At 37.8% G+C, this 72,089-nt stretch overlaps 1 long non-coding RNA gene across 1 annotated transcript; it reads left to right on the top strand.

The window, feature by feature from the left end:
• The first annotated feature begins 37,275 nt into the window (after positions 1–37,275).
• On the top strand, positions 37,276–40,204 carry LOC133800448 (uncharacterized). The gene is made up of 3 exons (XR_009876474.1): positions 37,276–37,576; positions 37,672–37,939; positions 38,921–40,204. It is a non-coding gene; the product is annotated as an uncharacterized LOC133800448 (long non-coding RNA).
• Positions 40,205–72,089: the final 31,885 nt, after the last annotated feature.

The raw sequence follows: 72,089 nt of genomic DNA, 5'->3' as shown, positions 1-72,089 counted from the left end.
TTTTTCTCTCCTCCTCTTTCTTCTTCTCTCCCAAGGAAACCATTGAAAATTAAGGGGATTCAGCAGGGAATTCAGTGGATTGAGCTGGGGTTTTGAAGGATTAACTCACTGGAAGTTGGGGAATCAAACTAGAAACTAAGGTAAGCACTGAATTTCGTTTTTGATCAATTGACTATGAGGTTTTTGGGTTGAAATCTAAGAGTTCTTAGGTTCTTAATTTCAAGGTTGAATTAAAGCAGGAAGCTTGGGAGTTAGCCCAAAATTTTCTTAGGGAAGTGAATCTGCAAGGAAGGTAAGCTTGAATTTAAGATCTAATGGTTGAATTCTGGTATTTTCATGGTTGGTTTTTATATTCTTGAGCTTCTGGGTTTCAGAAATTAAAATGGAATTTTAATGAGTTTCTAAGCTAGGATTTTGCTGGATTATGTTGCTAGAATCATGTTAGAAGTTTTGTGATCAATGGGTTTTGGAATTAGGATGGTTTGGGGTGGTTTTAAGCAAGGTTGGGATGTTAAAAATGGTGGATTTTCTGGGCACGAGAGGTGGGCTGCGACTCTGTTCTAGAGTGTCGCGGCCCTGCGAAGCAAAGAAGAGCCAAGGAGGCTCTGCAGTAGGGAAGCGTCAAGGCGCCACAGGGCAGGGCCGCGGCACGTGTCTATGGTCAGAGAGGCCGAGCCTCTGTTTTAGGGGGCAGGCCATGGCGCAGGTCTTTAGGGCTGCGGCCCTTAAGGGCCTTTTTGGTTATTTTAAGGTTTTAAGCGCGGGAACCCAACCTAGGGTGCTCGAGATCTATTCCACCACCGTGCTTGGTGGAATTCGATGTCCCGTAAGCTAGAACTTCACCTAGAAATCTTTATTAAAATATTAATAGAATCCCTAATCTTGGTTGTGACTAGGTAAAAGCTAGGGCTCTGGAGACGGATCATGCTCAAGGGGCATTTCTCGTAATTGAAGCGTTTGGAAATTAAAGGTAAGAAAACTGCACCCAGTTGTGGATTCACAATGGGACTAAGGGTTCCCTAATTTGTATGCCTTATAGAGTATGGTATTATGCCATGTGAACAGTAGACAAACGGCCTAAGAGTGTCGAAGTTTACATTAGCGCACAGGCGCGACTTGGCCATTGGTAGCTGAGGACAGCTTATTATGCACTGCGCTCGGTTTAAGCGGGTCGGAGTCAGTGGGGCAAAATGAGGGTGCGACCTAAGGGTGTCGACCCTATTTATTGTGTAATCTGGTTGTTGTGGTTGATTGTTGAATATGATATGCTGAATGGCTAATTGTTAGCTTGTGAATTCATGTTTATGTCAATGAGTTATATGTTTATTAGGGATTGCTAAATGTTTAAACATGCTTAAAGGGTTTATGATTATTATCAATACTTGTGTTATGATATTACGCTTTCTTGCTGGGCCTTGGCTCACGGGTGCTTCGTGGTGCAGGTAAAGGCAAGGGCAAGCTTGATCAGCCCTGATTTAGAGAGCTTTAGGAGCAGAATGTACATGTACAGCTGCTCAGCCACCACGGTTGAGGGGAGTCAGGGACAGGAGAACCATAAACATCTGTTGTGCCTTTAGAATGGCTAGTGGTTGTCTGTTTCTTTTGGGATCCCATGTATAGAATGTTTAATTGTATGAAAAGTATCTTTTGAGACCAAAACCTTTTTACCCTAGCGCGTTGATGATTTTAGCAAACACGTTTTTAACTAAATGACTTGATTAGCAAGTCCTGAACCTTTATAAGTACACAGTGTAGCGGTCTTGGCTATCCAGGGATTTACCATGTGGACATGAAATAAATGGCCTAAGAGTGTCGTAATTGATATTGGCGCACAAGGATGTGGCTCGGCCACTGGTAGCTTAGGTTAATTAAATATTAACTGAGCTTGGCCTAAGCGAGCAAGAGTCAGTGGGTTGAACACTGGGCTCAACCTAAGTGAGCCGAAGACAGTGGGTTAAAGAGAGGGTGCAACCTACGGGCGTCAACCCTAGCTATTGTATGATATTTCTATTGTTGTTAATTTGATGAACATGATATGTTGAATACATGGACAATAGATTATTGATTTGTCAATTGTTATTACTGGTTATGTGAATGCTATGGACTGTTGAATATCTGGTTATGCTTTATGAATTATTTGGTTATTGATATTGATCATGCTGTGATGTTATGGTTTTCTTGTTCGGCCTTGGTTCACGGGTGCTACGTGGTGCAGGTAAAGGCAAGGGTAAGATGGTTCAACCATGGGTTGGAGAGCTCTGGGGGCGAGGTATACATTGTCAGTTGCTCGGCTGCCACGGTCCAGGGATTGTACAGAGACGGAAACCTAAAATGTGTATTTTTCCATTAGAGTGGCCATGTTCATTTATAACTTTTGGAAATTTTGTAAATATGTCCTCTAAACCCTGTTTTGGGATCCCATGTACTAAACTTTCTTTTTAATGAAAACGATCTGTTTATGACCAAAATCTTTTAATCCTAATCTGTTTATGACTTTAGATTCACATTTTTATTTAAATGACTTTATTAGCAAGTCTTGCACGATTTTAAACACACAGTGTAATGGTCTTGGTTACCCAGGGCGTTACAGTGAAATTCATCTTGACCACACTCAAGATTGCCTACATCCTTGACTCCACCCTTGATCCTCTTCTGGCGCCAACCGACAAGGACACACCTGAGGTGAAAAGTGCTAGAACCAAGGGGGAGGATGAAAATCTCATATCCAGGGGTCATATACTCAACGCCTTATCCGATAGGCTCTATGACCTCTACACCGAGACCAAGTCGGCAAAGGAGATATGGGATGCCCTTGAGACCAAATTCAAGGCGGAAGAGGAAGGTACCAAAAAAAGTTTTGATTTCTCAATACATTGATTTTTTTTTTTTTTTTGGTGATAAACCTATTCTTCCTTAAATTAATGAGGTTCAAATGATTTTTAACAAATTGAAAGTGCTAAAGATTGAGTTACCTATAGCCTTTCAAGTTGGTGCTATTGTTGCAAAATTACCACCAACTTGGAGGAGCTATAGGAAAAGATTCCTTCATAAAAATGTGGATTATTATTTGTAGGAAATCCAAAAGCATATTCGAATTGAGGAGGAATTGATATGTAGAGACAAACTTGTTGAGGGGTCTAATGGAGAGACTTCCAAAGAAAATGCAGTTTCATAACCAAAACACCACAAAAAGAAAAGGAAAGGAAAAAAGGGTACGGAGGATCCTTTGGGTCCAAGAATAAACCTAAACAAGTTTAAGGGCGAGAAAGGTCCTTGCTTTGTGTGTGGGAAAAATGGTCACTATGCTAGAGAGTGTAGGCATAGAAAAGACCAACAAGTACCTAAGGTGAATCCAACTGAAGAGAAAAACATTGTTGCTACCCTTAGTGAGGTGAATGCGGTCCAAGGCAAGGTGAAGAGGTGGTGGTGTGACACATGTACCACCATCCATGTCACCTATGACAAATTATTGTTGAAGACATTTGAAGAGTCAAAGCACAACCATGATATTCAAATGGGCAATGAGGGAAATCCAAGGTACTTGGCAAAGGTACTATTGATGTATTTTTCACCTCAAACAAGAAAGTCACATTTGTGAATGTGCTCTATGTTCCTGAAATGAGTATAAACTTGGTGAGTGGAGATTTGCTAGGCAAATCTGGTATTAAAGTCGTTTTCAAGTCCGGTAAACTTATACTTACCAAATCAAATGTCTTTTTGGGAAAGGGGTAGTCTTGTGATGGTATGTTTAAGTTGTGGACCAATGATGTAACATTCAGTGTTATCAATAAAGATGCTAATTTCACTTATATTGTTGAGTATGATTCTTTATTTTTATGGCATCTTAGACTATCACATATAGTTTTTTTAACCACGAAAAGAGTAGTTAAATTTTGTTTGATTGCATGCAACATTAAAAACTATGGAAAATGTGAAACATGTGATAAGGCTAAGATGATAAAGAAACCATTTCCTAGTGTAGAAAGATCATCTAATTTACTTGATTTAATCCATAGTGATCTTTGTGAATTAAATTGTGTTTTAACTAGAGGTGGTAAAATTCATTTTCTTACTTTTATAAATGATTTTAGTAGATATACCTATGTGTTTCTTTTAGAGCATAAAGATGAGACCTTTAATGCTTTTAAAGTTTATAAGTTGGAAGTTGAAAATCAACTTAATAAAAAGATTAAGGTCCTAAGAAGTGATAGAGGAGTGAGTACTTCTCTAATTAATTCAACACATTTTGTGAAGAAAATGACATAATTCATGAGTGCACCGCACCGTATATACCACAACACAATGGTGTTGCCGAAAAGAAAAATATAACTTATCTAGAGATAATAAATTCTATGCTGGTGTTTTCTAAGTTGAATTTCGACTTATGGGGTGAAGTGTTGTTAACCGCTTGTCACATTTTTAATCGAATACTGGTGAAGAAAAATGAGATATCTCCGTATGTGTTATAGAAATGAAGAAAATCCAATATAGGGTACTTCAAAGTGTGGGGGTGTCTGTTAGATTAGCTTATATAGGATTTTTATTTATTTTCATGTATATCTAATATTAAAGAAATTAATACGAGATAGCCTAAAACATGTTTCTAAAATTGAATTCAAAGAGAAACAAAGAATAGAATACTTACAGTATGCGCAGCGGAATGAAAGAATCCTTCCTTCAGTTTATCTAACTCTTGTATCCTCTCTGTCGCAGAAAATTATCAAGAAATTGAACCGGTCTTCTATTTTCTTCACAGCCTTCCAATGTATCCTTAGAATAACTAGACTAGTGTAGACAATTATCAACACATGAGACAGATATAGAGAAGAAGAAGAGAAAATAATCAAAGAGGCTTAGAAAATGACTTGTGTTTAGAGAGAATCTAAAACAATCAGAAAACCAGTGATTAAACTTATCTGTCGTCTCAGAAATCTTAACTGATGACTTCTCTCTAAGCACTCCTTTTATAGACTCAATTAGGTCATTTAATTTAATTAAAAATTCAATAAAATAATAGCCATTTTAAAGCCCTAGGTCGAAATTATCATGGGCTTTAGGCCCGTGAAATTTCCCATTTGATTATAAGCCCATTGGACTTAAAATCAATGCCTGTATTATTTTCTATTGATTTAATTAAATAAATAATTATTTAAATCCTTTATCAAATTAATTATTTATAATTTGAACTTTGATTTAAACTTATTTATTAATTTAGATACAAATTTATCTTAATTAATAAATCTGCCATAATTTCTCTTTTCTTCTCAAAATTACACAACTCTGTGAAACTATCCAAAATCAACCTGGTCAACTTTGATAATTCTAATTGATAATTAAATCAATTAATTGAGACTATCTAGATGATTTTATCCAAGGTACAATTGGGACCATGGGCCTATGAAATCAAGCTCCAATAAGTTATCATAAATCTAACAAATAAATTTACTAACTTATTAATTCCTCGTGACTCCGCTATAGACTCGGAATTGCACTCTTGAATTCATAGAACGCTCTATAACAGATATAGATACGCTATTAATTATCCATTGTTACAACCATAATTGTCACTCAATCCTCTATAGACGGTCTACAATGAGATATGACTAAAATACTGTTTTACCTCTCATTGTATTTTATCCTTAAAACACTTAGTTCCTTGTAAATGATATTTTAGTAAACTAATTTAATTACTGAAATGAGATCTCTATCATTTAACACCTTGAACCAAACTAAAAGGAAACCATCGTCTCACTTCTTCATCAGAAGCTATAGATGTTCATATCTATGATTAACACTCCCAATCAATTATACTACTGAGTTCCCAAGATGTAAGTATGGGCTAGTCCGTAGGGTAAGCTGGTAACGAACAAGTCAAAGAACTCAAATAATACAATCAGTTAGAATACTAACCACTCAGAATTGAGATTGAATTGACATATGGTCAACTATATGATATGACTAGAATAGATAATAACGGTATGTTTACTTATCTTATCAACTATCAATATCGGTCTTGTCCGATGTAACAAATACATCCGATCTTATCTAATGTTCTGGAAAGAACATAACACTGTAATGTGTAAGTAGATCATATCGTAGATTGGCAAGTCAGTGTAAATCCTGTGCACGGAATAATCTTAGGACTAACTTATTTTGAACATATAATCATATTTATATTCCACTGTGATTACGTCACTATAAATAAGATTAGCTATATGCTCGGGATTTAATAGAAGTTTATATTAAACAAATAATCATGAAAATAAAACATGTGAGCAAATTGATTGACCAAGTCAAAAAATGATTTCTATTCTTTTATTGATAATAAAATGATATTACAAAGAATTTGGATTTTAATTAGGGCATAAAACCGCCAACAGTGGAGACAGTTGTTGTATTAAATTTTTTTTGAGGGATACGTGATCATTGTTTATCTTTATGTGGATGACATGCTTATCTTAAGTGATATCATGAAAGGGAGAGTAGAAATGAAGAGGTTTCTGTCTTCAACCTTCAAGATGAAAGATCTTGGAGAATTCGATGGCATACTTGGTATAAAAGTGAAGAAAAATAGTGGGGGTTTTGCTTTGGGACAAGCCCACTATATTGAGAAAGTATTGAAAAAATTTAACTATCTCAAGGGTAAATTAGAGAAGAATGAATGAAGAGCGGTGACTCAATTGGAGTATGCAAGTGCCATAGCGAGTTTAATGTATGTCGCCCAGTGTACTAGGCCTGATATAACAAGTAAACTTAGTAGGTTTACAAGTAATCCAAGTGTGAATCATTGGAAGGCTATTGGGAGAGTCATGGGTTATCTTAAGAAAACCAAAGAACTAAGCCTTCATTACTCCAAATTTCCTTCAATCTTAGAAGGGTATACGAATGCAAGTTCGATATCCAATCTTGGGGATAACTTGTTCACCACTGGTTGGGTATTTGCACTTGGTGGGGTGCAACTTCTTGGAGTTCCAAGAAACAAACATGTATATCTCACTCTACTATGGAAGTGGAGTTCATAGCTGTAGCCACCATCGATAAAGAGGTTGAATGGTTATGAGATCACTTGATAGAGACACCTCTCATTAAAGAGAATGTATCCACCATATCGATACATTGTGATAGCCAAGTAACATTGGCTTAGGCATACAACAGAGTGTATAATGGGAAGTCTAGACACATTAGTCTAAGAAATGAATATGTAAGAGAATTGATTCAAAGAGGAGTCATCTCAATATCCTATGTGAGAACAAGTGAAAACCTGGTGGGTCCTTTCACTAAGCCACTAACAAGAGATTTAGCGGTTGTCTCATCTCGAGGAATGAGACTTAATATCCCTAAAGAGATTCACAATTGATGGTAACCTATATTGACACTAGTTACTTAACTAGTGTTAGGTTCAATGGGTAATAACAAGTCGATCAAGTGAATATTAGTAGTACTCAAAATAGTCCCAAATGAGATATGAGTACTTGTGAGTTACTGAATTGAGGATTAAAACTGAGAGGTTTTTAGAACTCAGTCTTGAGAAGACAAGTATTTTAGGGTAAGAAAATATTGTAAGAGTTCTACCTATATAGATCTAGGGGTGGTGGTGCCCCTCATGAGAAGTTGGAGTATTCTCAAGAATGTCTATGAATGGAAAGTGCACATGGCCATTAACGGTGCAAAGCGAAACATTGAGTTGTAAGTGAACATAGCAAATGTGTGTGTGTGTGTGTTATCGTTGGTTTGTTATTAAGTAAAGTTAGTTCAAATTCTAGTGCAACCAAATTTTCAACAAACTTTGTAATAATCACACTGAGGTAAAATTCATGTCGAAAGACATTTTACTTTATGCACTAATGTAATGATTCCAATAAAGAGAGTAATTATTTAATCAAGTGGGGGAGAATATTATATTTTAATATAATGTTTGATTGAATAAATAAGTGTTACAAAATGTGATTATTTAATCTAAGTGGGAGAATGCTATATTATTTTATATAATATATTGTTAGATTAAATAATGTGAAAACATGTGATTTGTCACACATTGTAACACAGTATTGAGAGTTACAAAAATTAGACACATGTGTGTGCCCAAGTGTAACATATTTTGGAGTTATAATTCAGTTACAAATTTGTAACTCCCAAATATTACCCAATAATGTGTAGAATGAGATTTACACATTTGATTTGAATTTGACAAAGCCATAATGTGATATGGTTGTTGGAGATATGATTTTAACTCTCATTATGTATATGGGGGTTACAAAATCAAGTGGAAAGGAGTTTGGGATGTTTTACAAATTTGTGAGAATTTAGGAGGCTGAAAAGTACTATGGCCGCGTCCACTATCATCCCTGGCTGCGGCCTGGGGGATAGCGGCCAGCAACCGCGCGCCACTAATACTCTTTGTTGCAGCTAGGCTCGTTGACAGCCAAATTCCAATTCTTTTTTTTTTTTTTAGTTTTGAACGTTTCTAACATCCTAAATAACTCCTAAATCTTCTTTTTAATTTCATAAACATCCAATTAAATATTGGTAATAGCCAATGAAGTTGGTAGAATTTGAAATTCAAAGGGTGTCTCAAAACTCTATAAATAGGAGTCTAATGCTCACTTATAAGACACCATTTATATCCACTAGAGCACTTGGCTAGAAATCCATCATAGTTTGTAAATCTTGTTCAAGTTGGTGATCCACAATGCTCTTCACTTTGGTTATGTGAGTGAGAAGAGCTTTTCTACTTTGTTCTTGTTATTATCTTATTTCTTCTATTACTTTTGTTTCATCTTTCTTCTTATTCTTTATACATATTTAGTTGTATCTTTTGCTATAGAGTTGTATTTCCATCTACATTTTCTAGTTTATGTGTATCTTTTGTTATAGATTTGTTGTTTCTATTATTCTTTTCATCTATATCTTTCTCCATTTACTTGTATTTTTACAATAGAGTTGAAAAATTATTTAATCAATCATCTTGTCTATTGTATCTTTTTGTCTAGAGTTGTATTTGTTTTTCCTTTTCCATTGAGGCTATATTATTATCTCTAACATATTATGTATGGTATGGTAATATAGGTATGTTTGGTTGGGAGTAATGAAATCAATGGAATAAAAATAAGAATAGTAATGAGAATAGGAATGGAATAGAATTAAAGTTAATATAGTATAGTTTTTTTTGTATTAGAATAACATTTCTTCCTACTTTTGGATGGGAAAGTCATTTCACCAAAATGATGGAAAATTCATTCCATTGGAATGTAAAATGCTTTATAAAGCAACCAAATAAAAGAATGAAAAAAAATTATATTCCATCTCCCCAACCAAACATCACTTTAATTCCTGCTTTTGCTTGTATGTTTGATAATAAGATTCATGTTTCTAATTAATAAGAATAGTTTACGAAGACTTCATTAGGTTTGAAAAGGTTGGCAACATCGCGAGGCAACACTCGCTTTAGAAGAACCTAGTCAATTGGCCCAGGTCAATGCCCAGATCGCGGCACGAGCAGCTGCCCAGGGAGCAAGAAAGAATAATGCTGGTCAGAAGTCCCCTGCTAGCAAGGCTTCTTGGGGGCCAGACAGAAGTAGAAGCAATCCCACTGGCTGGGCTGAGGATGGGGTCCGCTCTGGGACTGCATCGATGCAAAGGGAGAATTCTAGAATCCTTTCCAGAAGCCACCGGTCAGAAACTTCTCGATCAGGAAGTCACCGGTCGGGTAGTAAGAAGACTCTGCCCGGGCATAACCAGACCAGAGTTCCTCGAGATAAGAAAACTCCACATATAAAGATGGATATGGTCGAGATGAGGGTGATAGTCATCAAACCGACCGGTCAAAAGAAAAAGAGGGAAACGACCAACAAGTAGGAGGAAAGGACCGCCCAAGCTGTACCAAGAAGCCACCACTACATCCTGGCTAGCAGCGTAGTGGGAGAGGGCAGGTCCCGTGTAGTAAGCCCTTCAAAAAATTGAACAGTATGGTGTTCGATCAGTTAGGAGGACATGGTTCCCGGAAGGATCTAAGGGACTTTATCAGCAACAAGAGGAAGGCCGTCCCGGTCGAAGGGCAAGATCTGACCCGCCCAACCGATCAAGTAGAAATACTTGACGACAGTGCACCAGATGGAAATGCCCGGCCGGGAGGTCAAAATTTTGGAGGCTCGTCAGTTTCACCAGCCATCCAAGCCCAGCTTAATGTGCTAACAAATGCAGTGCAGGGTTTATCTTAACGACCTTTCGGGATAGATGCAGTAGACCACATGAGTGGCAGTCCATTTTGTGCTCGGTTCAGAGCAGCCCAGCCGCTGACAAAATATAAAGCATTAGTGCTATTGGTGTATACAAAAAAAGCAGATCTCATTAGACACGTTGGGAAATTTTAGGACCAGATGGAATTGCTCGGGGGAAGTGATGATTATCGGTGTAGAGTCTTCCCGACTATGTTATCAGATAATGCCCAGGAATGGTATTGGAAATTTAAGTCAAATTCCATTACCTCATGGGAAACATTCAGGAAGGAGTTTTGTAGACAATTCAGTGCTGCCCGGACTCCACCAGTTTACGCCAACCACTTGACAGATATCAAACAAGGAAATGATGAATCTCTAAAGAATTATATACAGAGATTCATGAGAGAGGCCAATAGAGCAACTGCTGTAGGAGATGAGGGGAAAATGGTTGCCATATCCTCTGGAATCACTTACTGAACCCCTTTATGGGATATTATACATAGAAATCCAATTTCAACACTTCAACAATTTCTTGACCGAGCGGACAAGTATATGAAATCAGATGATGCAATCGAGAAAGAGGAGAAGGGCATAAATAATCCGAGCGGATCAGCTGACCCTCCTAAGAATGGTGGAAACGGTCAAAATGGTGGAAAGAAACGTGGAAATAACGGGTCTAACCGCCATGAAGAAAAGAAGGCTAAGTCGGGTCCAAACGACAAGCCGGCCAAGTATGAGCCTCGGTTCACTAATTAAACTACTCCCTTGGCCAGCCGGGCAAAAATATATCTCGCTAGTCATCAGGAGGTTCCCTACTAGAAGCCTCCACTCATCAGGAAAGAGATGAGTAAGAGAGACATGAATAAGTTTTGTCATTTCCATGGAGATTATGGTCACGACACGAATTAATGCAATCACCTCAAGGACGAGATATAATTTCTTCTCTGGTCGGGTAAGTTGAAAAAGTACCGGGCAGAGAAACCCCAAGGAGAAGGAAGCAACAACAATCCTGGGTTCAAACGACAGTGATTTCCACCCTTGCAACCCAAGCCTGTGGAGTTTACCTTAGACACTATATGTGGAGGTCCACACTTGGCTGGGGATACTAATAAAGCAAGGGAAAGATATGCTCAGACACTTCGACATGAGTTGGATGGAACATCAGAAGTCATGACTATTGAGGACTGACCTCCAAAGAATCCTCGGTACGAGAATGAGTCTCTTACCTTCACAAAGGATGATGCTGGACATGTTAGGTATCCCTATAATGACTCGCTCGTCATTATAGTCCAAATCGCAAACATGAAGGTGAAGAGATGCCTAATTGTTACAGGAAGCTTCGTGGACATTATCTACAAGTCATCTTTTGAAACTATGAAATTGTATGTCAATGACTTGAAACCATGCTCTCAAATTATTTACTAGTTCACTGGAGAAGGATTATCACTGGCTGAAACAATCAAGTTACTGGTCACAGTAGGAGATGCTCATAGGCACGAGACAGTCATGACAGAGTTTTTGATAGTAGATTGCTTGTCGGCGTACAATGTGGTGTTTGGTCAACCACTACTCACGGCTCTACACGTAGCAGTGTCTATATGACACCTTTCTATGAAATTCCAGACTAGTGCAGGCATAGATTGTCTCCAGGGAAACTAGAGAGAAGCCAAGGAATGCTACAATGCTTCAGCGGTTAAGGCACGGAGGGGAACCAAGGAGAGTAACATGATTGGGTCTGGGGAGAAAGAAGAAGTAGTAGACGAGATGGACATCGACCAATATAACATTGTGAATTTTACTGACTAAGAAAAAGTTTTAAAAGTTACCAACCAAGAAAGGAGTCCTGGTGTTATTGAGCAGCAGACCCCATCTGGTGATGAAGTCACCAAATAGAGCGTTTCCTAAAGTGAGGGAATGGATATTGATCCTCGGTTCGGGGATTTGGAGAGTGGAGTAAGACCTATGGAAGATTTAGAGGAGGTCCTGATAGATGAGAATGAACCGACCAGAGTGGTCAAAGTTGGAAAGAGTTTAAAAGTGGAAGTGAGAGCACAACTGGTAGAATTTTTGCAAAGAAATCAAGACATCTTCGCCTGGTCTCACAAGGATATGGTGGGTATCTCACCAACTGTGATCAGCCATGTGCTCAACGTGGATGAAAACTACCCAGAAGTTCAACAGAAGAGAAGGTTGCTTGACAAGGAACGAGCAAAAGCTCTAAAAGAAGAAGTCGAGCGATTGAAGGAAAACGGGTTCATCAGGGAGGCTTACTACCCGACTTGGGTTTCTAACCCAGTGTTCGTACCTAAGTCCAATGGGAAGTGGAGGACCTGCGTGGACTTCATTGATTTGAATAAAGCATGTCCCAAGGATTGTTTTCCTCTGCCCAAGATAGACCAGTTGGTTGACGCAACTTCTGGACATGAAATTTTGTCCTTCATGGATGCTTGCTCTAGGTGTAATCAAATAAGTATGCACCCTCCTGATGATGAGCATACCAGCTTCTGAACAGACATGTGATTATATTATTATAAGGTTACGCCATTCGGCTTGAAGAACGCAGGTGCCACCTACAAACGTTTTGTGAATGACATGTTCTGCGACTTGATCGGAAAAAACATGAAGGTATATGTCGATGATATGCTGGTTAAGTCAAAGGAAGCCGGGGAGCATGTACGAGATGTAGGGGAGTGCTTTGCAATACTTAGAAAGTATCGCAAGAAGTTGAACCCCCTCAAATGCTCGTTTGGAGTAATACCTGAGAATTTTCTTGGATTTATTGTTAACTCACGCGGGATAGAATCCAATTTTGAGAAGATTAGCACTCATGGAAATGAAATCTCTGACCAGAACTAAGGATGTGCATAGTTTGACTGGGCGGATTGCTGCTCTAAGTAGGTTTATTTCTAAGTCAACGGACAAGTGTGTCCCATTTTTTAACTTACTAAGAGGAAGCAAGAAATTTGACTGGATGGAGGAATGCCAGCAAGCATTCCAAGCCATAAAGAGGCATTTGGCTCAACCTCCAGTTTTATCAAAACCTGTAGATGGAGATGGACTCTTCATTTACTTAGCAGTCACAAAGCATGCTGTCAGCATTGCTCTAATACGAGAGGAAAATAAAGTGCAGCATCTGTTGTACTACGTCAACAAGCAGTTGATAGCAGCAGAATTAAGATACCCAGTGATCGAAAAGCTTGTGTATTTTTTCATACTCGCATCTCGCAAACTACGACCATATTTTCAAGCACATCCCATTACAGTGCTCACCGAATTTTTTTACAAAAACTGAAAACTTCTTGTTGGCTACTTAAATGGGCTATTGAATTAGGCCAATTTGAAATCAAGTATCAACCCCGATTGGCCATTAAAGGACAAGCTCTGGTGGACTTCATTGCTGACTGCATCAGAATTCCTGATGTTCCCGACCAAACAGAAAATGTAGCTGGGCAAAGAAAACTTTTCCTACCTGGAAAATTTATGTGGATGGATCCTCGAATGAACATCATTCAGGAGCAGGGCTTATATTAATCAAACTTGAGCAGCAATGAATCCACTGCGCATTGAGGTTCGGGTTCAATGCTTCCAATAATGAGGCAGAGTATGAAGCCCTCTTAGCAGGATTACGACTGGCCAGAGATGTTCATGCTTGGTCAGTCGAAGTAAATAGTGATTCTCAGTTGGTGTTCTACAAAATTTTAGGGGAATATTAGGCTAGGGGTTTGCGTATGGTGGCATACTTAAATAAAGCTAAGGAGTTGCTATCACAGTTTGAAGAGTACACAATCAAGTTGGTGCCACGAGAGCAGAACTCCAACGCAGACGCCTTGGCAAAATTAGCCAGTACAAAGGATGCTGACACTCTAAATATAGTACTAGTCGAATACTTGGCAAACCCAAATATCACCGAGCAGGAAGAAATCCCAATCAAAATAGCCAACACTTAGATGACACCCATCATCACATACCTTGAACAAGGCACCTTACCAGATAACTGCAATGATGCAAAGAAGACAATGAGACAGGTTGCTCGGTATGTCATGATAGAGGGGGTGTTATATAGAAGAGGGTACTCTATGCTATTACTTAGATGTGTGACGCCCGACCAGACAAAAAGCTTGTTAGCTGAGGTACACGAGGGATTTTGCGGAGATCATGCTGGGGAGAAAAGTCTCTCTAAAAAGATTTTATGACAAGGATTTTTCTAGCCTACAATGAATGAGGACTTCATGGAATATATGAAAAGATGGGATAAATGTCAGAGATTTTCTAAAATACCTAGAGCATCTCCAAACATTTTGAAGCAAATGCAATGTCCTTGGCCTTTTGCGATATGGGGAATTGATCTGATCGGGAGACTACCCATAGGAAAAGGAGGAGTGGAGTTCACATTAGTTGTTGTGGATTGTTTCAATAAGTAGACTGAAGTTGAACCACTAGCGACGATCACCTCGACGAAATTGTTAGATTTTGTAGTGAAAAATATCATATGTCACTATGGTCTGCCAAAAAAGATAGTGCTTGACAATGGTACTCAGTTTGATAGCGATCTGTTTATTAATTTTTGTGCTAGACATGGCATTACAAAGAGTTTCTCCTCGGTGGCTCACCCATAGGCGAATGGGCAAGTCGAAGCAGTAAACAAAATGTTTAAAGACACCCTAAAGAAGCGACTCGAATAAGCTAAAGGATCCTGGGCAGAAGAACTACCAAAGGTTCTCTGGTCGTACAAAACCATTGCTCGGACAGCAACTGGTCATACTCCTTTTTCCTTGGAATATGGTTATGAAGCTATGATACCGGTTGATATCAACCCCCTATACCATCGAAAAAGCACGTACGACTAGGAAGGGAACAATCAATTATTAGCCGAATCTTTGGACTTTATTGAAGAAAAATGAGAAAAGGCGAACTTGAGGGTTGCTGCCCATCAATAGAAGGTAGCCCGCTATTTTAATTCCAGAGTTAAAGATCGAAAGTTCCAAGTCAGAGATTTGGTTCTCATAAAGGTGTTCATCAAAGACCCAGAAGCTGGAATGCTAGGACCAAATTGAGAAGGACCATATAGAATTGAGCAAGTCATACCGCCCGACACTTACAAACTTTCTAGGCTGAACGGTGGGCTGATAAAAAACTACTGGAATGGCGAGCATCTAAGAAAGTATTATCAATAAATACCGCTTACAAAGTGGTAGCTTGGATTCAAGTGTTTTACTTGTTATTTAAGTATGTTTATAAGCTAGTTATTTGTTGACCAGCCATCTATTTTTGAACAATTTTGGTTTGTTTGAGACTCGTTATTAGACACGTTTTGTCCTTTTATAATTTACGAGTAATAAAAAGGGATCACGCACAACGCAATCGAATTTTGCTAAAAATTGAGCATATGTGTTGATTATTATTTTTTTGAGCAGTGTTCAACTGGTCAAAACAAACCAGGTAGTGTTCAACTGACCGGGCAGACTGACAGTATTTAACTGGTCAGGTATTCTAGCAGTGTTCAACTGCTCTGATGTTTTCTTTATATTCAACGTGTTTCATGAGTACTAACTGCTCGAACAGGTTCGGTCAAGTAGCAAGTGACCAAGGATTTTTCAACCCTCAATCACTTGGCGGGCACATGGGGTATACTAGTATATAATCCAACGCAGGCAATGAGAGCACGAGTTAAAATATTTGTTTTTAGGCTGACTTGTAAATTTTCGAAGTCAAAAAAAGGCCATTAAGCTAACTTATTTAACAAAGCTTAAGTAACTTGGAATCTTTCAAAATTTCAAGTTACAAACGAATATTCGTGTGAAAATAAACATTATGCTCATAAAATGTTAGAGCAATAAGAGTGTGAGAAAGTATACTTAGTAGGGACTTATGAAATGTCTAGAATTTCTAAGTTAGAAAACTAAACATATATCAGAGTGACTTTAATATTAAAAAAACTTATAATGTTTTAAAGTCTAAAAAGACTTAGAATGTTACAGGTTAACAAAGAAATGTAAAGTGTAAAAGTCAAATAACTCGGCCATACAAGCAAACTATCAAAGTTAATAACCGGCAATTGTCTCAACAAAAGTATAAGAAAAATTGGTCGAGTACAAAGTTTCTACTTGTCAGGTAGGAGGCTCTCTGGTTGACTAAGCATGTTTACTGGTCGGGTAAACTGGTCCCTAGCTGGTCAAAATCGTCGTCAACATCTAGAACCTCCTGTGGTCGAAATGATAGAGAGGAGAAGCAGGCACAACACCAGTTGAAATGGCTGTCTCCTCGGTGGCCTTGGCTTCACATTTGGCAAGCTCTTCCGCCCTTGCCTCTTCCGGAGAAAGTCGAGGTTGAGAGTCTTGTTTAGCTTCCATATCTGATAGAAGAAGTTGAAGTAGATCTTTTCATAACGAGATAGATCAGTTTCCTTGTCTTGTTTCAACTCTTCATTCTCATGAGTCATTTTCTCTAGTTGGTCAGTCAATGTCTTGTTGGCCTAGATCTGCTTGTTATTTTCATCAATCAACTCCCTCAGAGATCTGTCCCGGTCGGCAATTTTTTTCTCTGCCTGCTCAGTCTTTGCTTGAAGATCTTTCTTAGATTTAGTCAGAGTTTCAATCTTTGTCGAGGCTTCCACCAATTGATGATTCAAGACCTTGACCAGCTCCTTATAGTCTATTGCTCGACGTTGAGCATGACTAACAGTGATGAGTCCCTGGAGTGAATAACCGAAAAAGTATTCAGAATAAGAATAATCAATAAGAAAGTGAGTGTTTCGGATAAGATGCTTACACTCATAATTTGAGCAAGGCCTTTGGGAAGGACAACTTCAACGCTTTGCTGGAATAGAGTCTCAAAGGTTTGAGTTGTCCTTGAATGGTGGAGAGTATGGTCTAGTAACTCTTTCTCGTACTCACCAGCAATGCGAAAGGGCTCACTTAAGCACATTGACCGAGTAGTTTGTAGGCTGGCAGAAGAAGGAATTGACGGAGGAGTCAAGCGTGGGATAGTGACTGACTAATCAGATGGTCTCCCCTGGTTAGGTGGTGTAGTCCTCATGACCTTGCTTGGAGGAGCCAAGCTGCTACCTTCACCAGTTTTCCTCTTTTGGGCAGAAGGAGTGTTGAACTGCTTGAACATGGTTGGATCTGCATAAAAGTAAAGCAAAAGCTTGGTTAGTGGAAACAATAAATGAACATAGGTGAAAAAGAAAATTCTACAGACTTTCATCACAATCATTCTCAAAATGTAATTATGGTTACTGTTAGTAAAACCTGAGTTTAGAATTTCATAAAAAATCTCATCCTCGTCTTCCGACGATGGGCTGTCTTCTCTATGGAGCTCAATGCCTTTCCCTTTTCCAAGCTTGGTAGGGAAGGCGGGTCGGTGAGGATTTTTAAGAAGCGGCTCTCTAATGATAAGACCACCTGGTAGGCGTGGCTGAGGAGAAGGTTTAGGAGAAAACTAGTCAGTCACTACTTCGGTATCGGCATTAGACTGATCAGTCATATCTACTTCATCAGTTGTGCTGCCCACAACATTATCTTGGTTGTTCTGTAAAAATCCTAGCAATTGGAGATTCTCCAAGGTGACCAACTGCTCAACATCCTTCTCCTCAATGAGCATGTTAGTGAGATCTCCTACCCAGGCATGCATTTCCCTGGGTGGGAGAGGTTGATCAAAAGGGTCTACATGCGTAAAAGCCAGGTTGTTGGCTTTAATGTCTGGAGTAAGAAAGTATTCCGTATAATACTTTCCAGGATTCGATTTATGGGCAATACCAAGAAGATACTTAACCCCTTTTTGCTTATGAAAGAGGTGGAAAAAACATGTATTCTTGAGGCTGGGATTGGTCTTAAAATTGAAAAAAAAAGTGTACCTCGTGAGGGGTAGGTGGGTTCCAGCCCTTGAAGTGGTAGAGAATGTATAGAGCAGACAGGGCTTGTACCCCATTTGGAGCAATCTTGAAGGGAGAAACATTAAAGTAATCCACTATTGACCTAAAGAAATGATGCAAAGGGATAGTAGCTCCTGCATAAATGTGATACTTAGACGAGGCACAATATGCTCCACCAGGATTATTGGCTCTCTGGTGTGAATGTGGACATATCACATTCACTCCTTCAAGACCCAAAGGCTGAATGTGCTTATCGAGCATTTTGGAGTTTAGCTTAGAAGCCTAAGCTACTAACCATGAAGGCATGAGATCTTCTTCTTTCCTCGGTTTAAATGTAGAAGTTTGTTGGATTTCTGTGGCAATAGTCGGGGTAACCTTTCTCTTGGGTTTGCTAGCTTTTCGAGCTTGGCGAGGAGGCTTTGAAGAAGCTTCAGTCTCAACTTCTTCTAATAAATTTTCTCCTACAAAGGGAACTGGTTCCACCACCTTTTCCATTGCTCTATGAGCTACTTGGGAATCTTGTTCCTGAGGGAGTCTATTGGACTTTTTCACCCTCATCGGTTGGTTTTGACGTTGCTACTTAAGGAACTGATCTTTGAGAAGGAAGTATAAAGCTAACTGCGGACGGATTTTCTTGAGACGACGAAGACGATCTTCCGGAGTTCATTTTCTTGGAGATTTGGAAGAGGAATCACTGCTCGGAAAGGTATCACTCGAAGCGAGAAGAGTACTCGGAGTCCATTTGGTTGTCACCTCCCCTGTAGTCGAAACGATTCATCTATAAAAAATACGGGGAGGTGAGTAAACCAAACAAGAACTGAATACAAGTAAAAATAAACTACTGCCCAGATAAAAATGTATGTGAGCAGTAGTGATAGTTTTAAGCAATTCACAAAGAAAAAGGAAATTGTTTTGGGTGTTATGTGTTCGAGGACATTAGGCCTATAGTTTTGTGTTATGTGTGTTGGAACTATGAGGTTGTGTGTTCGGATTATTTGCGCACAAACCTGAGTGGTTGGGTGCATAATCTGAGCAGTTGAAACATAATACCCGAGAGGCTACAAAAGGTTTCCGAGGGGCCAAGAGTGTCCAAATGGCTGGGTGTTTTCGAGGAGCCACGACACCCGAGTGGTGTGTAATTGCGTCACAAAGATAACATCTGATCGGATAAGTGATGCCGAGGAGCAAGTATCGGAGGAGTCACTGTAACGCCCTGGTTACTCCAAGACAGTTACTGTGAGCTTTGAATCGTGCTTAACTCGTTAATCGAGTTCTTTGTTTATAAACGTGCATATAGGTGTTATTAACAGGTTAAGGTGAAAAACTCAATAAAAAAGGAAATGATATATTTTATTTAAAACATAAAACTGTTCATGGGCCCATAAAAATGTTTACAAGTTATTTACAATCCAAAATGGTCATTACAGTGCAAAATTACAACCCGCCAACCTAAGCGGCAAAAATAGGGTTAACCCCTAGTTCCTCCGAGAAACTCCTTGGTCGTGGTGGTCAAGCGGCTGCATATGTACACATCGCCATCTAAGCTCTCCACTCAAGGCTGGGTGAGCTTTTCTTTCCCTTTACTTGCACCACATAGCACCCGTGAGCCAAGTCTCAACAAGAAAAATAATTACTACATGTATATAATTTCAGACGATGATCATGATAATCATACAGACCTTATAGCCCTGAACAGATGAGTGAATAATACTTTGAGGTTCTGATAACCATGTTGGGGCATATAGCCTAATCAGATGAGTGACTGATGAGTAAGTCACTAGCTTAAATAGATGAGTAACTGATGAGTAAGTCACTAGCTTGAAATCAGATGAGTGACTGATGAGTAAGTCACTAACTTGGGCTCCGTACCCTAGCCATGTGACGATGCAATCACCTGGGCCTTCTGGCCCTAACTCTAAGTGACTAGTCATGAGACTAGACAAGCGCTTTTAGTTTTCATCGAACTTGAGGTCGGTCCGGCATTAATCCTCATGATGAGTCATTCAATGTTGATATCAATTAGATCTAATCTTTTTCAGCTTGCGTTAAACACGCTAAAACCGTTCTTGACTCTTAAGCCAATACCATACGACCAGTGCTCAGTACTACTGCCGAACTTGACTAGTAAGTCACAACTTCACAGTTAATACCGACACCATTGCCGATTCTGACTAATAAGTCAGTGCCATTCACAAGTGAGCAAGATTGCTAAGCATTTTATATGCAATGAATGTCCACATTTAAACACTCAACATGCCTCATGAATAACCATGCACGTCACATATGGGGTGCAGTTTTCTTACCTCTGGTTCGAGCGAAAATTAGTAAAAGAATGACCCTTGAGAACAATCAGCCTTCTAGTTCCTTGGCGGTCACCTAGTCATAACCAATTATGGGATTCCATCAATAAAGTGAATAATAAAGGATCCCAGACCAAGACCTAGCCTCTGGGACATCGAATCCTACTAAACTGGGTAGTAGGAACGATCCCGAGGCCTAAGGTTTGAGTTTCCATGAGAAAAACAAATTTATGGCCAAAAATGCTCTTAAGGGCTGCAGCCCTACTCCACCATGCTGCGGCCCGCCTCCCAAACAGAGGCGCCAGCCTCAAGCTCCTGCACCCTATGCTGCGGCATGCCTCCAAAGTGTCGCGGCCCTACCTACCCATCTGCCAAAAACCCTTGTTTTCTCCCATCACAACCTTGTTTTTTCCCTCTTTCAATCCTTCCAAAACTTACTCAAACATCTCCAAATCCCAACCAAGCATCACCACAACACGATCAACATTCGAACAACAAAACCCAAGCTTTAAACCACCAAAAACCACACCAATTACTCAATTCTATAATCAAAATATCTAACTCAAAACTAACTTCAAAATAGAGTAAAAACCAAAAATTTCATGGATGAATCTTACCTCAAGCTCAAGATTAAACCCTCTTCAATGGCTTAACACAATCCTAAACCTTCAAGGCTTGATTCCCTAGCTTGAATCCTCAAATGGTACTTCAAAAATTCAAAGGGAAGGAGAAGCAGAAGATGATCGGGGAAGAGGAAAACTAATGCTCTGTTCTGCAAGTTTCTACAGCTTTCTATGGCTAATATATATCTTAGGGTGAAAAGACCATATTGCCCCTAAGCCTAATTAAAACCCTAAATAGCCTCCAAGGGCAAAATCGTCATTTCCCGCCTATCTCGTTAATTATAATTAACATTATCCAATTCATGTTATTCCCAATATGCTCAAATACCAATAAATAATATCCCATCACCCTTTAATTCCTGGTAATGTTCTAATCACCAAATTACCCCGAGACTCACCTCAAGCCCCGAAATCAACCCCGTTATGACCAAACCGATAAATTGCATTAAAAGATTGTCTCATGCTGAATAGCTCGTACAAATCCAAATTATAATGTGGCCTCAACAATAGTTCACCAACATGCATGAAAATATACAAATATGCCCTCAACGGGCCAAATTACCAAAATGCCCTTATGATGAAATGTGGACCCACATGCATGCATATAATAATTTAATGACATAATAAATCAATTATGACCATCCTGGCCTACTAATCCAACCTTAAACCACATTAGAGATTTTGGGGCATTATAACTATCCCCTCCTTACAAAAATTTCATCCTCAAAATTTACCTAAACAGCTCGGGATACTGACTCTGCATATCTGACTCCAACTCCCAAGTCGCTTCCTCGACCTTGCTGTTCCTCCACAATACCTTAACCAAATGTATCGTCTTATTCCTAAGGACCTTATCATTTCTATCAAGTATTTGGACTGGTTGTTCCTCATGGGAGAGATCTGCCTCAAGCTCCAGATCTTCATAACTCAAAATGTATGTCACATCAGATACATACCTCTGAAGAGCTGAAACGTGAAACACATTATGCATGGCTGACAATGTCGGTGGTAAGGCCAACATGTAGGCCACCTCACCAATCCTCTCCAGGATCTCAAATGGATCTACAAATCTAGGGCTCAACTTGTCATTCTTCCCAAATCTCCCCACCCTTTTCCATGGCGAGACTCTAAGGAAAACATAGTCTCCCATTTGGAATTCCATGTTCCTATGCTTGGGATCTGCATAACTTTTCTGTCTACTCTGAGAAGCAAGCATCCGAGCTCTAATATTCTCAATGGCCTCACTGGTCCTCTGAACTGCCTTAGGACCCAAGTATATTCTTTCCCCTGTCTCATCCCAATGAATGGGAGATCTGCATTTCCTACCATACAGCATCGCATAAGGTGCAACTCCAATGGTAGACTGATAAATTTTGTTGTAGGAAAACTCTATCAAAGGTAGATACTTACTCCAAGATCCACCAAAGTCCAGCACACATGCTTGCAGCATGTCTTCCAATATCTGGATCGTCCTCTCAGATTGTCCATCTGTCTGAGGATGATAAGCAGTACTGAACTTCAACTGTGTTCCCATGGCCTTCTGTAAACTCCGCCAAAACTTGGAAGTAAAAGTGGGGTCCCGATCTGACACGATCGACCTCGGTGCTCCATGGAGGCGCACAATCTCTCTCTCGTAGAGATCTGCATATTGATCAACTGTATATGTAGTCCTCATTGGTAAGAAGTGAGCTGACTTGGTGTAGCAATCAATAATAACACAAATAGAATCATGTTGACCAGCAATCATGGGTAACCCCACCATGAAATCCATCGTGATGTCCTCCCATTTCCACTCTGGGATGTCTAGAGGCTGCAATAACCCTACTGGTCTCTGATGCTCAGCCTTGACCTGTTGACATGTCAAGCACTTAGCCACATACTCTACTACACCCCTCTTCATCTCGGGCTACCAATACAGCAATCTCACATCCTGATACATCTTCGTGGTGCCTAGATGCAAAGAATAAGGTGTAGTATGAGATTCATCCAGAATCTCTCGCCTCAAAGCAGTGTCTAACAGAACACATATCCGACCCTTGTATCTCAACAAGCCCAAATCAGACACTATATAATCTCTGGACACTTTAGTTAAAAACATCCTCTCTGATCTTGATCAGCTGTGGATCACCCAACTGACCCTCATTTATTCTTTCCAACAGTGTAGACTGTAACGTTATATTGGCCAACTGACCCACGAGCAACTCTATACCTGCTCTGGTCATATCATATGCTAACTCTCTACTATCAGCCTAACACTATAAATCTATCCTGGACCCTTCCGGCTTAAAGCATCAGCTACCACGTTGGCTTTTCCTGGATGATACAAAATCTCACAATCATAATCTTTTACTAAATCCAGCCAACGCCTTTGTCGCATATTCAAATATTTTTGCGTGAAGAAGTACTTCAGCCTCTTGTGGTTAGTGTAAATCACACACTTCTCCCCATAAAGGTAATGCCTCCGTACCTTTAAAGCAAAGACCACAGCCTCCAACTCTAGATCATGAGTGGGATATCTTTGTTCATACTCCTTTAGCTGACGTGAGGCATAAGCAATTACTTTCCCTGACTGCATCAAAACACAGCCCAAACCCTGATGTGAAGCATCACAGTATATCCACTTAAAAAGAAATGCAAAATTGAGGAGCTTAACAAACTTCTCCTGATCTGTTGGGAGACTCAGAACTGGAGCTGTAATCAATCTCTACTTCAGTTACTGGAAGTTGTTCTCACACCTGTCTGACAACACAAACTTCTGATTCTTGCGTGTCAGCTCAGTCAATGAAGTAGCAGTCTTAGAGAGCCCTTCCATGAAACGTCTATACTAACCTGCCAACCCAAGGAAAATTCTAACCTTAGAAGCATTCTTTGGCCTTGGCCAATCTCTTACCGCCTCAATCTTCACTGGATCTACCTTAATCTCCTCCTTACTGCTAATGTGCCCAAGAAAAGATACCCGAGATAACCAGAACTCACATTTCTTGAACTTTGCAAACAATCTGTGCTCCCTCAATCTCTGTAGAACCAATCTCAAATGTTGCTCATGTTCTAACTCTGACTGAGAATAAACCAAGATATCATCAATGAAGACGATCACAAACTGGTCCAGATAATCCTTGAACACCCTGTTCATCAGATCCATAAAAGCAGCTGGGGCATTAGTCAATCCAAAAGACATGACTAAGAACTCATAATGCCCATACCTAGTGCGAAAAGCAGTCTTTGGTATGTCTCCCTCCTTGACCCTCAACTGATGATAACCAGAACGAAGGTCTATCTTTGAGAATACCTTTTTACCTTGCAACTGATCAAACAGATCATCTATCCTTGGCAGAGGATACTTGTTCTTAATTGTTAACTTATTCACTTCTCTGTAATCAATACACATTCTCATAGAACTATCTTTCTTCTTCACAAACAAAATTGGCGCACCCTAAGGTGAGAAACTAGGACTGATAAAACCCAAATCCAACAGCTCTTGCAACTATACTTTCAATTCTTTTAATTTAGCTGGGGCCATTCTGTAAGGTACTCTAGACACTGGCTCTGTCTTGGGTGCCAGTTCTGTCATGAACTCAATTTCTCTATGTGGTGGCAACCCTGGTAAATCTTCAGGAAACACATCCAGGAATTCACAGACTAGTTTGGTCTCTTCTGGTCTCATTGGCATGACCTGAGTGGTGTCAACCACACTGGGTAAGAATCCAATGCAACCTCCTTGCAATTGATCTCTAGCCCTCAAAACATAAATCATAGGTATGCGGGGTCCATGCACAGTACCAACAAACACAAAAGGATCCTCACCTTCAGGCTCAAAGGTGACCATCTTCCTTCTGCAATCTATGGTTGCCCCACACTTCACTAACCAATCCATACCAAAAATCATGTCAAAGTCAGTCATAACTAACTATATCAAATCCACTGACAACTCTCTGCCCTCCACTATCACTGGCAAAGATCTGACCCATCTCCTGGATACTACTAACTCCCAAGTGGGTAACAAGATTCCAAACCCCACAACATAATAATCACATGGTCTACACAGTCTATCAATAATACTACTAGCAACAAAAGAATGTGTAGCACCAGAATCAATCAAAACAGTATAAGGGATTCCAGCACTAAGAAGCTGACCTGTAACTACTGAGGGTGAATCCTCAGCTTTTTCTTGTGTCAATGCGAACACTCGAGCTGGGGCCGAGCTGTTTGCTTTTCTGGGTTCTTTCTTTCTTGCTTTAGCGCAATCTTTCTTGAAATGACCCACTGCCCCACATAAGAAGCAGGCCTTTGCCCTACATTCTCCCAAATGGTGCCTCTTGCACCTAGGGCATTTAGGATAAGTCTTCTAGGCCTCACTACCACCCTGACGACCCATTGAAATACCATACAGTTGCCTGTCAGGACCTGGAGCTGAGAAGGTGTCAGGAACCTTCCTCTTCTGATCACTGGGGCCTCCACCCTTACCAAAATCCACAAATGGAGAACCTGTCCTCCTAAACTCTTTTATGGCTGCATTATCCCACTAGATCTTGTTCTCTGCACTTCTCAGCTGTGAGTGCCTTCTCCACCACCTGTGCATAGGTAGTAACCCCAGCCACAGTGGTGATACGAACATCCTAGGCTAATCTAGGTTGTAGAACCAAGAGAAACCTCTCCCTTCTGGTCCTATCAGTGGGCACCAACTCCATGGCAAACTTTGCCAATCTATCAAACTTCAGAGCATACTCAGTTATTGATAAACTCCCCTGAAGTAATCTGATAAACTCTTCAGCTTTAGCAGCCCTAATGGCATCATTGTAGTACTTCTCATTAAACAGAGTCTGAAACTCTTCCCAACTCAAGGCATTGATGTTTTTGGTTTGGGATATAACTTCCCACCAAAGTCGGGCATCCTTCCGAAACATATATATGGCACATTCCACCCTCTCATTACCAGACACCCTCATGAAGTCAAGGATGGTGGTAATCATGCTCATCCACTGCCCCGCCTTAGCAGGATCTGCACTGCCCTCAAATACTGGAGGTTGCTATTTCCTGAACCTTTCATAAAGAGGCTCCCATTTGCTACCAACCTCAGGCAGCTGCTCAACTGTTGGCACCGATACAGGTGGTGCCTTTGGTACACTGGTTCTTGCAGGAACCTGTTGTTGTCTTAGGAGGCAGAGTTTCTTCTTCCTACCTCAGTATTGTGGCATGCAGGTCATTAAACAACTGCTCCCAATTATCAAGAGATGGCTGTGTAATCTGACTCTGGTCATTTTCTTGACCCTGCCTATTATTCTGGCCTTGATCTTCCTGGCTAGTGGATGAATCTGTCTGTCTCGGAATCATTCTTATAACTTATAATGTGCTGAAACAATCAATGCGGCTAGTTAAGCAGTAATAACAAAACCTATTGCCGCCTCAAGATCCAAGATCAAAAAATAATCACATATTCTACAATTATACAAATATACAGATGGATACATGATCATAGCATTTAGCATTTAACACGTATCAATTGATAATTCACAATGAACAATACTAATGAGTATGTTCTAGCAATATCAGTACTAATTAGCACATTTTTGCTGATGATGCAGTAGTTAAGGCACAGCCTTATCAAGGTATCTCATGTAGACAGGTAAAGCATTTATACTATATTTAAGTAGTTAAATATATAACCACATAAATAGTTACCAAACCATGAGTCGAGCTTGTCTTCAGTGGTGAGTGTACATACCCAGCAAGTCTACAGGAACCCTAAACCTTGGCACGCTCTGATACCAAGTTGTAACGCCCTGGTTACTGCAAGACAGTTATTGTGAGCTATGAACCGTGCTTAACTTGCTAATCGGGTTCTTTGGTTATAAACGTGCATCTAGGTGTTATTAATAGGTTAAGGTGAAAAACTCAATAAAAAAGGAAAGGATATATTTTATTTAAAACATAAAACTGTTCATGGGCCCATAAAAACGTTTACAAGTTATTTACAATCCAAAATGGTCATTACAATGTAAAATTACAACCCGTCGACCTAAGCGGCAAAAATAGGGATAAACCCTAGTTCCTCCGAGAAACTCCTTGGCTGTGGTGGTCAAGCGACCGCTTATATAAAAATCTCCACCTAAGCTCTCCACTCAAGGCTGGGTGAGCTTTTCTTTCCCTTTACCTGCACCACATAACACCTGTGAGCCAAGACTCAGCAAGAAAACTCATTACTGCATGTATATAATTTTAGATGATGATCATGATAATCATACAGAGCTTATAGCCCTAAACAGATGAGTGAATAACACTTTGAGGTTCTGATAACCATGCTGGGGCATATAGCCTAATCAGATGAGTGACTGATGAGTAAGTCATTAACTTGGGCTACGCACCCTAGCCATGTGACGATGCGGTCACCTGGGCCTTCTGGCCCTAACTCTAAGTGACTAGTCATGAGACTAGACAAGCGCTTTTAGTTTTCATCGAACTTGAGGTCGGTCCGGCATTAATGCTCATGATGAGTCATTCAATGTTGATATCGATTAGATCTAATCTTTTTCAGCTTGCGTTAAACACGCTAAAACTGTTCTTGACTCTTAAGCCAATACCATACGACCAGTGCTCAATACTACTGCCGAACTTGACTAGTAAGTCACAACTTCACAGTTAATACCGACACCATTGCCGATTCTGACTAATAAGTCAGTGCCATTCACAAGTGAGCAAGATTGCTAAGCATTTTATATGCAATGAATGTCCACATTTAAACACTCAACATGCCTCATGAATAACCATGCACGTCACATATGGGGTGCAGTTTTCTTACCTCTGGTTCGAGCGAGAATTAGTAAAAGAATGACCCTTGAGAACAATCATGTAATGCCCCGGAATTCCTAATATGGTTTAATGGCTGGATTAGTAGGCCGGGAAGGCCATAACTGTTTAATTATGCCATTAAATGAATTTATGCATGTTTATGAGAATTATATTATAATATGATGTTAAATGCATGCATGTGGGTCCACATTTGTTTACAGGGGTGTTTTGGTAATTTGGCCCGTTGAGGGCATAATTGTATATTTGTTTACATGTCAATAATATATTGTGAGGCCACATTATAATGTGGATTGGTTCGAGTTATTCGGCATGAGATGATCTTTAAATATAATTTATCGGTTTGGTCATAACAGGCTTAAGCTTGGGGCTCGGGGTGAGTCTCGGGGTGTTTTTAATGATTAGAGCGTTACCGGGAATTATAGGGTAATGGGATATGAATTATTGGTGTTTGAGATTAGCGGGAATTGGAGAGCGTTAATTATGATTAACGAGATAGGTGGAAAATACCAATTTTACCCTTGGGATGACTTTAGAAACTTTTAATGACCTAGGGGCATTTAGGTCATTTGGTTTGGATTTATAAGAAACTTTAGTTGGCTGTAGAAAAACAGATCAAAACAGAGCAAGGTTTTTCTCCTTCCCGTACATCATTTCCTCTCATTTCACCTTTGGAGTTTTTGAGCTCAAATTGAGGAATCTAGCTAGGAAATCAAGGGGTTGAGTTCATAGATTTGGTTCAGCCATTGAAGGGGATTTAATCTCTAGTTTGAGGTGAGTTTCAGCCATAAGTTTATGGTTTTACTCTGTTTTCCTTTGGTTTCCAGCTTATGATTTTGTTGAGGATAGCTTGGATTAATGGAAGTTTTGATTGATGTTTAACTTGGGTTTTGATGAGGGTTTGATATAGATGATGTTTAGGGGTTGGATTGAGTGTTTTGATGAGGTTTGGAACTGGTTTGAAGGTTTGGTTTCAAGGAAAAATGTAGGGGAAGAAAGCTGGTGCTTGCTGGTTTGTGTAAAGGGTCGCGGCATGGCTATGGTGAGCCGCGGCCTATGTTGGTTTCTGGGGTGGAAGAGCCGCGGCCCATAAGGGCATTTTTGGCCAAAAATGGGTTTTTTACTTGGGGATTCAAGCCTTAGGCCTCGGGATCGATCCTACTACCCGGTTTAGTAGGATTCAATGTCTCGGAGGCTAGGTTTTGGTTTGGGAACCCTTTGTTATCATTTTCATTGATGAATCCTATATTTTGGTTATGAACAGGTAACCGCCAGGGAATTAAAAGATTGATCGTTCTCAAGGGTCGTTCTTATATTAATTTTCACTCGAACCAGAGGTAAGAAAACAGTGTATGAATACAGTTGCACCCTGTATATGTATATGACATGCTTGATTTGTTATTGAGGCATGTTGGTTGGTAAATGTGGACATGGATTGCATATTAAATGCTAGAGAATGTTACTTACTTGTTTATGGCACTAACTAGTCAGGGACACTGACCTAAGGGTCAGAAATGGCATAGCGTCATGAACGTCGAGCCAAATGAAGATTAGATCTAATCGATATCAGCATTGAATGGCTCTATGGCATTAATGCTGGACCGACCCTAAGGTTGATGAACTTATAAGCGCTTGGCTAGTCTAAGACTAGTTACTGAGAGCCAGGGCATAAGGCCCAGGTGACTGCTTGTCACGTGGCTAGGGAACGATGTTCCATAGATATGACTCTAGAGTCATGAGGAAGGTTATGTTGGTGACTAATCACCATGCACCTACCCTGTTAAAGCTAGTGAAATATTCACTTATCTGATTAGCCCTGGTGATCTTATCGTCACATGGCTAAAGGGAGTTGTCCCCATATTTGTGACTTTTGCAATTGTCACCTATTCGTTTAAACTGAAAGTCTTGAATAATTGTTACGATCATTGTTGATATTATATCATGTTATATTGTGTTTTCTTGCTGGGCCTTGGCTCATGGGTGCTATGTGGTGCAGGTAAAGGGAAAGAGAAGCTCACCCAACCTTGAGTGAAGAGCTTAGGTGGTGTTGTGTACATATGCGGCCGCTTGACCACCACGGCCAAGGAGTTCTCAGAGGGACTAGGGGGTTTACCCTATTTTTGCCACTTAGGTCGGCGGGGATTGTAAATTTGAAACAGTAGAGACCATTTTGTACTATAAACAACTTGTAAACGTTTTGAATGGCTCATGAGCAGTTTATATACTTAATGAAATATATCCTTTCCTCTTTATTGTTTGTTTTCACCTTAGCCTGTTAATAACACTTAGATCACGTTTTTAACCAAAGGACTCGGGTAGCGGGTCAAATTTTCGGTTCACTGTTCACCGTAACTGTTCTGGGGTAACTAGGGCGTTACAAATTAGCCTTTTAGTTCCTTGGCAGTCACCTAGTCATAACCAACTATGGGATTCCATCAATAAAATGAATATTAAAGGTTCTCAGACCAAGACCTAGCCTCCGAGACATTGAATCCTACTAAACCGTGTAGTAGGAACGATCTCGAGGCCTAAGGTTTGAGTTCCCATGAAAAAAAACAAAATTTCTGGCCAAAAATGCTCTTAAGGGTCGCGGCCCTACTCCATCATGCCGCGGCTCGCCTCCCAAACAGAGGCACCAGCCTCAAGCTCCTGCACCCTATGCCGCGGCATGCCTCCCAAGCGTCGCGGCCCTACTTGCCCATCAGCCAAAAACCCATGTTTTCTCCCATCAAAAACCTCATTTTTTCCCTCTTTTATTCCTTCCAAAACTTACTCAAACATCTCCAAATCCAAACCAAGCATCACCATAACACAATCAACATTCTTAAAACAAAACCCAAGCTTTGAACCACCAATAACCACACCAATTACTCAATTCTATAATCAAAAGTTCTAACTTAAAACTAACTTCAAAACAGAGTAAAAACCAGAAATTTCATGGCTGAATCTTACTTCAAGCTCAAGATCAAACCCTCTTCAATGGCTGAACACAATCCTAAACCCTCAAGGCTTGATTCCCTAGCTTAAATCCTCAAATGGAACTTCAAAATTTCAAAGGGAAGAAGAAGGAGAAGATGATCGGGGAAGAGGAAAACTAATGCTCTGTTCTGCAAGTATCTACAACTTTCTATGGCTGATATATATCTTAGGGTGAAAAGACCATATTGCCCCTAAGCCTAATTAAAACCCTAAGCAACCTCCAAGGGAAAAATTGTCTTTTCCTCCCTATATTGTTAATTATAATTAACGCTCTCCAATTCCCGTTATTCCCAATATGCTCAAATACCAATAAATCATATCTCATTACCCTTTAACTCTCAGTAATGTTCTAATCACCAAATTACCCCGAGACTCACCCCGAGCCTTGAAATCAACCCCGTTATGACCAAACTGATAGCTTGCATTAAAAGATCGTCTCATGCCGAATAACTCGAACAAATCCACATTATAACCTGTCCTCCACAATAGTTCACCAACATGCATGAAAATATAAAAATATGCCCTCAACGGGCCAAATTACCAAAATGCCTTTATGATGAAATGTGGACCCACATGCATGCATATAATAATTTAATGACATAATAAATCAATTATGGCCCTCCCGGCCTACTAATCCAACCTTAAACCGCATTAGGGATTTTGGGGCATTACAGTCACGGCACCCGAGTGATGTGTGGTCCAGTTGGCTAGCAAGTGTCCGAGTAGGCAAAACACCCAAATATGGTTAGGGGTTCCGAAGAGCCAAGGCGGCCAAAAGACTCCCCGATTGGTTACAATGTTCCGAGGAGCCAAGTGTGAAAATCGAGGGGGTAGCTGGGCGACCCGATCGGCTAGGACGAATCCGAGCAGTCAAATCCTAAAAATAAAATGGGGTAACGTGGAGCACAAACACGTTTTCCTATTCATGGGGCACACAAACACGATCAAAGAAGGAATTTTAAGGATTTCAAAAAGTTTCAAGAAAACTTTAAAGTTCATGCAAACCCATGAACCCGAATATGCAATGGAGGATGAGAAACTGTTTTTTCTGCAAAATTTCATGAAATGGAAAGTGAAATTGGCTAACCAAAAGCCTAATCTACATCAAAACAACCACAAAGGTACTATCCTACAAATATTCATCACAAAATTCCAAGGAGAGCATATCAAAAGTGGCTTTCGGCATTCACCTATTCTAACCAATATTTGTGCATAATTTTAAAGGACAAAATGCTTAAAGGTAAAGCCAAAGGAGAAAGAACTTACCCAATTGGAGGGGAAAACACTTGATTTCTTGAAGACGCCTTTGATTTTCTTGAAGGAAGTGGAGCACCCTTGGAGCTTTGGAGGGGTATCGGCCAAGAGGATGGTGTTTGGATGAGGAATTTTTTAGGAGCTTTGCTAATAAATAGAAAAACCATGGGCCTACTTATAAGCCTAGGGTAAAAGCTCTCTATTGTGCCCAACAAATTTTAAAGTTATTTTTTTCCCATTATCCCACGATTTGGGAACTAATAACTTCCTTTTTCATGGCTTTTGAAAAGTTTAATCGTGGGTCTATTTGAAAAGGCGGGAGAATATAGAAAGTAAATTTTTGGAATGTTGGGACACATAAAAAATTAAGGTTACTGGTGGGTCACCACGTGGGATCAACTGATAGGATATTCGATGCTTTCTTATTGGCTATTCAATTTTTGGAGATTTAAATGGCCAAAATTTTATTGTTTTTGAAAGTTACTGACCAGGCATAAGCTTTTGGATGATCTCAATAACTATTAGCTAGATAAAAAGTTTATCGTATGAGTGAATCATATAATAAACTTGGGGGGCAAATGTTATCCCCAAAATTTCAGTTCGATAACGTGACAATCAGAAGTTGCAAGTGACAAAATTTCAGTTCGATGACGTGGCAATCAGAAGTTACAAGTGGCAGTGCATGGTCATCAAGAGGCACATTAATGGTCAATAAATGTGTTGACCAAGGGAAATGCAAATGTTAGAAAATGATCTACGGAGTTGTGATATCACTAGTCGAAAGAGCATTGGCCGAGAAGATGGTTTTATCTAGTCAGGAAGTTTTTTATCCAACCAGGTAAGATTTTAACTAGCTAGGAAGCGATTTAACCGACCAGGTAAGAATTTACCTGGTCAGGAAGTGATTTGCCCAACCAGGTAAGAATTAACTAGTCAGGAAGTATATATTCTGATCAGTTATATTAGAAAGGAATTTCATCCGACCAACTACATAAGAAGAAGATTTAGCTAACCAGCTATGTAAGATTGAGGAGTGTAGCCGACCGGATGTTTCATAATCTCAAGAGTTAACTACCCAGTGACTTCTTTGCAGAACCTCAGTAACAACTTCAGCCAGAATCACTCGTAACTTCTGCGCGAATCTCTCAGATATCCCGGAAGAATAGATATATTATTGAAATTTTAATTTATTTATTACTTGGTTAATTAAAGTTGGTTGAAACAACCATGGACCCCGTCAAAACGGGAGATTTTTTGGTCCATGAGCCTATAAATAAAGGGCTCATGGAATTATTTGAGGGATCTTGGGAAGACTTCGAAACTCTCTAATTTGGAAGCTTTGGGACTGTAACGCCCTGGATAACCAAGACAGTTACACGGTGTGTTTGAAATAGTGCAAGACTTGCTAATCAAGTCATTTAAATCAAAATGTGTATCTAACGACACAAACAGATTAGGTTAAAAAGAATTTTGGTTATAAACGATTAAATATTATTAAAATACATGTTTGATACATGGGATCCCAAATCAAGGTTAAAGTAACGTAAATACAAAATTCTCAATAACAAATAAATAACCAAGCCACTCTAATGGAAAAATATACGTTTTAGGTTCCCGTCCCTGTACGATTCCTCGACCGTGGTGGCCGAACAGCTAACAATGTACACCTCGCCCCCAGAGCTCTCCAACCCATGGTCAACTTACCTTACCTGTACCATGTAGCACCCGTGAGCCGAGGCCCAGCAAGAAAACATAATATCATAACATAACAGTATTAGCAGCTAAACAGTTCGTAGAGCATAATCCAATAATTACAAGGCATTAATCAGTTACCAGCAAGCCATAAAATACATTCAAGGCAGCACACTGGTCAATAACCAATAATTCAGCTCCAGATACTCATCAAGTCATACACAATAATCAACAATAGAACATATGTCAAGCAATAACTAGGGTTAATGCCTACAGGTCGCACCCTTTATTTAATTCATTGTCTTTGGCTCGCTTAGGCCAAGCCCAGTGACATGCCCACTGACTCCGACCAGCTTAACCGAGCTCAGTGACTAATAAGCTATCCTCGGATACTAGTGTCCGAGCCGCGCCATGTGCGCAAGTATTGATTTCGGCACCCTTAGGTCGTTTATCACATGTCCCAGTGGCATAATACCACATCATGACATTCATACAATTATAGGGAACTCTTAGTCCCAACATATTCACATGGTTTATCACAATCACATAACAACACATACAAATATAGGGAACACTTAGTCCCGTCCTATCCACCTACACAGGTGCAGTTTTCTTACCTTAATTCCAAGTGCTTTAATTAGAAATGATGACCTCCGAGCACGATCCGTTTCCCGAGCCCTAGCTTATCACCTAGTCACAACCAAGGTAATGGATTCCATTAATATTCAAATATAGGTTTTCAGGTACAAAAATAGCTTCCGGGAAATCGAATTCCACCAAGCACGGTGGTGAAATCGATCCCGAGCACTTTAGGTTAGATTCCCGTGCTTTAAAACCCCAAATGTTCAAGTATACATCTAAGGGCTACGGCCCTTGAAGCCTAGCCGCGGCCCTGCCCTAAAACAGAACCTAAGCCCTCCCTGGAAGAAGACACGCGTCGCGGCCCTTGCTTTGGGCGCCGCGACGCTCACCCCTGGCCGAGCCCTCCTGGTTTATCTTCATCCTAGGGGCCGCAGCGCTCTAGAACAGAGCCGCGGCCCTTCCCTTCGAGCCCATAATTTTCACCATTTCCAACCTTTAAACCTTACCCAAAATCATCCCAAAGCTCCCTATTTCAATATCAATCATTCCCAACACTTTTAAGATAACTTTAACAACATAATTCAACAGAAAACCCAACCTAAAACTCATTAAAATCCATGTTTCAATTTCTGAAACTCAAGAACTTCAAACACTAAAACCAACCAACCAAAACTCAAATTTAAGCTTCTAAATCATGAATTAACGTTTACCTCTTCAGCTGAACCCCTTCTCTAAGTAGAATCCCAGTTAATTCCCAAGTTTATCAGCTTCAATTTAACCTTAAACATCAACAACACAATCATCTTACTACTCAGCCAAAAGCTCAAAGTTTCTAACTTCAAAACACAGTTTAATTCTCACCTTGGCTTTGATTAAAGATTTCTTGGATAATCCTTGAACTGAGCTTCTAAATCCCCACTGAATTCTCAGCAATTCCCAGCTCAATCCACTTGGTTTTCTCTTTTTTCTTTCCTTGTGGTTTTGCGTAGTTTCCTTGAGAGAGAGAGAGAAAAGAGCTGAGAAGGAAGAAAAGGTCGGTTTATTTGTGTTCTACTGTTTTCTTAAGTCTAACCTTATCATTTAGGTCAAACCTGAGGCTCGGAGTGCCGGAACCGTCCCCGAGGGCAAAACGGTAAAATTCCCCAATATTCCTGCCTAGACTTCCTAACCTCAAATATATCTCTATATATTTATTTTTATACCCCGATAGTCTAAATAACTACCCGATACCTAAAATACCCCTGACTTATCCAAAGTCAACTGTTAAGCCCCGTTGTGACTTTTCCCGCTATCTAGCCCTAGGATCGCCTTGTGCCGAAAGCTACAAACACGTATATACATATATATATATATATATCTACCTATCCACATAATAATATGGTCTCAACAATTTATCACACACAATCACGTTTATGCCCTAACGGGCCAAAATTACAATTATGCCCTTACTAGCCAAACAGGGCCCGCATGCTTATCCAATACCCATATTCATGCTTTCTCACCATTAATTCTCTTAACCTCCAATTATGCCCTCCCGACACACTAATCAAGGCCCTTAAGCCTCATTAGTAATTTTGGGTCGTTACAGGGGTTGTTACTTGGGGCATTCTTGGGGCATTTTCTGAGAGAAGTTAGAGAGAGAAACTTTGTATTTTTCAACTTATACTTAAGAAACTCAGTTGGCTCAGGTTCATCTGATCTTAAGTGTAGGTACATATATAACAACTTCAAGTGCATTAGGCTATTACAAACAAATTGGGGCTGAACCACTATAAAATTATTTGTGTCATTTATTTTCTATTCAAGGCTTACTATCGTTTTGCGTCTACTCGTCGTTGGCCAAAATCGTGGTCAACACCTGTTGTATCATTATGTGTCACAATGATTCGGGCTCTGCAGATATAAAGAGCATATAATAAATTAATTGATAGTTTTACTATTATAATATAAAAATTGTAATTAAATTAAAAAGAATTGAAAATAATAAACCTCAGTTCAGCTTGCACATCTTTTTGGAGTAGTTCTTTAGAATATTCAGTGAAGCCTCTACAATTTGCTATTGACGTTTCAATGCAAATCCTATATAAAAACACATATGGTGTTTGGTATGAGGTTTGAGTTTGTGGGAGTAGAGTTAGAGGGGGTTTAGATTAAGAGAATATGAAACTCAAGTGTTTATAGGGGTTAAGATTACCCTAAAATAAAACTAAAAAATGGGACTCACTTAGAAACACAAACCCCCAAGTCATTAAAAAATAAATTTACCAAACATGTGTTAGATTTGACATTCTTATTCTCACTAAATTAAACCCTCATACCAAACACCCTCATAGTGTGGTTTGTTAAATGGAAAAAGACATATAAGTCAAATGAGAAAAGGAATCATCTCTTTATTTTTATTAAAAGGAAAATTTGCGACAATAATACATATGTAGTATGACTATTACAAAAACACCCTTTTAGTATACATTTTTAGGACACTCACCTAAATGCGAGTCCTAAAAATAGCTCGTGAACTTTTTAGGACTCGCAACGCGAGTCCTTAAACTGCGAGTCCTAAAAATCGATGTGTGTCCTAAAAGTTTGATTTTTTTTTAATAAAAGTTCTTAGACTTTTTAGGACACTCATTGAGAGTCCTTCAAAACACATTTTAGGACTCGCAACGAATATTCTAAAAATATATGTGAGTCCTAAAAGAGTATTGAGGATACTCAAAGTGGGTCCTAAAAAAATAATAATAAATAAATATATTATATAAATATATTCTTAAGAAAATTAATAATTAATAATTAAAAATCTATTTTTTGTTAATTAATTAAACAAGAAAATTTTAATTAAAAATCAGACCTAAAAATCACTTTTTTATTGATTAATTAAAATTAGTTTTTTAATTAGAAAGGGATAAAATATACATATATATTCGGATTGGGGCTTTAGGGACTAGGTTTCATTCTTTTTTCAGCACAACAACAAAGAAGAAGGAGAAGTTTTGTGCGGCTGGGTTCCCCATCTCACCGGTGGTGCAATTGTTCTTGGTGGCTATGGTGCTCGGCAACGGCTATGCTGCAGGTCAGCCACGATTTTCGACACCTGGACAATCTCGGCCAAGGTTCTCGGCGGTGTTGCAGGTGGTTCTCAGCGCTGCAGGGGTGCTCGGAGCTGCAAGAGATCTCGACGCTACAGGTGTTTTCAGCCACGACGGCGGTGGCAGCAGAGGTCTCGGTGGAATCTGAGAACCCAATAAAATCAAAGTTAGTCTATTTCTCTCCCTTGATGCATTATTTTTTGTTAGAAAATCTGATTGTCTTTCCCTCTCTCACACTACTTCTATCAATCTCCATGGCAGCATGGAGGGCTCGGAACGGTGACAGCTCAGGACAAACGGTGGGGCTCGGAGTGGTTGCGGCTTGGGCCGAACGAAGGGGCTCGGAGCGGCCACGACTTTGGATGAACGGAGGGGCCATGGGACGAACGACGGTGACGTGGGACGACCACAACACAAAGATCCACAACACGAAGATGGTGGCGTGGGACGAACGACGATGACAGTGGCTCCGGACGAACGGCGGGGGTCAGCCCTCCGAAAGCTTTACACAGGCTCACTACTCATAGAGGTATAAGTCCAAATATCTTGGTTTATCTTGTTTGTTTTTTATCTATTGATTGCTTTTGTGTTATTTTTTTTTTGCTGTAAATCTATCATCTATGTTTGTTTATAACTCTATTGTTTTATTTTGATTAAGTTTTCTGTTTTGCATCTTTTGGATGGATTGAGTTTTGTCAAATCTCAAATGTTGGTTACTTGGATTTAGATATAGATAGAGATTTGTATTCCAACTCTTTTGTTTCTGTTAGATATTTTGAATTGGTGATGTTATTTACTTATTCTTGTGGTTGAGATTTATGACTTGTGAACATTAATTTGGATTGGATTTGGTGGGTGAGAAAATTATTATATCAATTTTCATTAATTTTAGTTTCTTGGAAGTTATCTCTGCTTAGTGCTCACGGTGGGTTTGTTTTTGTTTCAATAATTTCTTAAAAATAATTATTTCCATTGTTGCAGTGACATTTTTCTTTGATTGTTTTGATTTGTCACACTAATGGGTCATATACTTAAATTTGTGATTGGTTACTTGGATCATTACTTCTCTGTTTTTAGTAAAAATATTTCATGAACTCACTTCATCACGCCATAGCTTTGTTGCTGAAATTGTGTTTATATTTGATATAATAATCCTGTATTTTGTGATTAGGTTGACATGATTTTAGTAAAGTAGTTCATGAACTCTATTTTTATTTTACTTGTTTTGAATTAATGTCTTGTTTTTAGTATAAAAAAAAATCAAAACCATCATTATTTTACTTCTTTTGATTTAATGTCTTGTGTTTTTAGTTAAAAAAAAATCAGAACTATCTTTATTTTACTTGTTTTGAATTAATGTCTTGTTCTTCATGGTAAATTAATTTCAAGGTAACAAGCAACTTAATTCTTAGAGTTGTATTTAAATTAACATTATTAATTATGTATTTCCCTTAATATTATATTATCTCATACATTATTATTTATTCATGTATCTTTGTCTTTGGCACAGGTGGTCATGGGAAATTGATATCACCATGAATGTTGGATTTTGGTTTGGGCTTTATATTCTACCTTCTTGTTTAAATTTGAATTTTGGCTTTTAGACTTATTAGATATTTAGACTATGCAATTTGGACTTTTTTGTATGATTTCTCTATTATGTTGTGGACTTAGAATTGATTTGTGTTGTATTAGATTAGTCTATTACTCTATTAGACTTTGAACTTTTAAATATGAGTTGTGATTTGTGGTTATGGACTATTGGACTTTTAACTAAGTTATAGTTTTTTTTTTATGTGGATGTAGCTATTTGATTTGTTGGAAACGTTGGCTTGAAAGAAACAGCCAAACTTTTCTTTTTGAAAGAACTGGAATCATTGGATGTAGTCATGATTGTAGTTTCACCATTCTTTTTGTAAACAAAGACGACTTCTTATCATCTAATTTACTTAGAGACTAGAATATTTAGCTTGTTATTTGTTGTCATCTTATTATGTTTGCTGGTTTTGTTCATATTATTTCTAAATGCTATAGTTTTGATACATACTCTTTTCTTTTGCTAGATAATCTTGGAGAAAATTCCCCTTATTTTTAGAATTTGTTTGAGGTTTGTCAAATATATGCTGGTCTTGTTGTTAGAATTTCAGTTGTTTTCTTTTGAAGTCAATAACATTTGCTAGCAGATGGTGCACGCAGGTTGAACAACATATTTTGTGACATTGGTCTTAGGATTCTTGTTATATATATATGCCTTGGTCTTAGCCTAGGAATCTTGGAGCTTTTAAATCACCATGTTTCATTCATCATGTGTGCATTTTTCACTGGCTTAGTACTTGATTGCAGTATGTATATAAATATATTTAAAATTTAATTCCTTGTAGGCCAAGTGTTTTGGTTTGTGATGTTCTGAATATTTTTGTTGCAGTCTTGCATGGATTCAGAAACCAGAGGGATAATGACAGTATATGCCACTGGACAGCTAAGGAGAACTTCCGAGATTATATTTATGCTTTTTGTTGAGGGGACAAGCTTCACACACACTTCTCATACACCATTTGGTTTGTCCTTTTATAAATAATGTAAAATTAGAACAATTTTAGAATGACATTATTTGTAAGATCCATCAATAGAGTATCAGATGGAAATATTTAGATTGTTATTAGGACTTATAGTTGGTTTGAGTTTTTTTTATGTATTTGCTTTTATTTTTTTTATTTTTATTGATAAATGTTGAAATATGTTATAAGCTAGCTTACAATACATGTTAATGAGAAATTTAAATTTCTTTTATTTTTTTTTTGGCATTTTTTAGTATTTTCTTTTAATACATTTTGGACAATCAATGGGATATATTTTTTAAATTAAAATAAAATTGTAGATGTAGCATGCAAAGAGAGTCCTAAAAACTTAATTTAAAGATACTTAACTGGATCTTCGCGTGTCTTAAAAACTTACTTAAAGGCACTTGCGAGTCCTAAAAAAATTTTTTGCGACTCCTAAAAAACTCTCAGTTTTTAAGGTTCTCAAATAGAGGACTCGTGCTCCGCGAGTCCTAAAAACTTTTTGCGAGCCCTAAAAAGCCTTTTTGTAGTAGTATAAATTTGTTGCACTTAAATGACTGTAAAATTTTTGGTGGCAATAATGCCTATCGTTACGAATTTGGTGCAATTGTTGGTTCATGACCGTTAAGTCTAACCAGGACCTACATGGCACTCAGGTGGCAGCACTTGATTTTCCAATTTTAAAAAAAAATTATTAAATATTATAAAAATCTATTTAAAAAAAACTTAAATAAATTAAAAAAATCTAATATTAAAATTAAAAATTGTATTTAAAATAATAATAAATAAATTAAAATTTTAGTGTAAAACAAAACAAGAAAAATCGATTAAACTAAAAAAAATGTTCATTTTCAACCTCTCGGGTCCATCTCTTTAAACCTCATCTCCACAGAGCTTCGACCTCCCCCTTTCTTCTACTTCTACTTCTTCTTCTTCTTGAATACCCATCCTTTCTTCTTCTCTTTCCCAAATACCCAACCCATTTTTTCCCTCTTCTTCCCAAATACCCAGCCATTCTCAAATACCCAACTATTTTCCCCCTCTTTTTCCCAAATACCCAGTTGTTCGACCTCCCCCGATGTCGACCCAACCCACCCAACCCAGGCAAGCTTCTACATGAAGGCAGCAATGTTTTAGTCAAATTTCTGGGCAAAGTCTCGATATGAGGTTGTTGGCATGAAGGCAGCGATTTGAGTCGAATTTTTGGGCAAAGTCTTCTATTGAATATGACATTGATGATTTCAGTTCTTGTTTATTTGAGTATGGGTGAATGTCGATTTGAAAAAAAATTATCTAGTTTATTTTGTTCTTTGCAGAGACACTAATCTAGTTTATTTTGAATGAACACAAATTTGAGAAAAAAAAAAGACAAATCTGAGTTGTGTATTTTGATAGAATTTTTTGGGTTTGAGTTCGTGTTCTAGCGTTCATACCTACAGATTCATCATTTTTTTTCTCAGATGTTAGATGTTAAATTTTATATTTTTATTTCTAATTGATTTTAATTAATTTAGAATTCTTTTTTTTTAATAATTTTTAAAATATTTATTAATTTAAAAAATAGACAAATCAGGTGCAGCCACGTGGCTGCCACGTAGGTCATTGGTTAAACTTAATGGTCAGGGACTGACGACTGCACCAAATTCGTAACGGTAAGCATTATTACCACTAAATTTTTTACATAGGCATTTAAATGCAACAAATCTATATACATAGACATTATTGCTCCAAATTTCACTTATTAAAAATATTACAAATAATAGTTGTCATTTACATCAACTTAAAAGATAGAAAGAAATAAAAACAATGAAGAAGTTACCTTTGTGCTTACTTTCCTTTTCAAATGCAAAATGAATTACACTAAGTAAAGCAAGTAAAAAACTTAAAAATAGACTTAATGGAGAAGTTTCAAAGTGGCAAACTCTTAAGACTTAATGTGTTTCAACGTGGCAAACTCTTAATACTCAATGGATACAATTCTTTTGTAAATAATAAAAATGATGAGTCATTCTTATTTTCCAGTGACACGTATCATTTTTACATAATTTTAGGGTTTTCACTTTGCAGTACTTTACTTCATTTTGCTATACATTATATATATATATATATAAAATTAATATTAAAATGTAGTCTGTAAATTAAAATACATAAAAAAACAAAATAATCGAATAAAAAAGCTATATCCACATAATTTTTTTATGCATAATATTGTGGTATGAGTTTTAACCCATTATTATTAATATTTTTTTTAAGGGGAGATCTAACTATTTTTGTATGTAGTTTAAAAAAACAAGTGTATCTAATATTGTTATATATATTATAAATTCTAAGGGTTTTTTTATTTTTATTTTTAAATTACGTTTTGTGCATTAAAATACGCAGTTCATTCATGTAACGCTTTGACCCACACTTGGCACTTCTATATAGATAAATAATACATTAACAATATTAATTGGAAATGAAACTAGAAAACAATAGAATCTTATAGAAGTTAGAACCCTAAGGCATGGAGGCTCAATAATTAATTACAATAACCAAATCTTTCCCTAGCAAAACAAAAAGTAAAATAGATTAATTAAATTCCATAAAACCAGGAATATTGTTTAGGATAAAGTTATGATATAATGACAAAAACACTGCTCCATGCAATTTGATGCTTATTATTCTACCACATGTTTTTGCACTCTCTTCTCAGTCCCTAGGTGCCATCTTTCTTCCACACAGACTCAACATTTTAGAATTTTTATTAAAAAAAATATTATTATTCATAGTTATAATTAAGGAAATATACTAATTTGGCCATATTGCACCGTTGTTTCTAAAAATATCTTATCCATTACTATATTATAATAATATACTAGTTTGGTCACCCGAGTTTAAGCATAATATATATATATACTAATGAATTTTGTCATAATATATATGAATTTTGTTATTAAATTTATATTATTGTCATATACATTTTAAATAAATAATATATATTATATATAAAAGAATAAAATAAAAATATTAAAAGAAAAATTAAACCAAAATATTATTTATGGGTTTTAAAATATATATCTCTTCTATATAAAAAATGTGTAGATAACAAAAATTCTTAGTTTAAATGGTTTTTTTCGTTAACTTTAATGAAATATTCTATATATAACACAATATTCTTATATTTAACAGTAGATTGTAAACATGATTTAAACTTAAATAAAATTAAATAATTAATTAAAAAAATTAAAATATGATATATTTTTTTGAGATATTTTACAATGATAATTATTTAAAAATAATAAAACCATAAGTTTTATAACTTAGATAAAATTTAATTAAACTTAAACTTAAATTTCAAGTATTACAATAATACCATATTAAAAATATAAAATAATCTATTATCAGTTTTTTTTTTAAAAAAACTAACAACAAACTTAAATTTAAAATCCATGTATAATATTATTATTATATTAAATATATAATATATAATCTCTTATCACTGCCAAATTCAAAAACTAGAACAAACATAAACTTATACAAAAATAAAAAAAATTAATTAATTAAAATAAGATATTTTAAAGATATTTTATGATAATTTAAATAATTAAATTATATTTATTTAAAAATAATAAATCCATACTTATCAATTTTTTTATCTTATAAATTTGTGTGATAATTTATTTTTTATGAAGTGATTGAAACTCTTTTTCTTCATTAGAAACTGAAAATAGTTGATGCATGTAATACTACTCTATACTATGACTATTTCTATTCTTATTTTATTCTATTATTAAATAGTTTTTTAATGTTATTGTAATTTATATATATGTCATGTAGCCATGTAAATATATATATATATGTCAATGTTTTGTTTAGATGTCATATATGTAGAGATTATTGATATAAATATTTGTATATACTATAGAATAGTAATTCATTCTATTATATATATATATTTTTTTTTTTTAAAAGTGAGCGAGTTTTTATTAAAATTATAGACAATTTTTTGCCCTAATTTTTTAATACTTTTATGTCATACATTATATTAAACATATTTTATTTATTTTTATGATATTTTTTATTTATTTAAAATTTATATGATAATTAAAAAAAATACATGTTTGAATAAGCATGTTTACAACTTTAAAATTAAGCAAACGTGTATATATAAATACTAGGTAGAAAAAATGTACAATGCACGTTTGCTTAATTTTAAAGTTGTAAACATGCTTATTCAAACATGTATTTTTATAATTATCATATAAATTTTAAATAAATAAAAAATATCATAAAAATAAATTAAATATGTTTAATATAATGTATGACATAAATGTATTAAAAAATTAGGTCAAAACATTGTCTATAATTTTAATAAAATATGGTTCACTTTTTTTCTTCAATATATAATAGAATGAATTACAGTTCTATAGTATATATAAATATTTACATCAATAATCTCTACATATATGACATCTAAACACAACATTGACATGACTACATTATATATATATAAATTACAATAATATTAAAAAAAAATTAATAATAGAATAGAAAAAGTCATAGTATAGAGTAGTATACATGCATCAACTATTTTTAGTTTCTAATGTAATTCACAATGTCCTTTGGTGAATTTGATGAACAAAAAGAGCTTCAATCATATTAATATTATACATGGATTTTAAATTTAAGTTTGTTGCTTTTTAAAAAAAAAAAAAAGTTTGTTTCTAGTTGATAGTAGATTATATTATGTAATATGTTTAATATGATATTATTCTAATACGTGAAGTTTAAGTTTAATTAAATTTTATTTAAGTTATAAAACATATGGTTTTATTTAATAGTTTAATTAAATTTTATTTAAGTTATAAAACATATGGTTTTATTATTTTTAAATAATTGTCATTGTAAAATATCTAAAAAATATCTTATTTTATTTTTTTTAATTATTTATTTATTTAATTTGATTTAAGTTTAAATCATGTTTATAATCTACCGTTAAATATAAGAATATTATGTTAGATATAAGAATATTCTGTTAAATTCAACGAAAAAAAAAAAAAAAAACCACTAAACAAAAAAATTTCATTATCTACACACTTATTAAATAGAAAAGATATATAATATGATAACCTTTTTTAAATATAAATGATAATTTTTTTAATAAAGATTAAGATTATGTATTATATGTTATACCTATTTTTGGAGTGTCACTACCCCATCGACCTAGATCATGCCTAAGCCCCAGTCACTTGTTACTTTGTTTAACTAGTCGGCTAAGCTCAATAACTTAAGTCCACACTCAAATGTGACCCTAACTCTTCAATATAAATATAAGAGGAGTAGGGACCGAAAATAAGGAGGAGGGAGGAGAGAAAATGTGCAGCAACTTTTACAGAGAGAGCTCTCCATCTTCAATGGAGCCAAATAGCTAAGAGCTAAATACAAATGTAATCAGTGGCTAGCAAGATGAATAATAGTGACTAAGATGTAGGCCATCTTTTTGGGGTTGAACCACTATAAAACTCTATCTCTCTCTCCATTATTTCTAGGGCACTAGACACATCTCTTATACTTTATTTAGCTCTAAAAAATCTTCTCAATATTATTTTTTGGGTGTTAGACAAGTTAAAAAAAAAATGTGTCAACATTTTGGTGCTTTCATTGAGAGCTGAACTCAAGGAAGACACATTGGTGTCACTGAAGTTTACCCCACCGACTAGCTTTCCCAAGCCATCTCTGTTGGGCAATATATCAGACATATCGCTGCAGTAGCTGGCGGATTGGCTCATCAACTCCCCCACATTGGTGAATAACCTCAGATATGAACATATGAGGTAGGTCGGATATGGGAACACATTCCCAAAGATGTGCTCAGGTATTGGAACCTTCCTAGGCAAAGATATCACTCCCAAGATCTACTGCATGTTTAGGGTCTCTTGGGATTAACTGGAGGGAGGAGTTATGTAATGATCCACTAATCTAGACTCTTGGACCATTATCGAACTATACATACAAATTCTTACTAAAACATACATTTGCGAAAATATCATAATTTATTATAAACTTGTAGAAACAAAGGTTACTTTCATAAAATAAGTAGGATATGGGTACCCATTGTCTTTAAAACAAAAATAACTTAAAGTAAAAGAGTTACATAGAAAATGCGGAAAATACATTTAAAACCATAAAAACATAAACAAGACTATATCCTCGAATCGAATAACGCTCGGCCCCTTGACTCCATTCACCATCGATACACATCCTCTAAGCGTCACGAATCTTTCCGCCTCTAAAGCTTATTTCCTGCACATAAACAGAAAGGAATGAGCCTAATGCCCAGCAAGGAAAAATCTAACACATAGTCATACACATCAATTTCATAATAACGTAAAGACATATCATAACACATAATACACTTATTATAATGGCCATTATTACTTGGGGTCCCATAGACTAAACAAGCTTATGCCCATGAGATTAGTGGGGTCCTACCAGCTAAATAGGCATATGCCCACAATCTTTTTGGGGTCTTGTTAGTCAAATAGGGCATAAGCCCAAGCCTACAACAAACACATTTATAACATATTCATAACATATCATAACATAACACATAAGATAACATAAACATAAACATATAGATTCTAGCCTATTTTCCTTACCAAAGTTACCGGGATATGTGGACTGAGTTGGGACTTTTGGAACACTCCTAATAACCATAATGAACAAGAGTGAGTTGAAAGAAGAAAAGAGATGAAAAGGAAAATGGGAAGACTAAACCATTTGAGAATCATGCTTACCACAACTTATGTGCTTAAGAACTTGGATTCCCTAACCAAAATAAGAATGAGGTTAGGAAACTGAGTAGAAGACTAAGAGAAGGGAAACATAACATAAATCAAATGAACTAGAGTTTCGGGTTTACCTCAAAGACTTGCAAGATCAATCTAACCACAACCGAAATACTAACGAATCTCACTTCCCAAAGTGTTTGATAAGCTTATGATGTTTAAGCTTATGATTTTCCCAAACCAGGTGTTTACACTCTCACACTTACTTAGCACTAGCAGCTTCTGAACTTAGAGTAAAAGGTGAAGAAATGGCTGGGTACTAGGTCCTATTTATAGAGTTTGGGAATGAAAGTATCTTGATTTTACTTGAATAAAAATAATGGCTTTTTAGGTGAAAAATATTTGAATAATCGTTCAGCAGAGGCTGAAGACTCGTTCAAAAAGATGATGGACTTATCAAGAGGTTGAATGGCTGAAAGGAAAAGAATTAAAAAACAATTGAACATATGCTGAAGGAGGCGATATATCGCCCCCTGTAGGCGATATATCGCCTGGGCCAGTATGCCCGAGGCGATCGTGCATCGTTTCGTGTTTTCCGTATCTACGTGCTGCGACATATCGCCCCCTATAGCTGCGATATATCGGCATACACTGAATATTTAAACACGAAATTACACAATTTTAGCTAAGTTTGAATGGGGTAAACAGCCTTGACTAAGCCCTCAACGTATTCAAAGCTGCTGACTGACCCTATAACATTCAAACTTTACTCCATATTAAATTTAATCCTCAAAAATACTTAATCCTTAATTACCCATTCATAACATGTGCTTAAAATCCTATTGGTTGATATCTAAACCTTATAATATAACAACTATTATCCTTAATATCAGTCATATAATCAAACCTTAGGTTATACTTAATATTCTTAAACTATAGGTTAAACTTAGAAAATCTATAAGTACTACTATGAGTGTCCAAATAATTCCCGGTCTGAACCAAAAATCCACAGTAACAAAGATAATGCTATAAATACTATCATACTATTATCTATCTTAGCTAAGTAAAGTTCTTGGACTCTACAAGTTAACCTGGAGCATTCATATTGCTTGGTTCCTCGAGATCCTCGGAACCTTGAGCATTCATTTGGCTTGGTTCCTAGAGTTCCTCGGAACCTTTGAGCATTCATATTGCTCAGTTCCTTGAGTTCCTCAGAACCTTTGAGCATTCATATTGCTTGGTTCCTCGAGATCCTCGAAACCTTAGGCATTCATTTTGCTCAGTTCCTTGAGGTCCTCAGAACCTGGGCATTCATATTGCTTGGTTCCTCGAGATCCTTAGAAATTCATTTTGCTTGGTTCCTTGAGGTCCTCGGAACTCTGAGCATTCATTTTGCTTGGATCCTAGAGGTCCTCGGAACCTGTAGCATTCATATTGCTCGGTTCCTCGAGATCCTCATAAATTCATTTTGGTTGGTTCCTAGAGTTCCTCGAAACCTTTGAGAATTCATATTGCTCGGTTCCTTGAGGTCCTCAGATTTTGGAGCATTCATATTGCTCAGTTCCTCGAGAAACTCAGAACCTTGAGCATTCATTTGGCTTGGTTCCTAGAGTTCCTCGAAAACTTTTAGCATTCATATTGCTCGGTTCCTTGAGGTCCTCGGAACCTTGAGCATTCATATTGCTCGGTTCCTCGAGATCCTCGGAACCATGAGCATTCATTTTTCTTGGTTCCTTGAGGTCCTCAGAACCTAGAGCATTAATATTTCTCGGTTCCTTGAGATCCTCAGAAATTCATTTTGCTTGGTTCCTTGAGGTCCTTAGAACCATGAGCATTCATTTTGCTTGGTCCCTAGAGGTCCTAAAAACCTAGCGCATTCATATTTCTTGGTTCCTCAAGATCCTCATAAATTAATTTTGCCTGGTTCCTAGACTTCCTTGGAACCTTTGAGAATTCATATTGCTCAGTTCCTTGAGGTCCTTGGAACCTGGAGCATTCATATTGCTTGGTTCCTCGAGTACCTCAGAACCTTGAGCATTCATTTTGCTCGTTTTCTAGAGATCCTCGGAACCTTGAGCATTCATTTGTCTTGGTTCCTAGAGTTCCTCGGATCCTTTGAGCATTCATATTGCTCTGTTCCTTGAGGTCCTTGGAACCTGGAGCATCCATATTGCTCGGTTCCTTGAGATTCTTGGAACCTGGAGCATTCATTTTGCTCGGTTCCTTGAGGTCCTCGGAACTTGGAGCATTCATATTGCTCGATTGCTAGATGTCCTCAGAACCTGGAGTATTCATTTTGCTCGATTCCTTGAGGTCCTCGGAACTTGGAGCATTCATATTGCTCGGTTCCTCGAGATTCTCGGCACCTGGAGCATTCAATTTGCTCAGTTCCTTGAGGTCCTCAGAATATGGAGCATTCATTTTGCTTGGTTCCTAGAGGTCCTTAGAACCTTGAGCATTCATTTTGCTTGGTTCCTTAAGGTCCTCAGAATCCTGAGCATTCATTTTTCTTGGTTCCTAGAGGTCCTCAGAACTTGGAGCATTCATATTGCTCGGTTCCTCGAGAACCTCGGAACCTTGAGCATTCATTTTGCTCTCTTCCTCGAGATCCTCGAAACCTTGAGCATTCATTTAGCTTTGTAACGACCCAAAATTGCTAATAAGGTTCAAGGGCCTTGATTAATGTGCCGGGAGGACATAATTGGTATTTATGTGAATAAATGATTTAATGCATGATTGTGTGGCATGCATGACTATATGATTAAATGGATATGATTAAATGCATGTTTATGAGTATTAAATATGCATGTGGGCCCTGTTTTGTTTATAAGGGCATATTTGTAATTTTGGCCCGTGGAGGGCATAAATGTAATTGTATGTGATAAATTGTTGAGACCACATTATTATGTGGATATATCTGCAGCATGTGGCTCGAGACGGTCCTAGTGAGTGGATTGGCAAAATAGTCATAGCGGGGAGTTATACCCGGCTCGGCGGAGCCTGTGGGTATTCTGGGAATTTGGGTGAATAAATTGGGAATTATTAGATATTGGGTAAATAATTGGAAGGCAGGATTAATCGGTAAATAATAGGAACACTCGGGGAATTAGCGGGAATTGGGAGTAAAATGACTATTATACCCTTAGATTGAGTAAAGGATTAGTTTTATTTGGGAGGGCAAAATAGTAATTTCCTAAGTCTAAGGATATATTCAGCATTTTCTTGGAACAAAACGGAACATTGTGGAATTGATCAAGGAAAGAAAAGAAAAGAAAACTCTTTCTCAACTCACCCTTCTCCCTCTCACGTTCTCCTCTCCACCTCACTCTCCCTTGGGGAAATTTGAAGCTAAGAACCAAATGGAGGCTAGGCTAATCTTTGGAGCTGTGATCTTTGGAGTAGTTGTAGGGGAATTAGATTGGAAAGTTGGCTACAAATTGAGGTAAGAGTTTCAGTTCATCCTTGAGTTTTTTTTTTTTGCTGGATTTTTGGGTATAAAATAGTTGATGAAATTAGTTTATTTGTATAGAATTGAGCTGAGTTGATGTGAGGTTTCAACTGGGAAGTCTGGGAATCTAAGTCCAAGGATTGGAGGATTGAGGCTGAGGATTTAGCTGCCATTGAGGTAAGGATTCCTTAAATCTTTTGAGAATTTTTCTGGTTTTAGTTAGGGTTCTTGAGCTTCAAGGATCAGTTTTGATTTCTATATTTGGTGAGATTCTTAATTAAGTTTTGATGTTACTATGTTGATGTGGGTGAGATATAGTGATTTATGGGCTCAATTTTGAGTTTGGTTGATGATAAGGTTGAATTTTTGGAGCTTTGGCTTAGAAAGGTTCGAAGGAAAAACCCAGAAAATTGCTTATGCGGGTTGCAGTGCTGTAGCTAGGTTGGGAGCACTACAGCGCTAGGCTGTATTCTGGGGGGGCTTTGGTTTATGCTTGTAGCGCTGTAGCGCCCTATAGGTAGCGTTGTAGCACTACGCTGCCTCCAGAACTTGATTTTTAGGTACTTTTTAGGGTTTTTCTTGGGGGCTTGGGGGGACGGTTTCATCACTTCGTTTGGTGGAATTAGAGATCCCGAGAGCATGAGTTTGGTCCCGGGATTGTCCTTTAGAATTTAAACTCATCAAGGTACCATTTATGAATTGTGACTAGGTTTGTTGCCAAGGCTCGGAGCTAAGGATCATGCTCGGAACCATTTCGCATTCTCCGCTTGGAATTTAAAGGTAAGAAAACTGCACTCGGTTATGTGGTTATGTTGGGACTAACAGTTCCCTTTACTTGTATGTGATGTTGTATGATGGCATTATGCCATGTGAGTATGAAATAAAATGGCTTAAGAGTGCCGAAATCAATATTGGCTTACAAGGATGCGGCTCGACCACTGGTAGCTGAGGTTAATCAAATAATCACTAAGCTTGGCCTAAGTGAGCCAGAGTCAGTGGGTTGAACACTGAGCTCGGCCTAAGTGAGCCAAAGACAGTGACTTAAATAGAGGGTGCGGCCTAAGGGCATCAACCCTAGTTATTGAATGATATGTTTATTGTGTTAATCTGATGATTATGGCATGTTCAATACTTGGCTAAGAGATTGTTGATTTGTTAATTACTATCACTGACTATATGAATGATGTGGACTGGTGACTAAAGAAAATAACGTCGTCCTCGAATCGACACGCAGCCCATCCACTCTATTCACCTCAACACACATGCCAAGCTTCCAAGAATCATTCCGCCTTTGTATCTATTATCCTGCATCAAACTAAAAGTAAAGGAGTGAGCCTAATGCCCAGCAAGGAAAACTACTAACAACATAAAACATATACATAAATTATATCATAACCACATATACTATAAACAAATGTCATACAATACTACAATGGCCATTATACTACTTGGGGCTTGTTAACTAGGCAAGTCATATGCCCAATAGATTTGTGGGGCTTGCTAGCTAAGTAAGTCATATGCCCTAAATTATTGGGGCTTGCTAGCTAGACAAGTCATATGCCCAAGGTCTATAAACATACTATACATAATGTTAATATACAACATAAGATGACATAATATATAACATAACATATCATACAAACATACAAGATCTATCCTATTTTCCTTACCGAAACCGGGATTTTGGAGAACAAATGCGAGACTTGGAACACTCCTAAAACCAACAATAAAAATCTTTGGAAACTAAACCTTAAAGACAAAACTTACCAAGGAAAATCTTTAAGTTTCAAGAACCTAATCAAAAACCAATATCAAATGTTAGGATTTGAATAAAAGGAACTAAAGAAAACTAAAGAGTTTTAGAGAACTAGACTTAGAGAATAGAAATACCTTAGTTAACGTTATGGATTGGTCTAACTTCAATACCAAAAGACACTAATCCTCACTTCCCAAGTATTTTATAAAGCTTAAGAATGGAAAAGCTTTTTCCCAACCCAAGTGTTTATCACTCTATGGTCTCACTAGCACCTTGGAGTCTCTGATCACAACTTGAAGAATGAGAGGAAGGGCTGGGTACTAAGTCCTATTTATAGAGGCAAGGAGTGAAACTAACCCCATTTTTATTTGAATAAAATAATGATTTTAAAATGAAAAAAAATTGAATTTTCGTCAATCAGAGGCTGAAGACTCGGTCAAAACGCTCAGAGGTAGGTCTAAGTAGTTAAGGCAAAAAATTAATAACTAAGGGTGATATATCGCCCCTATGTGGCGATATATCGGCTCTGCCCTAATCCCGAGCCTCCGTTCGTATGATCGTGCAATGTCAACGTGTTTTCCGTATTCTTCGTTAGGCAATATATCGACTCCCAGCTGCGATATATGGACTCCCAGCTACGATATATCGGCATACGTGAATATTTTAAACATGTAATTACACTTTTTCAGCATAATTAAGGTTGGATAATTTCTTTGACTGAGTCAAACTACATCCCTAATAGTTTCTGGTAGGTGGTAAGGCTGTTATTTCTTTATTTAATCATTAAAATACTTAATTCCTTAATAATCATGCCTATGACAAGTGTCATAATCCTATTGGTTCTATCTAAACCTTAGGTTATAATAAATATCATATTTATGACCAGCAATATTAATTAATCCTTATGTTATAATTAATATTCTTAAACTTATAAAATCCATAACTATTGCTAGGAGTTTCCAACTAAGTCCCGGTTTGAACCAAAATCCATGAAATCTAAAATACTACAACTACTACTAACTAGCTAACTAAGTAAACATTTTGGGACTCTACAATTCTCCCCTACTATAAAGAATTTTGTCCATAAAATTTACTTACCAAACAATTCCGGATACTGAGCTTGCATGTCCTCCTCCAACTCCCACGTTGCCTCCCGTTCAGAACTATTTCTCCATAGGACTTTGACTATCGGAATACTCTTAGACCGTAATTCCTTCATCCCTCTATCTAGGATGCTAATCGGTTGTTCCTCGTAACTCAAGTCTTTCTGGAGTGCTATCTTATCATACTTGAGGATGTGAGATGGGTCTGACACATATCTATGCAACATCGAGATGTGGATCACATTGTGACTATCTGCTAATGCTGGCGGTAAGGCTAATCTATATGCAACTACTCCCACTTTGTCCAATATCTCAAAAGGACCTATAAACCTGGGACTAAGCTTGCCTTTCTTCCCAAACCGCTTCACACCTTTCATAGGAGATATCCTTAAGAAGACTTAATCTCCAACTTTGAATTCCACATCACGCCGCTTGGCATCCACATAACTTTTCTGACAACTTTGAATAGTGAGCATACGCTTTCTAATCAGCGCTACTGCATCCTGAGCCTCTCTAACAGCTTTGGATCCAAGTAGTTGTCTTTCTCCTACTTCGTCCCAATGTAACGACGATCAACATCTCCTTCCATAAAGTAGCTCGTAAGGTGCCATCCTGATCGTTGACTGGTAGCTATTGTTGTAGGAGAATTTTATCAGTGGCAAGTACTTACTCCATGATCCTATGAAATCAAGTACACAAGTGCACAACATATCTTCTAAAATTTGTATGTTACGCTCGGACTGACCATCGGTCTGTGGATGAAATGTTGTACTAAGACTTAACTTGGTACCCATGGCTTGCTGCAAACTTCCCCAAAATATAGATGTAAACACCGATCCTCTATCGGACACTATTGTCTTAGGGATTCCATGCAGTCTTACTATTTCTTGAACATAAATGTCTGTGTATTGTTCTGTTGTATAGGAAGTCTTAACAGGCAGAAAATGAGCTGTCTTGGTTAATCTATCTATTACTACCCAAGCCGAGTCATGCTGCTTATTCGTTCGAGGCAAACCCATCACAAAATCCATGGCTATGTCATCCCATTTCCATTCTGGAATGCTAAGTGGTTGCAATAAGCCTGCAGGCCGTTGATGTTCTGCTTTCACTTGCTAGCATACCAAAAATTTAGACACGTACTTTGCTATATCCTTCTTCATTCCTGGCCACCAATACATTGCCTTAAGGTCGTGAGTCATCTTGGTCAACCCTGGGTGAACTGAGTATGTGGTGCTGTGTGCTTCTTCTAGAATCTTTATTTTAATCCCTTGCTCATTCGGCACGCATACCCGATCCTTATATCTCAATAAACCTTGACTTGATATTGAGAAATCTGTGGCCTTCCCTTCTCTAACTGCATCCATATGTGCTACTAACGTGTCTTCATGCCCTTGCCCAATCCGTATTTCTTCTAACAGACTTAACCGGATGGACAAGTTAGCCAGTTTACCAATGACTACTTCTATTCCAGCATTGATCAGCTTCTGCTGTAGCGACTTTTCTATTCCAGCTAATGATGCTAGACTTCCATAATTCTTCCTACTTAGCGCATCGGCAACTACGTTTGCCTTTCTCGGGTGGTATAAGATTTCGCAGTCATAATCCTTCACTAGTTCTAACCACCTGTGCTGCCTCATGTTGAGCTCCTTCTGAATAAAGAAATACTTTAAGCTTTTGTGGTCCGTATAAATCTCACACCGTTCTCCATAAAGATAGTGATGCCATATTTTCAACGCAAAGACCACTGCTGCCAACTCCATATCGTGTGTTGGATAGCGTTGCTCGTATTCCTTTAGCTTCCTTGAGGCATAGGCTATCACCTTGTCATTCTGCATCAGCACACAACCCAACCCTTTCTTCAACACATCACAGTAGACTACAAACTTGTCATTGGGTGTCGGTACACAAAGTACTGGTGCTGGGCATAGTTTATCCTTTAGCAACTGGAAACTCTCTTCACACTTATCATTGTAGTTGAACCTCTACTGCTTCCGAGTAAGGTTGGTGAGCGGAGTGGCTATCTTAGAAAAGCCTTCTACAAACCTCTGATAATAGCCTGCTAGTCCCAGAAAACTTCTTACTTCGGACACGTTCTTTGGTCTTGGCCAATCCTTCATAGCCTCCACTTTAGATGGGTCTACAACAATTCCGTCCTTGGATACTATGTGGCCGAGAAATGCTACTTGTGAAAGCCAAAATTTGCACTTCTTGAACTTGGCGTAAATTTGATGCTCCTTTAGTCGCAACAAGATTAACCTTAAATATTCTTCATGCTCGACTTTATCCTTTGAGTATACCAAGATATCATCAATGAATACCATGATGAATTGATCTAAGTAGTCCTTAAAGACCCTATTCATTAGGTCCATAAATGCGGCTGGAGCGTTAGTAAGACCGAAAGACATGACTAGAAACTCGTAATGCCCATAACGAGTTCTAAAAGCTTTCTTAGGAATGTCTTCTTCTCGTACCTTGAGTTGATGATACCCAGACCGTAAATCAATCTTTGAGAACACGGTCACTCCTTGGAATTGATCAAACAAGTCGTCAATTCGGGGTAGCGGTTACTTGTTCTTAATTGTCACCTTATTCAGCTCGCGATAATCTATGCACATCCGCATACTCTCGTCCTTCTTCTTCATAAATAGAACCGGTGCTCCCCATGGCGAATGGCTCGGTCTAATGAATCCCAAGTCTAAGAGTTCTTGTAGCTGCGTCTTTAACTCATTGAGTTCGGTAGGTGCCATCCGATATGGTGCCTTGGAGATAGGCTCGGTGCCCGGTACTAATTCGATTGTGATGTCAATTTCCCGAGTCGGCGGCAACCCTGGTAAGTCGTCAGGAAATACTCCTGGAAATTCCTTTACAATATGAACGTCTCCAACTTTTAGTGGTGTTTCTTTGACCACATCCGTGACGCTAGCTAAAAATGCTTGACATCCTTTTTCTATCATCCTCTAAGCTTTAAGTGACGAAATAAGTGGTGTGCGTAGACCTGAAACCTTTCCCATAAAGCATAGTCTCTGACCATCAGGAGTTTCGAACATCCCTTGCTTACATTTTCAGTCGATGGTTGCACCATGCCTTGCTAGCCAATCCATTCTAAGTATCACATCGAAGTCTTTAATCTCCAGTTCTATCAGGTGTCCTTCTAGTTCTACGTCCTCTATCTTGATCGGTACGCCTCGCACTATCCGTGATGATAGGACTACTTCGCCTGAAGGCAACTTGGTTACAAACCTAGTTCTAAATTTTTCACAAGGTTTGTCTAATTTCTCTATCATTCCTAACGAGATATACGAATGAGTGGCTCCCAAATCAAATAATACATAACATATATTGTGGAGGATAGAAACCTGACCTGTAACTACTTTATTGCTAGCGTCAGCTTCTCCTTTGGTTAAGGCAAATACCCTGGCAGGAACCATCTTGTCTTCCTTTTTCCCGTCTGGCTTGAGCTGGGAATAGTCTCTCTTTCGGTGTCCTTCCTGACCACAGTTGTAGCATCCCTGGGTGTTTGTGCGGCACTCACCAGGATGTTTCTTTTATCATTTAGCACATTGCGGGTATTCAACATAACCCGGCCTATTACTTCCATTGTTCGTCCGTGCCCTTTTATCGTTATCGGACTGCTTGTTGTCAGGATGTCGTCTCTTCTGACCATTACTATTGTTGCTTGACTGATTGTTGTTGTTGTTCCGACCATTCTGAGGCTGACTCTGATGTTTAGGCTCAGGCTTACTGATCTCTTCTTTACTAACGTTCACCTGAAGCCTTTCTACTTCTATTGTCGTTTCTATAACATCAGCATAAGTAGTTTTTCCTGGGTTGGCTAGCTTAACCCCTAATTCAATCTTTGGTCGAAGTCCTCTAACGAACTTGGTCACCCTTAGAAATTCAGTTGGACCCAACTCTAGTGGAAACTTGGCTAATCTGTCAAACTGCCGAGCATATTCTGCCACCGTCCAGTTGCCCTGCTTCAGACTAGCGAATTCCTCGACCCTTGAAGTGATGACAGCTGAGTTGTAGTACTTTTTGTGGAACAGCTCCACAAATCTAGTCCAAGTCATGGTGGCGATATCGTGAGTCTGCTGAACTAAATCCCACCATATTCTAGCATCTTTCTTGAGCAGAGACGAAACGTAGGATATGCGGTCCGCGTTACCAATGTTCATGTGTGTCAGGATCGACTCCACATTTCTGAGCCATTCTTCCACCTCGAAGGGGTCTGTTGTCCCTTCAAAGTTCAGAGCATGTTGCTTACGAAACGACTCATAGATAGGCTCCACATGTTGAGATGGGTATGGCGCATAGTTCGCCATTGGCCATCCCCCATAAGGACCAACTTGTTGGGGTGCTGGAGCCATTTGCTGAGGCTGTGGTTGTGGCTGAGGCTGAGTCTATTGTCGCTGTTGCTGCAGTAATTCCTCAACTTGTTTTCGTAGCCTGGAAATTTCTGTAGTGTTGTCAACCGGCGACGGCGGTGGCAGCAATGCATTTCGGTTGACATTAGCACGCACTCCCCTTCTGCAAACTGGAGGGGCTTCATTGCTCTCAGGAGCAGTGTTGGGGACATTGACATTGTTGCGAGCAGATATTCTGAGCGACATCTTCAGCAGAGTTCTAATAGTCGAGAAAAACATGTTAGAACTTACCTTAATAGGCTCTAAAGCAAAAACTTAATCCAAGCAAACATAACTCGGACCTATTAATTATGATTTCTTATGAAAAGAATTATATAAGCCTTCTTTATATTTAGGGTGTGTTTCTAAACTTAGAAAAATAAGCCATCTTTATTATTTTCTAAGTGTATTTCTAATTATCCTATATGACTTAATTCTCAGGCTCAAAACTCATCGTTGTTCCAAAGTTAACCATACTGAGGGAGGGATGGGATCAGTAAAATCGTTCCCACTACTATGGCCCCCTAACTCTCAATATAGAACCCTGGTTCATTGATTTGTATCCACCCTCACCGAACTTAGTCATTATTTATTAAATTTATTATTTATTATGATTGCAAATTAAAAAAAAATCAAACTCGTACTTGTCATCAAAATAACAATGATATTAATTTGGAAAAATAGTTTTCACTAAGTACAATCATAAAGGCAAAATAATAAATAAAATAAATAAAGAAACTAATCTATTCTAAAATATGGGATCTTCTACATCAGATCCTTCATCTAACATGTCATCATCTATCTCTTCATAATCATTATTTTCATGAGCCTCAAAAATTCCTCGGGGAAGATTCATAAAAATTCTATTCTTTTGTTCTTGTGTGAATTGGAATTCCATCTTAGAGGTAAACTTAATTATAAGAAAATAATATCTCATCGCCTCTGGTATTTCATCTTCAACATCTATTGTCTCCCATATTTATTCCAAAGCAACAATTACAAAAGGAAAATGTTTAAAAAGCCTAATTACTAAAATATATTGTTTCGTAGCTCTCATCATTAGTTGCTTAGTTGTTTGGAGATGAACTATTTGATTATGGAATAAAATAAATCTTCGAGTGATTCTTTCCAATATTCCTACTGTATTTCTTGGTTCTCTAATCCTTTTTAAGGCCTTAATGGCTTGGATATCGTTATATGATAAAGCTCCATCCATTCTTAACTAAAAACATAAGACTAAAATGTTAGCTAAAACACAGAAACGTAATAACTAAAACATAAATACTTACATTGGCGGTTGGATTCGGAGCTTGAGCGTGTGTATCAAGGAGAATTTCATGTAAATGGACCGTTCTCTGATACCAACTGTAATGGCCCAACTATTTCTAAGGCTTAGATCATTAAACCTACTAGACATAAATACTACTTTGAAGAGAACATACATGAGAAAAATTCATAACTTTATTGAAAACTTTAAAATAATATTTGTAATACATAAATGAGCTCATTGTTTTAAAATAAAACATAACTTTAAATGAAATTATTTACAAAGCTAAATGCAGAAAATACATAAAAACGTAATTTTAAGAGACTAAAGAAAATAACTTCATCCTCGAATCGACACGCAGCCCATCCACTCTATTCACCTCAACACGCATGCCAAGCTTCCAAGAATCCTTCCAACTTTGTATCTATTTTCCTGCATCAAACTAAAAGTAAAGGAGTGAGCCTAATGCCCAGTAAGGAAAACTACTAACAACATAAAACATATACATAAATTATATCATAACCACATATACTATAAACAAATGTCATACAATACTACAATGGCCATTATACTACTTGGGGCTTGTTAACTAGGCAAGTCATATGCCCAATAGATTTGTAGGGCTTTCTAGCTAAGCAAGTCATATGCCCTAAATTATTGGGGCTTGCTAGCTAGACAAGTCATATGTCCAAGGTCTATAAACATACTATACATAGTGTTAACATACAACATAAGATGACATAATTTATAACATAACATATAACATAACATATCATACAAACATACAAGATCTATCCTATTTTCCTTACCGAAACCGGGATTTTGGAGAACAAATGCGGGACTTGGAACACTCCTAAAACCAACAATAAAAATGATGAGCATTTCTAAAGGGTAAATAATAATTGTGTAAACTAAACCTTCAAGACAAAACTTACCAAGGAAAATCTTTAAGTTTCAAGAACCTAATCAAAAACCAATATCAAATGTTTGGATTTGAATAAAAGGAACTAAAGAAAACTAAAGAGTTTTAGAGAACTAGACTTAGAGAATAGAAATACCTTAGTTAACGTTATGGATTGGTCTAACTTCAATACCAAAAGACACTAATCCTCACTTCCCAAGTATTTTATAAAGCTTAAGAATGGCAAAGCTTTTTCCCAACCCAAGTGTTTATCACTCTATGGTCTCACTAGCACCTTGGAGTCTCTGATCACAACTTGAAGAATGAGAGGAAGGGCTGGGTACTAAGTCCTATTTATAGAGGCAAGGAGTGAAACTAACCCCATTTTTATTTGAATAAAATAATGATTTTAAAATGAAAAAGAATTGAATTTTCGTCAATCAGAGGCTGAAGACTCGGTCAAAACGTTCAGAGGTAGGTCTAAGTAGTTAAGGCTTGTTTTTAAAAATTAGAAACAAAAATAAAAAAATAATAACTAAGGGCGATATATCGGCTCTGCCCTAATCCTGAGCCTCCGTTCGTACGATTGTGAAATGTCAACGTGTTTTCTGTATTCTTCATCAGGTGATATATCAGCTCCCAGATGCGATATATCGGTATACGTGAATATTTTAAGCACGTAATTGCACTTTTTCAACATAATTAATGTTGGATAAGTGCTTTGACTGAGTCAAACTACGACCCTAATAGTTTCTGGTAGGTGCTAAGGCTGTTATTTCTTTATTTAATCATTAAAATACTTAATTCCTTAATAATCATGCCTATGACAAGTGTCATAATCCCTATTGGTTCTATCTAAACCTTAGGTTATAATAAATATCATATTTATGACCAGCAATATTAATTAAACCTTATGTTATAATTAATATTCTTAAACTATAGGTTAAACTTATAAAATCCATAATTATTTCTAGGAGTTTCCAACTAAGTCCCGGTTTGAACCAAAATCCACGAAATCTAAAATACTACAACTACTACTAACTAGCTAACTAAGTAAACATTATGGGACTCTACAGTTGTGGCAGAAGAATGCTCGAAAGTAGTACTCTGACCCAAGATGTTTTCTTAAAGGGTTGAGAGGAATTCAGGCAGTGATTTAATAAAGAGGTTATAAAGATGTAGTCTGAGATGTAGTGACTAATATCTTTATGAACTTGGTTGAGAATGGCAAGGCAAAGACAATGTATGTCAATGAGCTGGTAGGTTGGTCGATTCGCTTTGGAAGTTGATACAATCGGATGTAGCCGGGGATGATGACTCATTTAAGGATTAAACTTTGGGATGGCCCGAAGCATCAGGGCCGCTCCACTACATGCGATTTTCATCTATGCTTGGGCAGCAGGGAGGGCCATGGTATTTGAGATATAAGGAATGAGGTATGGAGCGTGAATGTCGAAGGGCAAGAAATGCGGATGACGGTATTCCTATTGGTGGGATTTGGTCAGGGCAGATACTCAGTAATCAGAACAAAAGAACCCCTGACAGTTCTTTGATTCCTGGTTTTGACAGGAAGGGGTATAGCTTGCAGGTTAGCTGTTGGGACAGTGATGAGACCTAGTGAAATTATTCAGTATGCAGCAGAAGTAGGAGACGCCATCTGAGGGTGTCAGGTAAGGACACGTGATCTACATGGAATGGTTCAGTACGTTAGGTCAAATTAGAGGTTGCCAGGATAGAGAATGGGAAACTGGAATGTCTTGTTGCATTCAAAGGCCAAGGCCAGTTCCTCAGAGGTGACTAGTTGACTTGATAATCCTCAGTCTTGGTTGAATAACAAGCAGAAAGAGTTCGATGCTGCGTTTCTCCTAGGAAAGGTTCAAATATGAAGTACATGCCTCAAGATTGTTGTACGAGGGGCTTGAGACATTAGTGCTTGTTGGGGATGAACTAGAAACTCCTTAAAGAAGAATTATAATACAGGTAGTAAAGAGATTCATAGTGAAAGTGATTAAGCCTGTCATATGAGGGCCTTGTTATGAGCCTGAGTGAGAGCTAATTTGTTAAGAGACAACCATGGAATTCAAGGGACATCACGTGAAGTATATAGGTTGTACTGAATGGAAACTAAAGTGGTCAGTAGGAATTCAGATAAGTATGTAAGGAGTGGTGGGTACACTTCAGGATTTAGCTACAGACAGATTCGGTATCAGGGATAGTATGAAGAATGGTATTAGTTTGGCCTAAAGAATTACTGGTTCAATTGAAGAAGTATTTGGCTTAGGGAGGGATTAGACGGAGCATCGTATTGTGGGATTCGTTGAAATCGCTTGTTAAGGATGAAAACTTTACATGCCCGGTTACAAGATAGGACAATGTCTTTAGGAATTGATCTTCGATCTGGTTATCACCAGCTGAGGATTAAGTGAAGAGACATTAGTAAAGGTTCTTAACTGACTTAAGCTTCAACAACACAGGTAAGTTCGACAAGCAGAGAGTACAAGAATGATATGAATAAGTCACATCTAGGGTCGTCAATGATGTGTTGGACTACTCCCTAGATAGAAGCAGAATGCGAACAACTACTACACTGGTGATGTTAACACTGAAGAAGCAAGATCACAGGTAAGGCTCTAGAAGGTGTCAGTTGCAATCTTGCCAAGGGTATTCAAGGCCATGTTACAGGTTAAGAAAGGATCAGGTATTAAGAGATTTAATCTAGGGCCACATCAGAGATTAGAACGACAAAAGAAGCTAAGGGTAGACTAAATGGACAACTTTGTATCAGATTTTCGGAAGATGGAATAAGGATTGGTTAACACCTCGTTGTATAGAAGTTCGTGTGTAATGGATGGTTATAGAAGGGTAGTGTGAAGGACCTTGGCTTTGTTTAAAAACATGAACTGTAAGCAGTGCATCAAGTCTGAGGCGCGCCCAAATATAGATGAAGGAATGATGGTTTGAGCCTGGCAGTAAGTGAAAGAATGGGAACATGGCCAGTATATATGAAACATTATGTTAACGGTGAATGCATAGCGTACGAGATTTGAGCGCAAGTTATTTGTAAAGGAATAACCCTGAGACCGGGATCTGATGAGACCTATTGGGTGATTCATGTTAGAAATCCTTGACTGTACAAGAGGAAAATTAATTTGGAAGCTTATCTCTTACTTGGGATGGTCTGTGTCAGCTGGATAGGACGCCATGGATGACAACATGGTTAGATAAGGTAACAATTGGGATTGATATGGCGCTGGTGATGGGTTGTGGATAGATATATGTCTTGATGGGCAATGAAATTCAGGAAGAGAATCTTGTGAGAATGGTTAAGAATCCTACCGTCGTAATATGAATTATGAAATGAAGATCGGATGAGTGATCCAATGGAACCCGATGATGAGGTGGAGATCCTAAAGGAGCATTATACTACCTCCTTAAGCATATTATAATCAAGAAGTTTAAGTGGATAGTAAGATTTGATATTCTTTTATTGAAATGTAATATGGTATAGGAGTGGATCACTGGAGTGGACCAAGTTAGACTACAAGTAAGATAATTGGACATGAAAGGTTGTAACTCAACAGATTGAGTTAACATACTTTGGTTCGTGTGAATGGGAGATGCAGCGTGATAAGTGATAATCTCGGGTTCAGACCCTTAAATTTTCCAAGTTCTGGAATGAAAATAGAGAACAAAGGGAATAAGGTTGGAACCTAGAATTATTGGTTGTCTACAGATAAAATGGCAATATGAAAGATTGATGGTTATTTTAACGAACTACGCATTGAATGTGCAAGTGTCTGGGATATCAAGAAAAGTATAGTCCTTCGGTGACAGTCACAGTGATGAATGCTGGCTTGCGGCTAAGGTGACGCAGCATAATATATGGTAGGATAGGAAGCATGAAGTGTTGATTCTAAGTAAGGAAACAAAAGACAATGAGTATTATGGTTCAGTATTGGCTCGGGGGAAAACCAACGAAGTTATGAGAATCATTAGGGAAGGAGCATCTCCCCATCAGGAAGGACATAAGAGTTTACAAGATTCAAGTGTCGGAACACAAAATTCCAGAACGAGAGACTTGTAATTCTCGAAGCATTGCAGGCAAGAAAGAATATGATATTTTGGAGAAGAAAAAGGGTGTTTGATTCCCGATTTAACAAGCATTCTAAGATCATACCAAGGCTTAGGACGGGGGCCTACAAGTTAGCCTTACCCTGGTGTGGGTGGTGGTTTCTGGGTGTTAGTGGTGCCAGTGACCAGACGGGAAATGACCGTTGATGAGATAAGCAGACCCTGGGGTTTCAATTGAATTATTGGGCAATGAAAGGTTAATGAGATTACAATTATAAGATAAGATCTTATGGAACAAGATTGTCACTCTAGTAAGAGTGTTATTGCAGGATTAACGGTAAGGAATTGGACTCTAGAGTTATGGTCAGAGGTATGAGATTTGTTACCTAATGTGTGCTCGAATAAATTTCGAGGACGAAATTGTTGTAAGGAGGGGATAGTTGTAACCACCCAAAATTTGGTAATAAGGCTTAAGGGCCTTGATTAGTGTGCCGGGAGGACATAATTGGTATTTATGTGAATAAATGATTTAATACATGATTGTGTGGCATGCATGACTATATGATTATATGGAGATGATTAAATGCATGTTTATGAGTATTAAATATGCATGTGGGCCCTGTTTTGTTTATAAGGGCATATTTATAATTTTGGCCCATGGAGAGCATAAATGTAATTATATGTGATAAATTGTTGAGACCACATTATTATGTGGATATATTTGCAGCATGTGGCTCGAGACGGTCCTAGTGAGCGGATTGGCGAAATAGTCATAGCGGGGAGTTATACTCGGCTCGGGGGAGCCTGGGGGGTATTCTGGGAATTTGCGTGAATAAATTGGGAATTATTAGATATTGGGTAGATAATTGAGAGTTAAATGGAAGATAGGATTAATCAGTAAATAATAGGAACACTCGGCGAATTAGCGGGAATTGGGAGTAAAATGACTATTATACCCTTAGATTGAGTAAAGGATTAGTCTTATTTGGGAGGGCAAAATAGTCATTTCCTGAGTCTAAGGATATATTCAGCATTTTCTTGGAACAAAACGGAACATTGTGGAATTGATCAAGGAAAGAAAAGAAAAGAAAAGAAAACTCTTTCTCAACTCACCCTTCTCCCTCTCACGTTCTCCTCTCCACCTCACTCTCCCTTGGGGAAATTTGAAGCTAAGAACCAAATGGAGGCTAGGCTAATCTTTGGAGCTGTGATCTTTGGAGTAGTTGTAGGGGAATTAGATTGGAAAGTTGGCTACAAATTGAGGTAAGAGTTTCAGTTCATCCTTGAGTTTTTTTTTTTGCTGGATTTTTGGGTATAAAATAGTTGATGAAATTAGTTTATTTGTATAGAATTGAGCTGAGTTGATGTGAGGTTTCAACTGGGAAGTCTGGGAATCTAAGTCCAAGGATTGGAGCATTGAGGCTGAGGATTTAGCTGCCATTGAGGTAAGGATTCCTTAAATCTTTTGAGAAGTTTTCTGGTTTTAGTTAGGGTTCTTGAGCTTTAAGGCTTAGTTTTGATTTCTATATTTGGTGAGGTTCTTAATTAAGTTTTGATGTTACTATGTTGATGTGGGTGAGATATAGTGATTTATGGGCTCAATTTTGAGTTTGGTTGATGATAGGGTTGGATTTTTGGAGCTTTGGCTCAGGGAGGTTCGAAGGAAAAACCCAGAAAATTGCTTGTGCGGGTTGCAGCGCTACAGCGCTAGGCTGTATTCTGGGGGGGCTTTGGTTTCTACTTGTAGCGCTGTAGCACTACCCTGCCTCCAGAACTTGGTTTTTAGGTACTTTTTAGGGTTTTGCTTGGGGGCTCGGGGGGACGATTTCACCGCTTCGTTTAGTGGAATTAGAGGTCCCAATAACGTGAGTTTGGTCCCGGGATTGTCCTTTGGAATTTAAACTCATCAAGGTACCATTTATGAATTGTGACTTGGTTTTTCGCCAAGGCTCGGAGCTAAGGATCGTGCTTGGAACCATTTCGCATTCTCCGCTCAGAATTTAAAGGTAAGAAAATTGCACCCGGTTATGTGGTTATGTTAGGACTAAGAGTTCCCTTTACTTGTATGTGATGTTGTGTGATGGTATTATGCCATGTGAGTATGAAATAAATGGTCTAAGAGTGTCGGAATCAATATTGGCGCATAAGGACACGGCTTGGCCACTGGTAGCTGAGGTTAATCAAATAATCACTGAGCTTGGCTTAAGTGAGCCAGAGTCAGTGGGTTGAACACTGGGCTCGGCCTAAGTGAGCCGAAGACAGTGACTTAAACAGAGGGTGCTGCCTAATGGCGTCAACCCTAGTTATTGAATGATATGTTTACTATGTTAATCTGATGATTATGGCATGTTAAATACTTGGTTAAGAGATTGTTGATTTGTCAATTACTATCGCTGACTATATGAATGTTGTGGACGGGTGAATATCTGGTTATGCTTTGTGAATTATTTGGTTATCGATATTTATTGTGCTATGATGTTATAGTTTTCTTGCTGGGCCTCGGCTCACGGGTGCTACGTGGTGTAGGTAAAGGTAAGGGTAAGATGAATCGACCATGGGTTGGAGAGCTCTAGGGGTGAGGTGTACATTGTCAACTGCTCGGCCACCATGGTCGGGAGAATTGAACAGGGACGAAAACCTAAAATGTATATTTTTCCATTAGAGTGGCCTTGTTTATTTATTACTTTTGGAATTTTTGTAAATATGTCCTTTAAACCCTATTTTGGGATCCCTTGTACTAAACAATTATTTTAATAAAAAAATTATCTGTTTATGGCCAAAATCTTTTAAACTTAACCTATTTATGACTATAGGATCACATTTTCGTTTGAAAGACTTGATTAGCAAGTCCTATACTATTTTAAACACACAGTGTAACATTCTTGGTTATCCAGGGCGTTACAACTTGGTTTCTAGAGTTCCTCGGAACCTTTGAGCATTCATATTGCTTGGTTCCTCAAGATTATTGAAACCTGGAACATTCAATTTGCTCGGTTCCTTGAGGTCCTCGGAACCTGGAGCATTCATTTTGCTTGGTTCATAGAGGTCCTTAGAACCTTGAGCATTCATTTTGCTTGGTTCCTTGAGGTCCTCAGAATCCTGAGCATTCATTTTTCTTGGTTCCTAGAATTCCTTGGAACTTGGAGCACTCATATTTCTCGATTCCTCGAGATCCGTGGAACCTTGAGCATTCATTTTTGCTCGGTTCCTCGAGATCCTTAGAACCTTGAGCATTCATTTGGCTTGCTTCCTAGAGTTCCTCGGAACCTTTTAGCATTCATATTGCTCAGTTCCTTGAGGTCCTCAGAACCTGGAGCATTCATTTGCTCGGTTCCTTAAGGTCCTCGGAACCTGGAGCATTCACATTGCTCGATTCCTTGAGATCCTCGGAACCTTGAGCATTAATTTTGCTTGGTTCCTAGAATTCCTCGAAACCTTGAGCATTCATTTTTTCTCAGTTCCTCGAGATCTTCAGAACCTTGAGCATTCATTTGGCTTGGTTCCTAGAGTTCCTTGGAACATTTGAGCATTCATATTGCTCAGGTCCTTGAGGTCCTTGGAACCTGAAGCATTCATTTTGCTCGGTTCCTAGAGTTCCTCGGAACCTTTGAGCATTCATATTGCTCAGTTCCTTGAGGTCCTTGATACTTGGAGCATTCATATTGCTCGATTCCTTGAGATCCTCGGAACCTTGAGCATTAATTTTGCTTGGTTCCTAGAGTTACTCGGAACCTTGAGCATTCATTTTTCTTGATTCCTTGAGGTCATCGGAACCTGGCGCATTCATATTTCTCAGTTCCTCGAGATCCTCGGAACCTGGAGCATTCATATTGCTCAGTTCCTCGAGATCCTTGAAACCTTAAGCATTCATTTTTCTTGGTTCCTCAAGGTCCTTGAAGCCTTGAGCATTCATCTCATCTATCTCCAATCTTGGAGCTGCTCGTCTAGCTCAAAAGCGGAGCGTCTCGGACAAGCTCGCCGAATTAGCCTACGAGTAGCTTAGATCTTCTTACTGTCATTATTAAAAGATCAGTGAAGTTGAGTAATGATATGTCCAAAGCCTAAAGATCTGATCTTCTTGAATGAGAGAGTTCACATGATAAGTCAAACTTATGCAAACATGAAGATTGACTTGGGGGCTATTGTCATACCCATTTTTGGAGTGTCACAACCCATCGGCCCAGATCATTCCTAAATCCTAGTCACTTGTTACTTTGTTTAACTAGTGAGTCAAGCCCAATAACTTAAGTCGACACTCAAATGTAACCCTAACTCTTCAATATAAATAAGAGGAGTAGGGACCGAAAAGAAGGAGGGTGGAGAGAAAAGGGGCGGCAGCTTTTACAGAGAGAGCTCTCCATCTTTAATGGAGCCAAATAGCTAAGAGCTAAAAACAAATGTAATCTATGGCTGGCAAGATGAATAATAGTGACTAAGATGTAGGACATATTTTTAAGGCTGAGCCACTATAAAACTCTCTCTCTCTCTCTCAATTATTTATGGGCGCTAGACACATCTCTTATACTTTATTTAGCTCTAAAAAATCTTCTCAATATTATTCTTTGGGTGTTAAAAAAGTTAACGAAAAAACGAGTCAACATTATATATTATTATTATAAGTTATATTTATAATAATAATATTTTATAATATTTGAATTCATAATAATATAATTAGTAAAAAATAGAATTATATATTATAATCATAACAATACTTTATAACATTTGAATTTATATTAATATAATTATTAAATTTCTAGTCTTGCACTATATGTTATTATAATAATAATATTTTATAGAGTAGGTACTCATTTGGTACCCTCTGTTTTGGAAAAGTTCAATTTTGGTACCCTCCATTATCATTATTACTCACTTGGTACCCTCAATTTTGAAAATTAATTAAAATTAGTACCTTTATGTCAATTTCGGTGAATAATTTTTTTTCAATGACAAGTTTGCCGTCCCTCCATTAATTTGAAAATTAAGTAATAGTAATAATATTATTAAAAAAATTAATAATAATAATAAATAAAAACTTAATGATATTAAAATAAGGAATTAATATAAACAAGACAAACGTGGTGTATATCATATATGTTCAGATTGTTTGGCTTCTCTTACAAGCTAAGATGAACGTTACCTTACAGCATACCCACAGAGACTAGGCGAACGGAGAGGAAGGGTGGAGGTCACCTGCAAATAGCCACCTGTAAACTAAGACCCACCCACGATTCGCAGCCAGACGCCAGACGCAGAAACGAAGACGACGGAGACCACACGCAGGTGAATCGCGAACGGAGACGACGACTTTAGGTCACTGTTTCTCCTTCCCTCGCAAGTCACTATTTCTCCTTCAAACGTAGAGCCACCTGCAAACTGAGAGCCAAGATTCGCAGCCAGACGGAGAAGTAGACGAACGAAATGCAAAGCCACCTGCAAACTGTTTCTCCTTCAAACGCAGAGTTAGTTTTTTTTTTTCTTCACTTTTTTTTTTGTTTTCGTGGGTTTCATTGATGTTGTTATTGAAGGTTTTCTCTGTTTGGGTTTTCAATTTTGTGTTTTTCTGGCTTTGAATGATGGTGATGAAGGTTTTTTTTACAGTTTTATGGTCTTATTTAGAGAGAGTATATTGGTTCTGTCATATGTATATATATATGTGTGTGCATCATATATATATGGTTCTATCATATCTATGTGTGCATCTTTTTTTTTCTTTGTGTATCATATTTAAACTAAGGCATATATATATGTGTGTCTATGTTAATTTGTGTTTTTTTTTTGTGAGCATTTGGAAAAATGTGGCCTAACACTGCACCAAATACCCATTTCCATAACACATCAATATAATACTAATAGAAAAGTATTATGGTAGAGTATTATATTGGGAAAATTTTTATGTAAAAAGGGCGGTAATATATTGCACATCCCGCCACTTAGAAATTTTTTTTCATTTTAGAGACCTGAGAATCCCGAGACACCCATCTCCTTTCTCTTCCCCATTTTTGAGACCCGAGACACCCATTTCTGCCCATTTCCTTCAACATATCGACACAGCACACAAATTTCTTCAACATATCTGAGCTTTCCTTCAACATTTCTACCCATTTCCTTCAACATATCGACACAAAGAAGAAACCCATTTCTTCGGCTTGGTCGTACGGTCTCCGAACTCCTCACCCTCTCTCTCTCGTCTTTCTCTATCACTCTGTCAACCTTCGATTTCCAGTTGTTGGGCTTTACAAATTTGTTCTTCTCTTTGGTGGCAAGCCAGGTAAGTTATTAGTTTAAGATGTTAGATTTATCAGCTTGAATCTCATAGAATCTATAAAATTTGTAGTTTTCAAAATTAATTTTCGATTTTGCATATGTGTTTTCGATTTTGCATATTGATGTACATATTCCAAGATTTGCTTGGTGTTATGCTTTGCCACTGAAAACTTGATTTTATGTTGTTTTTCGTAGACACAAGCCTCACAAAATGGTAATGCACATGTTTTTATCTTGTCTATAATTCTCTGGTTGTGTAGTTCCCTCAAGCCTTGTTCACTTATATGACCCATCCTTTGGTGCCATAGTTGCATCTCATTTTCTTGAACTTTCATAGCATCGACTTCAGCAATAGACACAGTTTACCCATCTAACACATACAATCCATTTACTTTATTCCATTTCATAACTAGCAGTGAGCCTTTAGTAATCTTTGTGATGCCATTTGAAGACTTGTAGTTGTAGCCTTCATCCTCCAATGAGTCGAGAGAGATTAAGTTGTAGCCCCGAGCAAAATATAATTCATCAATCTAGTGGATCAATCTGGGGACAGATAGCTAAAGCGACCATGGTTTCCATCATCTTTTTCGCATTGTGTTTTTGTCCTTTTGTTCTATTTCATTCTTCTAAGTTAGACTTCAGCATTGCAAATATGGCCTCCTTTCACTACTTCCAGTTCAGGAAGTCCTATGCCAAAAGTATTTTCAGCTCAATCATCTACGAGTCTTCGGATGGTTATAGTTGAGATGAGATTAGCCTAACCAGGTTCTAGTAGCCATGTTAACACTGCAACCTGTTCCACATTTGGAGCCAAACCCCATCACAACTTTACAAAAGGAACCTGCAGATTCTTTAGCACCAAAAGCAGGGACTTCCAGTACAAATCAAATTGAAATGCATGGAAAACTATCCTCCATTTCTCAGAAGCTAAAGATTTAAAGAATAAGAAACATGATTAACAATGTATGTTTAACAAAATAAGCATTGTCCTTGTCATGTACTGTGTTCTACATATCTATATTATTATGTCAATATTTTCTCTCAAACATCTTTCACTTGCTTTAGAATATGTTCTTTTAATAAATAATCTAATGGAAGGATAACATGTTCAACTTGAAAAATGAGAAGGCTGAATCTGAAATGGTGGATGGTAGTTTATCCCAATAATTAAACAAATATCCATTATACATAACCAACCCTGCAAAATCCAACTCTTCAAAGGAGCAAAACTTGTATTCCCACATATTGCTCTGGAATAATGAGCTACAAAATTTCCATTTTGTCAACTTCAATGAAACGTTAGAAAGGCTACCAAATACAGAAAAACCAGAAATCCATTGGATATCTAGTTTCAACCTAAGCGAAACACACAAAACTACATCATCAACCACAGGACCACAAAGAATACCATCTTTTGTTTGGGTTGCAGCGTAACTCATAAAACTGATTGTTGTCACACTTGAATCTGCCTTGAACTTCATTGAGAAATTCTTGGCTGAGCCTGTGCCACTACTGAGAAGAGTAAAATTTTGAACTGTTGACCCTGCTTGGGCAAACACTAGGAAATCTTTCACACACGAGTTGTTGGCATCTCCTAGAATAAATTCCAAATTATAACTCGATCCCTCTTTAAGTCTTGCTGCTGTTTGTATGCTGGTTGAAACAATCTCGATTGCAGCATTGCCTTGTGGGACATAAAAGTGCTTGGAATCTATATAGTTTACAGTTCCTAACACAGACCACTCTTGCAATGGGGATTGGATCAGACTAGGTGCTGGTTCAATCAATATTCCCTTTTCACTATGATGTTCTTTCCCTAGTCTATCTATAATTACTTTGTTCAGTTTGTTCTTGATATATTGTCAATCCATTTTCCTCAATTTAAACCATTTTATTATACATCATCTGATATAAGAACAGAGAAGCTGTCCATGAAAAATGTTTGGGTGCATGTGATACTCTTACCAATATGTTTGGTCTTTAATCTATATGAGAGTTTGCTTAATGTTTGGGACTGTAGAATGCCCTATTTTGTGTGTGTAAATTATAGTATTCTTTGTTATATATACTTAGGCAAGCAAGGCAGCATTTTTGTGAGACACTGAGAAATGAAGTTGGTTCAATCATTGGCATAG

This window comes from Humulus lupulus, chromosome 9, assembly GCF_963169125.1.
Source record: "Humulus lupulus chromosome 9, drHumLupu1.1, whole genome shotgun sequence".
In the NCBI taxonomy this organism is placed as follows: domain Eukaryota; kingdom Viridiplantae; phylum Streptophyta; class Magnoliopsida; order Rosales; family Cannabaceae; genus Humulus; species Humulus lupulus.
Note: the sequence above shows the minus strand (reverse complement) of the source record. Positions and strands in the feature narration are given on the sequence as shown.